The sequence below is a fragment of the Suncus etruscus genome, chromosome 9 (genome assembly GCF_024139225.1).
Source record: "Suncus etruscus isolate mSunEtr1 chromosome 9, mSunEtr1.pri.cur, whole genome shotgun sequence".
Lineage (NCBI taxonomy): Eukaryota > Metazoa > Chordata > Mammalia > Eulipotyphla > Soricidae > Suncus > Suncus etruscus.
In genome coordinates, this window is record NC_064856.1 from 99,351,038 (window position 1) to 99,423,126 (window position 72,089).

The 72,089-nt window shown below is 32.7% G+C and overlaps 4 protein-coding genes and 1 pseudogene across 4 annotated transcripts in view; all 5 read right to left on the reverse strand.

Moving 5' to 3' along the window:
* Positions 1-12,557: 12,557 nt before the first annotated feature.
* Positions 12,558-13,496, reverse strand: LOC126018658 (olfactory receptor 1019-like). The gene has a single exon (XM_049780758.1). It carries the CDS (start codon positions 13,494-13,496, stop codon positions 12,558-12,560), a length of 939 nt encoding a protein of 312 aa, XP_049636715.1.
* A 14,303-nt stretch (positions 13,497-27,799) lies between these two features.
* Positions 27,800-28,729, reverse strand: LOC126018660 (olfactory receptor 5W2-like). Its single transcript, XM_049780759.1, has one exon. The coding sequence runs from the start codon at positions 28,727-28,729 to the stop codon at positions 27,800-27,802; it is 930 nt and encodes a 309-aa protein (XP_049636716.1).
* Positions 28,730-37,982: 9,253 nt separating this feature from the next.
* On the reverse strand, positions 37,983-38,918 carry LOC126018661 (olfactory receptor 1019-like). The gene has a single exon (XM_049780760.1). The coding sequence runs from the start codon at positions 38,916-38,918 to the stop codon at positions 37,983-37,985; it is 936 nt and encodes a 311-aa protein (XP_049636717.1).
* Positions 38,919-52,347: 13,429 nt separating this feature from the next.
* LOC126018662 (olfactory receptor 5W2-like) lies at positions 52,348-53,325 on the reverse strand (annotated as a pseudogene).
* A 7,268-nt stretch (positions 53,326-60,593) lies between these two features.
* The window catches only part of LOC126018663 (olfactory receptor 5W2-like), a 19,345-nt gene continuing 7,849 nt past the window's right edge, over positions 60,594-72,089 (reverse strand). The window contains exon 2 of the mRNA XM_049780762.1: positions 60,594-60,840. Coding sequence (XP_049636719.1) covers positions 60,594-60,840 — 247 coding nt within the window. The remainder of the gene's footprint in view (positions 60,841-72,089) is intronic.

Consider the following 72,089-nt stretch of genomic DNA (forward strand, 5'->3'; position numbering starts at 1 on the left):
AGACTTGGAATCTACCTAGATGTCAAAAAAACAGAAGAATGGATCATGAAGATGTGTTTCATATATACAATGGAATACTACATAGTTATAAGGAATTATAAAATCATGCATTTTGCTATAACATGGATTAACTGGAACATATTATGCTAATGAAGTAAGTCAGAAGAAGAATACAAAATAACTGTTAAATATGATATTTAGAATAATTGCATGAAGAAATAAAATGTTCTTAATAGTAGTTATAATGAACACTATTGCCTCCAGAGTATAGCAACGAGGACAAAAACTGAATGAAGGATGAGAAACACAAATATGAATGGATGAGCCTAGGCACATAATAGACACTCTAATAAACTAACAATATAAAGTTTAAACTTTAAATGGACCTGTTATACTGAATGGCTAGGAGAGCACTGGTAGTTGTATGAGATAAATTCTGGGATTATTGGTGGAAAGAGGGAAAAACTGGTGGTAGAAGAGGCCAATTTCACTGTATGTCTGAAATTCAACTATGAAGAATTTTGTAAAACACAAATGTTTCAATAAAATAAAAGTAAACTAAAATAATAATTTTTATTTTTCTCTGAAACATATCTGTGTTTTTGCAAATATTTGTTAGAATTATTCTTGTATACTTTATAGTCTGTATAAACTTATTTATGATATAACTGTTATTTTTAATCATATGAAGCATACTAGTGTTTTATTCTATATTTTATAAATTTACTGATAAAGACTTTTGGTCAGAGCTCTAAAAATATGATTCAATTTTAATTTGTTGTTGCTTTTTGTTTGTTTGTTCCTTTGTTTTTGGAGTCAGACTCAGGAGATCACTCATAAGAACCTCAGTGGAACAAATGAAAAATATTTTAAGACTATTCATTGCTTTTACAATAGAATATGTATGTTTTTAATTTGGTACTGTAATAATTAGTGATGTTTAGTATGGCTGAAGTAGACAATTTTAGGCAATAAATAGAAAATCAGTTCTTGATTCTTTACCTTGTGACATCTGGAATTGAAGGAAAGCCTCTGACTTTACATTTATTGAAATTTGTCATATGTGTGAATCATGTAGTTCACTTACCAACTTAGTTTATCATCTTTTTATAGAGAATAATATTCTAAATCATATTTTGTTTTGTTTTATTTTGTTTCTGGACCGCACTCGGTGATGCTCACGGATTACTCCTGGCTATGAGCTCAGAAATTGCTCCTGACTTGGGGGATCATATGGGACGCCGGGGATTGAACCGAGGACCTTGGGACCATATGGGACACCAATGGATTGAACCATGGTCCGTTTTAGGTTAGCATGTGCAAGGAAAATTCCCTACATCTTGCCACCACTCCTGCCCCTCTAAAACATATTTATAATAACTTTGATAAATTTTATATATAGAGAGAGTACAATTATCTTCTGCATAACTAAACTATGCCTTATATAAACTCAATGAAAGTAATATGTTTTGGATTGAAACATCCAGCTGTGCTCTTGACTTTCTCTTACTCTTGACTTTCTACTTAGGAGTTACACCGGACAGGTTTTGGGGAAAAGATGAATCAATCAAAAATTGACTCATTGTCTAAAATGTGCTAGGCCTGTACCCTACTCACTGTACTTTTAGTCCTTATTTTTTTTATTTAAAAATATATTTTGAGTGAAACTTGTTCATTATTTTCATACTTTATCAGGATTTGGATAAGTAGCAGAGTATATCCTTTGCATGTGGTATCTTTCTAATTCCATAAGCCATAAGAAAACAAACAATGTAGTTTTTTTTTTATTTGATGAGCTGTTAGGCTTGTGCTAACTTTTGATGATGTAAAATGAAGTTAAATAAAGAAATAGCTAAGTTTTACTTAGTTTTACTAAGTAAAGCCACAAAAATTATATATTAGGAGGACCTATTTCACTATTTGGCTCTTATTAGAAAAGACATCATCTTCTACATCATCTTACACTAATTGCTTTATTTACTCATTTTCCTCTGTTGCTTCCTTATCTCCAGAGATGCCAAATTACATCAGCCATCACACTGTTTACCCAACTTTGAGTTTATAATTATGATTTTTCCCTCCAGAATATATATTCTTAACTTCCACTTACTGTGAAATTTGGAGCGTCGTTGCAAATGCTATTGAATATTGAGTATTCTAAATTAATTCCCAATGGATTGTATATGCTCTTAAAAATATAGATCTTTCATGATGGAGTGACCTTTAATGATGTATTAAAGAAATCTGAAAGAATGAAAATGAGAAAAAACCTAATCTGCATGATTCTTGTTAGAAGTGATATGTCATAACATTAAAAGCATATTGTTTATAAGATTTTATACCTGTATTTTCTTATTGCAGAAATCAGTTTCTGCTTCTATTATGAAAATCATTTTCAAGTAAGTTTTGTTCATGATGATGAAATTGATAAAAGCCAAACTGAATGTTTTTTGTTTGTTTGTTTGTTTGCTTGGGTTTTGGGTCACAGCCGGTAGCTCCTGGCAGGCTCCGGACCATATGGGATGCCGGAATTCGAACCACCAACCTTCTTCATTCAAGGCATGCTATCTCTCTGGCCTCTAAAGGTTTTATTTTTTAAGTAAAAATAATTTGTTTTTGTTTTGTTTTTAGACCACACGCTATGAAGCTCAAGGATTACTCCTGGAGCTGTGCTCCGAAATTGCTCCAAGTTTGGGATGCAGGGGATGAACCAAAGTTCTTCCTGGATCAGCCCTGTGCAAGGCAAACACCCTACCAGCTATCACTCAGATCCCAGTGAAAAGAATTTTTGCTAGCTTAACTTCTTTAATGAAAGCAGTGTATTTCCATCAATACAAGAAGCTTTTGAATAAAATATCTCACCAAATTACGATAAAGGGGCCAGAGTGATAGCACCACTGTAAGGCTTTTGTCTTGCAAGCTCCCAATACAGGACAGACCCCAGTTTGAATCCCACCATCTCTTATGGTCCCCTGAAACTGCCAGGAGTGACTTCTGAGCACAGAGCCAGGAGTAAACCGTGAGCATCACTGGCTGTAACAACAACTAAAAGACAATATTCTAAGATCTTGAAATTATTTGATTAACTGTAAATAGTTAAAAAATTAATAGTAAAATCTATAGTTGATTACTTTGAAAGTATATATATATATCTTTTATTGAAAAAGATTGATCATATGTTTTTTTACCATGAAGAGGTAAATTTTTATCATTGACTTAGATTCTTTTCTTAATGAGTTAATGCTTTGGAGAAAGGTTACAAGTAGCAGTTTCACTGTGTGTTATATAGAAATGTAGACATTTTAAAATTAATTTAAAATTAATCCCTTGATAAGTCTACATAATGTCTTTTGCAGAGAATTTAACCATATTATATTCCAACAGGATTAGTGAACATTTCTTTATTGAACTTCTACACAAAGTGGTTGTTTCTATGTTTTATTACAATAGACTACTCACTATTATGAGTGATTATATCATTGCTGGTTTTTATTTATATTTCTTTGACAATATGTTATTATATATGCTTTTTTGCAGTCTACTGACTACATGAAAAATATCCCAATATATAAGTAAAAATAAGTGGATATGCCATCTGTGGTATGAACATGTAAATGAAGTACTATTCAACAACAACAAAAATCTTTTTGTTTTGGGGTCCCAATGAAATTTGACAATCTAAATGATCATAGTTTAGAATGATTATTTAGAGTTAGAGAAAATGAAAATATTTCAATTTATACACACTTCAATGAAGTGTTACCCCTAAGCCATCTGTATATGTTGGTCTTATTGCCTTTTGTTCTGGAGTCTAGCAATGAATAAATTTACTACAGTACATATTGCCCTATTCTCATATAATATGTGGACATATTCTGACAAGATTTATTATTGTATCAATTAAATTATTTAAACAGATATAATTTAAAACATTATGATTAAAATATTTTTAAAAAATCAAGAGCATGCCTGCATATCTCTCAATGCACTTTCATTTATGATTATAATTTTATCCATATAATATGTCACTTTTGGCTGGAGAAATAACACAGAAGGTAAGGCATTTGCTTTAAATGCAGCAGACCCAGGTTAGATCCCAGGCAATCTCCATTATCCTCAGGGCACACCAAAATATCCCCTAAGTAAAGATTCAGGAGTACCTCCTGAGCATGTCTATGGTTGGCTTACAAACAATAACCAAATAAAACACCACCAAAATCAATCTTTTTCTATTTTTCACATTCTTGTGCCATTGACTATAAAGCAGAGGGTTTATCATAGAGTAACAAAGGGTTAGGAGAGTCTTTTCCAAAGTTAGTAACTGTCCACAACCATGCCTAAATGTTGCAGTAGTAACTCAGGTACAACTGGGGATTATAATTTTCTATTTTTTCCCTATAGAGAGTTTTAGGGGTTGACTGAGCAACTTTTTTGGAAGAAGAGGCAGACAGAACATACATGTTTGTGACCCCTGGGTACAATAACAAGAGAATACATGATTAATGAGAGAGATAAATTTAGTTTTAAATACAGAATGCATAGGTTTTTGAAAGATTTCCAGGTGATTATTATTATCCATTTTTATTTTGAGTCACATCTAGTGGTGTCTATGTCTAACTCCGGGATAAACTCTGTGAGGTATATGTCATATGAAGGATAACCTGGGTAGGCCACATGCAGTGAGAGAGTTCTATGAGCTATAAAATTACTCCAGCCCATATCTTTGCACTTCTGTACCACAAAGCAAGTAAAGATAAAATTTGTGAGTTCAGAGAATGCCATAAAGTTATAAACTTAGAAAAGTTATGAAGTATTTTATTTTTTCTATAAAGTATTTTCTTTCATATTAATTCTGGTACCTATTTTGAGACAGTATTCTAATTAAGTTAAACAAATTTATTTATGCTTGAGTTACAGACATGCAATGTTTCAGCTGCAATCTCACCATCAGTGACAACTTCCTCCACCAGTTTTCCCAGAGTCCATCCCATGCCCCAGTCCCCCACTACAACCTCCCATCGTAACTGGTAAGTTATTATGTTTGATTGGGTATCATGATTTCATTGTTCTTTGCTTTATAAATTAAATATTTAGTTGTGTCCTTCCCTCAAAACCACCTTGGCTTTTTCCTCCATTATTTTACATGTCTAATTTTTTAAATTATTCTTAAATAACTAGTATGAATTCTTACTTTAAAAACCTTTAAAATAGAGTACTCATCATTTGAGAAAATTATTTGTCAAACGAATCAATCAGTGCCTTTTCAAGTTTAATTTGTGTGTGTCTAGTATCAGTACCTTTTCCAATTTAATTTGTGTGTCTAATTATTCAGTAAAATACTTTACTACAATTGAAGCTATTGATTAAAGCTAGACCAAACTGAGTATTTCTAAAAAAAATTGTGATCATCATACTGAAAAGAGGGATACATTTGTTTTACCCTACAATATGACTAGCATCATTTCTTTAGATCATATTTGTATGAATGTGACTTAAATTTCATCATGGTTCAGTTTCTTCTGAAAATATTTTCATCCAATACTTTATTTTTAATCATGGGTTAGATCTCTTTCTAGTAGATGAACAATCTGTACTCCAAGTCATTCACATGACTGTCCTGAAGTCATTGAATATAAGTATTCTTCTCCTTTCCACAAAAACATATTCCCAAGTGAAGACTTTATTGCTAACATAGAAAAATTGGCCTTTTAATATATATAATAAAATATGCTTTACTCTTTTATTAGTAAACCTTTATTTAGATGTATGTAAAGGGAGTCATAGAGAGAGAAAAAGAACAAATTGTATTGTGGTCTGAGCAGCAGAAAATATGCTTAAAATATGCTTTTTCTTAAATTATATAATGCAAGATATTATATAAGTATTACACTTTGAAAGTGAATTAATATTATTTTTTAAAAGTCTAAAAATACTTTCCATCATGCAACCATGATACTATATGTGAAATCAAGTGGTTAGTCATAAATTCTGATCAATAAATCACTATAGTCTGAGAGAAAGTAGTCTGTCTCACAGGGCTTGTAGTTTCTGGAAACAATGGTTATAAATTAACTTTAAACAAGAAGGACGTGATTATTTAACGGTCAGCAAAATTTAATAACAGTAGCATAATTTTTGCTGAAATATAATCCAAATTTTTATAGGAGAGGCTGCATAGTAGGTAAGATCTTTGCTTTTCAAACACTTTTCAAACAAATATCTGTATATCTCCCAGAGCACTAGCAGGTGTAATCTTGACTTCAAAGTTAAGAGTTGAACACTTGGCTCCACCATGGGTCCAAAACAAAATCATTCGAAATTGCATCATTTTATATTTTAAAAACTTGAGTTTACATTTTAAAACTCAAATAGTAAGGTGTAGTATGAATGTAGCCCAACTGATATCCTGTATATGACAGAATATAGGGGCACATTGATAAAAAAAATAGAGAATCCAAAATATTAAATATTAAACTGATGTTTTGCTGACAGTCAATCTATATAAGCAAAATCATGAAACCCAGATAGGTTTTATGAAACAGGAGCATAAAAACACTAATTAATATTTGTACATTTATTTAAGATCTTGGGAAGACTTGCAAGGATATTCATATGCACTTTACATAAAAGTTAAAGCACTATATATCTAATTCAGTGAACAAGAGGAAGAAAGGACATGCATTTAGGGAATTTAAAAATCTATAGAATATTAGAGTAAGAGCTTCTAATATACTCTTATATGAATTAATAAGTATATCTTACTTTAGGCTGATAGAGATTCCTGTAAAAGGTAATTTTACAAACAGACGTAGTTTAAATGAATTCATTCTGATTAGACAAGCTAAGTAGCGCTTCTTAGGTTTTGCAATCCAATTAGAATTTTTTTATTTTAATTCAAATTAATTCCCATCGTATACATTGATATAAAATTGAGATAGTTATATTGTGATTCATTGTGGAATATACTGATAAAAAGAGAAGAAAACAAGGTGAACATCAGATAAATTAGAAAATCAAAAATGTTTATTACTTTTGGTGATGAGATGAACAAGTAAAATTGCACTTAAAATTGAGGTATTAAACAGTTCACTGAAACTCAGTGATAAGGGCCAGTTATAGGGGCTGCTGACCGAGGAAGGACCTGGGTTCAATCACCCATATCTCATATGGTACCCTGAGCCTGCCAGGAGTGGTTCCTGAGCACAGAGTGAGGAGTAACAACTGAGTGCTGCTGGGTGTGGTCCCCCAATCTCCCCCCTAAAAGAAAGCTCAATGACAATCATAAACTGTCCCCATGAAACAGAAGTGTTTGTTCCAAATCCTAAAGAATTTTTTAATGTATTTTTTTTTTTTTTTTGGTTTTTGGGCCACACCCGTTTGACACTCAGGGGTTATTCCTGGCTATGTGCTCAGAAATCGCCCCTGGCTTGGGGGACCATTTGGGACACCAGGGGATGGAACCACGGTCGGTCTGTCATACACTAGTGCTTGCAAGGCAGACACCTTACCTCTAGTGCCACCATCCCGGCCCCTTAATGTTTCTTTTTCTTTTTTTTTTTTTAATGTTTCTTTTAAGGTTTAAATCGGTTTAGCTTCCAGGTTTAAGAGTTTAACTACAATTGTTTTACTTTATTTTTTTTTTATAAATCACATCTTAGCTGATATTATTCAGCTCCAATTTACCTATAGGTTAAAAAATATTACATAATGATGAAACCACTCAATGTTTTCTTTTTTTCTTAATGATACTAGATTTCAATATGATATATTAGTATTTCAATGATTGACATATCAATGATTAATGAGATAATTAAATCTGACACAATATAAGAAAAAGCGACATTTCCTCAGTGATGAAAAATAATTTCTGTTTAATGACATAACACGGAACTAGATATAGCATGAGACCTAATTCGAGTTTTAGTCATATCTAATTGTCCAATATTTCTAAATAGGATTTCAAACTGGACTAAGGTTTCTAAAAGACACACCTATAAAGATAATGGGTCTCATTCTACTTTGATTTGATAAATTTTGCTAACCACCTGTTTAGTATTTTTGAGAGCCTTGTTTATACAATTTCTAGTATTTTAATTTTATCACTGAAAATGTGTATCTTAAGGAATAATAATATCTGCTATGGAGTAAGAGGTAAGTTTCTTTGTCTTGAACCTTTAGTAAGGCAGTCTGAACATTATGAAATAGAAGAGTAATATTTGAGATAAGAATAAGTAGGAAAAGGAGGAAAACTTAGAAAACTTTCATTGAAAATTATGCTTGGAAACCAAGACCACAGTTATAGTCACTGTACTTAAAATTATATTTAAATTAAGTGTTTGTTCAAAAGATCAATGGTTCTGCAGAGCTCTGGCCAAATTTGGTTTTGAAGAAAAGAAAAACTTGAAGTATGAAAGCTATGATGTCCTTTAGCTTTCTCCTAATAATGAACATGGAGTGATAAATTGCATAGATCCAATGTCAATTTCTTAACCATTAATGACCCATTTTTTGACAGACCAATGGATAGAGTCACAATGCATCATCCAAAGATTACTCATGAATTAGTGATATTAACAAATTCTTTACAAAACAGAGTCTAATTCTTAGATATTAGTATAGTTCCAGTCATCTAACTTGAACATTAATTATTTCTAGTAGTTAGTATGACTTACTTCGCCCTATACCATAAAGCTAGTAAGGTCAGGAAAAACAAGGGTTGGATTTTTTTGAGTTCTGTTTGAGCCTTTGGTTGTTGTTGTTTTCTGGGTGTCCTCATGGCACTGTAGTGAGATTCAATCACTCTTGGTGGCATTTGGGAATAATAAAAGAATACTGAGGATAGAACCCTGGTTGGCCAAGCAAGGACAGTGCCCTACTCACTGTCCTGTACTCCAACCCAATGAGAAAGAAATTATAGGTTAACAGGATTATAATGGCTACACTCATGACTCAATGTTTCATGGTACAACTTCTTTCTGATAGCTAGGTAAAAAGTCTTGAAGATAAAAATGACAATTCCCAGTGACCTCACATTCTGAATTTGATGTCAAGATCCCATTAAAAGTTTCTCTACAGCTTCAAAAATTGAATCCATCATGAGCAGAAGACAAAAATTAAAATCTCATGAGATAAAAAAATTCTTAGATCATGGACTGAAGAAAAAATACTGTAGATAGGGTGTTTGCCCTGAATATGATCAATCTGGGTTTTCCCTAACTTTCCACATAATTCCCGATAGTGCAGAGTCAGAAGTTGTGTGATCTCGGGACAAAGACAATTATTACATAGCCTTCTAAAAAGAAAATGATAGTATAAACGATTAAACTCATCTATGTTTTAGTTTTAAATTTCTGTTCATATCCTGGACTGTGTGTTTCCATATTCATTATTTCTTAAAAATAAAAATAAAGACAAACAAATTTTAAAAATCCAAGATTTCTAATTTTGCAGTGAATGCATAAAGTTACTGTCTTTTACCACTGCTGTTTATATAGATTGAATTTAGATAGGAGAAAAAAGACAGATGATATATATGAATTATGAAATACAGAGACAGAAAATAAGGTATTAGACATATTTTTTCATATTATATCTAAAAAAGAAAATCAGGAAATTTTATTTGAAATGAATAAAACACATATTTTTAATAACATTGTGATACTGAAAGCTCTTTTCCACTGCCAGTGTAGGTGCAATCCAACTACAGGTAAAAATAAAAAACTGGAAGAACAATAAAATTTAATTACACACAGATACAGTGATGGCTTGAGAAATAGCTTTATTAGCCACCAGTTGGCAGGTTGGAAGATGGATGTCTCAAGTCTTTAACATAACTATATATTTTTGGATGCCAATGAGGATGAGTACCAAAATGAACAACTTAGTTTGATAAAATTATCACAGGTAATTGCAAGCTGAAAAAAATGAATGTAAGGGTTAGGATTTCAAAGAAAGATTTAATGAACCCTTGAGTAAGAGATAAGCAAGAAAATTGATTCTCTTATAAATGTGCATGCTACTCCTAATTTCTTTGAGTAGGCACACTGAAATTAGAATATATTGTACAATTACTGAGAGATATAAATAATACAAAAAATTCTTCAAAATATTTTTAATTTATATTATTTATAGGGTATTGGAACAATTCTCAGGGTTTATTTCTTGTTCTCTGCTTAGGGTTCATTCCTGGCTAGATTCACTATATAAAGTGCCTGGGATCAAACTTGTGTTGAAACACATGGAAACAAGGGAATCTTAATATATTTCATTTGTTTTAAAACTGTACAAACACAAAACCAAGGCAAATAATATCCTGAAAGAGTATTCTGCATTGCACAAATTAATTCTTAAATTTTTGAATTTTAAATATTTTAAATTTAAAATATTGACAGTAGATTTCATCAATAAAGCTTAAATTCGTCGCATGTAATGGAAGGTGAGTGCTTTTTATATCATTCTGTTCTAAAGAAAGTGAGTTCCAATAAATATCATGAGAGTTTCTGAAATATAGAAAGAATCATACTGTCTCATGCACTAGGACACCTTTGGAGAGGGTGTTTGGGCACACTTCACTATTTTGAGGAATCACTCCTGGCAGGTTCAATGAATCGTGTGGAGTACTGGGAATGCCTGAATGCATACCTGCTGCCTTCAAGGAAGCATCTATATACAGTAAAATCTCTAGGCACCATAGCTAGATGGAGTGATTTAAAAAGCTGGTCATTTTTCACTTTTTTGTTTTCTTTCTCTTTATATTTGTAGCCTAAAATTCAAATTTACAAGATCACATTTGTCACTTATCAATAAAGAATAAGCATTAGCATTGGGAACTACTATCCTAGAAGGCCCAAACTGTTCATCTCCCTTCTTTTTTCTTTCCTTCATCTCTGCCTCTCAGTATTCTTCTAAAACTCTATGTCTACATCATTGTGTGTGTATAAATATATATATATATATACATATATATACATATATATATATGACTGTCTCTCTCTGCCTCTTATTTTCTCTCTATCTCTTTCTCCCTCTTTCTGTTTCTCTAAGCCCCATTCTTCTGTTTAAAAGAGTGATCTGAGTGAACTCTGGCCCATTTCAACTATTGAAGAAGTAAAATTTCCAAATAAAATGAATTTATGCTTTAAACCATAAATTGTACAACTACTTAAATGGGATATATAATTAATTTCTGTGAATAAAAGATACATGTTGTTACCTTATTTAGCTAAGAACACATTTTTAAAAACTTATAACCAACTATTTAATGTTATTATAGACTATTACATTTTTTTCCAACACAGACAAAAATAAACTGTTTTAAATGGAACATTAATGCAAAATTATTTTCTCTTTTTCCCTATAGTACGTACTATATATATCACTCAGATATATATTACTCAGATATATATCACTCAGATATATCATTTATAACTCAGACTTTTATTCATACAATGAATTGGCAATCAGTCATTTTCTATGGAAATTCACATAAGAATGTGAACACTCTAATAGAACTGGAGCCCTGATTTTCAGTAAAAGGTCCAAGTTTCCAGTATTAAATCATTTTTATTGCTTTTAATATACAAATATCTAAAACTATAGCAATTTTATTGATTTTATTAATTTATTAATTAGTATTAATTATTATTAATTTATTGATTATTTTTATTAATTTTACTGTACAGATATCTACACACTATTGCAACAATTTTCAGCAAATCCACTAAATGATGAAAAGAAGCCATAAAACTATTATTTAATTGCAGGAATGCTGAGTTGCAGATGCCCCAGGATATAACTGATATATGAGAGGGAAAGGATCTGAGAAAATCTGAGCAGTAACAATCCCTGTCATTGATACATATTGATCTGAAGAAGAAAGACCATAAGCCCAGCTTTGTTTATATTAATAAAGGCTAATAGAAATGATTAAAATAAAAGAAGTTATGTGTTTTTAGGGTAGAAGTAAATTGATATAAAGCTTCTTATAGATCAGTCTTGCATGAATTGCAAACACAAATTCAACAACTGTTAAGAATAGCATTCAAAGTTATAGAACAATTAGCAAAATGGATCTGCTAGTGAACATGATAAATATAGTTTCTCAATTAAAAACTTGAGTCAGAATAATTGATTTTAATACATTGCTATATATTTACTATCATATTTCAGAAAGCTAAGAAGGAACATCTAAAAAATTCTGCTATTAAATAAATAGGTATCATATAATGCAATTTGATCATATGTAAATAATTGTTTTACATTTTATAAGGTCTAATAAAACATTATTAAAAGAATATATAATATAATGGACTTTAAATGAATTCAAATAAGGCTTAAATTATTCTACTGAAAATACAATAAAGAATAGTACAAAGAGTGTCTCCATAAAAATAACAAACTATTTCATCTTTTTTGGACTGAAGAAGAAAGGTTTAATATTAAACAACAGTGTTTTTTGCATCGGTATGGGTAGACATCAACGACGGAAACTATCAAAGATTTACTAATGAGTGAATACAGGACTTGGTCAAATATCTTTTGTTTAACCTTTAGAGTCATTATTTAAGGAAGTATAGTTTTGTGCTGAAAACTTTTTTCAAAGCACCTTTTACATCTTTATTTCTTAAACTATAGATCAATGGATTTAACATAGGAATAACAACTAGGTAGAAAACAGAGGCCATTTTGTCATTGTCTGTGGAGAAACTGGAGCTCGGTCTGAAATACATGTATAGAAGTGTGCCATGGAAGAGAGCCACGGTGCTTAAGTGGGAACCACAGGTAGAAAAGGCTTTGTATCTCCCTTCAGTTGACTTCATTCTAATGATTGTAACTATAATGTAGCAGTAGGAGAGAAGGACAGTAAAGATGCTGCATCCCAGAATCATAGTATAAAGTATGACCATCGTTATTTCATTAATGGATGTATCTGAGGTGGCAAGAGCAATCAACGGAGGAATGTCACATGCAAAGTGATTGATAATATTCGATTTGCAGAATGACAAATGGTATGTTAAGTAAGTTTGAACTGTAGAATTCACTAAACCCATGATGTAGGTGAGGAAAATCAGCAGGGTACAGAGTTTCTTGGACATGGCAATTGTATACAGAAGTGGATTGCAAATGGCTACATAACGGTCATAAGCCATGACAGCCAACATCAGACATTCCACATCACCAAAGACTTCTCCAAAATACAGCTGAATCCAACAAAACTTAAATGCGATGACCTTTTCCTCAGATAAGAAATCAGCCAGTATCTTGGGAGAGACAGTAGAGGAATAACAGACATCACAGAAAGACAGATTGCTCAGGAAATAGTACATGGGAGTGTGGAGTCTGGAGTCCATCTTGATCAGCAAGATCATCCATATATTGGCGACCACAGTTATGGCATAAACAAAGAGAAAGAACACAAATAGCACACGTTGTACATCCTGATTTCTAGAAAGTCCTAAGAGTACAAATTCAGTAAACACAGTGCAGTTCACTGCCATAACACAGATTTGGAATCCTTGATAGTGACAATGAATTTTTTGATGAGCTATTTAAGAAATATGACAGAATAATTGAAATCAATGAATATTTGTATTCATATAGTATTTTATAGTATGTTACAATTATCTTATATGCCACCTCTAAATTATTTGTGTAATTCCGTTTTATATTATAATATTTAATATAACTTTAGCTGTTCATATTTTATAGACAAAGAATTCCTGACATTAGAAAATAGTTCTGAAAATAATGTGACTCAAATAGTCAATGACTTTTAACACAATCTCTTTTTTGTTTTAATTTTCAAAAGAAAATTCTTATAATAGAGAATACAATCTAATTGACATTTGCCTGTAATCATTATACACATGTTCATTTGCTGACATCCCCAAATATGGATTATCCAATAATAAATAATTGTATTCGCTGGATATATTAACTTTCCTTTTCTCTTTTCTCTGTTATAATACAACCTCAATAGACAGGATACAGAGTATTTGATGACTATTCATAGCATATAGTGACTTTACTATGTAAGATAATTTAGAGTGGACAGAGAGAATATAGTGGGACTCACATAAAAAGAGTTACAGTGACTGAATGTGGGTGAGCAATTTCAATGCAATTACCTTACCTGCTTACAATTTATCCACACCCTCACTTTTATATTTAAAAAAATTAGGTATTTTATATATACATGCATATATTTATTCAGAAATAATTGATAACATAAAATGTTGATAAACAAAGGATATAATGTCTTACCTGTCTAATGACCAACTCACAACACTCAGAATCCATTAGGTAGACTGGTTTAAAAATGTCCCTTATGGACAGATCTTTTAAAATTTTATGCTCTTAGAGAAGATATTAAAAATAAAGTACCACTAAGAGATCAAAAGTAAAATAAAGTACCTAGTCACTCACAGGCTATAGTTTTTTTTTTTACTTAGGTATCTAGATATTAAAATCGTTATAAAAGGGCAATTAACATAAAATTATATGATATAATGTATCTGTTAAAAATTTATAGTAACATAAAACAATGAGAACTTTAGAAATATAAAACACAAACTAGAAAGACAAGAAAAAGTAACAGTACTGACCTAGAAACTACTGATTTTGTTCATGCAATTTCTTCAGTAAATTGGTTCAGATTTGCTTCTTCAGAGATGTGCATAATATAATCACCATAGGTATGGTCCCAGGATATTCAGCTTTATTCTCTCAGGATTCAGAGACAGATCTATTAATTTTGTTTATCAACTGAGGTTTTATAAAACTAATAATATTACTGAGAAAAGAGAGCAATTTAGAAAATGTCTATTCCCAGTATACTTTATTGCTCAATGTAAAGTTTACTTAGCTATTATAATATATTTAGTTAACTAGAACTCTTCATTTAAATCACTATACAAATATTTATTACTTCTATAATTTAAAGCAAATACATACCTTCTCATGCTCACATAATAAAGACATACATATGCCAATATTTTGTGATATTTCTATTCAAATAATATGTAGAATGTCCTAGGTTTGATCCCTAGATTTCCATAATTCTATCAATCTTTTTTAATTTTTCCATATAAAGTTTCATTTTATAATATGTAACATTTTAAGTGCATCAATACGCTGACCATATCATCGTACTTAAGAACAGCTAAATGTTGTCATTTTTATTACTTAAATTTATTTATGTATATATGTATTTATTTATTTTTGGTTTGGGGGCCACACCCAGTGATGCTCAGGGGTTACTCCTGGTTATGCACTCAGAAATCACTCCTGGCTTGTGGGACCATATGGGACGCCAGGGAATTGAACTGCAGTCGGTCTTAGGTCAGCTGCGTGCAATGCAAACACCCAACCACTGCCCCACTGCTCCAGCCCTACTGAACTTTATTTTATAATAATTTCTAAATTAATAGTCACATATATTACATATGTATAATTGATTCCATTATCACACATGCTCTGTATTAATTCTTTGCAACAACTACATTAACTTAAGAGATACAAGAGTTTAAACAATTATTTCATGATATACGTAGAAATTAATCACAGTAGACTTGTGGATGTGAAATATTGTCTAACTAGTAAAAGTTCTCCAAACTCTTGATTCATATTGTAATATTTATGCCTATTTTATAGTGACATGTATAAAATCACCAAATTAACTATCCAGGAAGTCTATATTTCTTAAGTAACATAATGATATTTCAAATGACATTTAAGTAAACTCCTGACAAAAAGTTGTTGCTTCATTTAAATCTGTATGATTGTTATTGTTACAATTGAGTTTTTGGTTTATATAAATTTTCTTTGAGTAGCTCATTTAGGGTTGGTTGGGTTAGCACAAATGTTACAAATTATTCTTTATCGAAGGATGTTTTTTATCCCTAAGTCCCATTTAAATAAGAGGTTTGTTAGAAATTTTAGATTGGAATTATCTTTCATTCAGTAATATAGATATGTCACTCTACTCTTTTCTTGCCTAGATTGTTTCAATTGGGAGATCTGGTTTGATTCTTATGTTCTTTCCTTCATATCTGAGAATTTTCTTCTCCCTTCCTGCTTCAAATAGTCCATATCTCACTTAGTGTTTTGTTTAATTGCATTTGGATTATATCTTGGAGTTGTTCTTTGGAGTCTATTTTGCTTGAGGTTGCATATATTCTAAGATAAGAAGTGCTGGAGCCAATTGCCTGAAATGAGATAGTAGACAGGCAGGAGTCAGGACTGGTGAGGTAGGAGAAGAAAGTGCTTAGAGAAAGAGATTGGTGTTAACACTAGTCGCCAGGGTGGGTGGGATGGGATCCTGGTTGGTATCAGGGACCAAAAAGTTTCAGTTTGAAAGATACAACTGATATGGACAGCAAAGGAAGAATTAATCTTTGACAAAAAAAAACAAACAAAAAACAAGAATTTGACATGAAATAAAGGTAGATTCTTCAACAAATTCTGTTGGAACAGATGGAGATCCACTTGTAAAAAGTTAAAGATCAATCCATATCTCACACCTTACAGGAAAGCTAATTCAAAGTGGATTAAAGACCTTGAAATTAGACACAAATCCACAAAGTTCAATGAGAAAAACTTATGCAGACACTTCAAGATGCAGACTTCATAGATGTCTTCAATGATAGAATGCAATGGAAAGGGCTATTGCATCTAATATGAGTGAATGGACTACATAAAAAATTAATGTATGGTAAAAGAAGCATGGGCTAAAATTATAAGACAGCTAAATGAATAAGTGTGACACCTGAGTGTCACTGGTTGTGACCCAAAAACCAAATTCTAAATCATATTTATAATAACTTTGGGTACATTATATATATATATATGGTTTACAATTATTTTATGCAAAACTAGAAAATGCTTCATTGAAAGTAATGCTATTTTGGATAGAAACCCAGCGGTGCTCAGGGCTTACTCTTGACTTTCTACTTAGGAGTTACACGAGACAGGCTTTGGGGAAAAGATGAATCAATCAAAAATGGACTCATTGTCTAAAATGTGCAAGGCTTGAACCTACTCACTTAACTATCGTTTTTAGCCCTTATTTTTTATTTAAAAACTGATTTTGAGTGACATTTGTTCATTATTTCAATACTTTATCAGGATGTAGCTAGGTGGCAGAGTATATCATTTGCATGAGGAATCATTGTAATTTCAAACATCATAAAAAAGAAAGCAATGTAGATTTCTTTTATTTGATGAGCTGTTACTTTATACCAAGGTTGCTAAGGTAAGATGAAGTTAATTCAAATGTCATAAAAACCAAGAAGTAGCTAACCTGCTTTTACTAAGTAAATCCATAATAATTATATAGTAGGACCTATTTCACTATTTGGTTCATACCAGAAAAGACAACAATTCTACATTTTCTTCCACTAATTGCTTATTTTCTCATTTTTCCTCTGTTGCTTCCTTATCTCCAGAGATGCCAAATTACATCAGCCACCACACTGTTTCCCAACTTTTAAGTTTATAATCATGGATTTTCCTTCCAGATTATATAGTCTTAACTCTCACTCTCTGTGAAATTTGGAGTGTGGTTGCAAATACTATTGAATATTCTAAATTAATTCCCAAAGAATCGTATATGCTCACAAAACTTTATTTTTTATGATGGAAAGTGTAACCTTTATGGTATACTAAAGACATTTGAAAGAATGAAAATGATAAAAAAGAAACCCTAAGCTGCATTATTCTTGTTATCACTGATATGCCATAACATTAAAAGCATACTGGGTACAACATTTTATATCTATATTCTCTTATTGCAGAAATCATTTTCTGCTTCTGTTTGGAAAATCACTTTCAAGTAAGTTATGTTCTTGATAATGGAATTAATAAAAGCCAAATTGAATATGGTTTTTTTTGAAAATACAAAGTATTTGTGCTAAAATAACATTTTTAATAAAGGTGGTATATTTTAATAAAGGCAATATATATCTAATTGGTTGAAAAAGATTAATTATATGTTTTATTTACCATGATAAGGTAAATTTTTATTTTGGATCTAGATTCTTAATGAGTTACTGTTTTGGAGAAAGGTTCCAAGTAGCAGTTTCACTGTATTAAATGTAAACTTAAAAATTTTACAATTAATCCCTTGATAAGTCTACACAATGTCTTTAGCAGAGAATTTAGCCATAATATATTCCAACCAAAAGTGTGTAAGTGAACATTTCTTCATTTCTCTCCTACACTAATATTGTTTCTATTTTTTTATTCCAATAGGCCACTCTATTATGAGATGATTATATCATTGCTGGTTTTTATTTATATTACTCTGACAATGTGTAAGGATAAATGCTTTCTAGCACTCTACTGACTACATAAAAATTCCCAATATACAGTAAAAATTACTGGAAAGCCGTCTTTGGTATGAACATGTAAATGAAGCACTGTTCAGCAAAAATATGTTTTATTTTGAGGCCAGAGTGATAGCATGAAGGTAAGGTGTTTGCCGTGCATGCAGAAGAAAGATGGTTTGAATCCCTGCAACCCATATGGTTCCCTGAGCCTTCCAGGAGCAATTTCTGAACGTAGAGCCAGGAGTAACCCCTGAGTGTGGCTGGGTGTGATCCAAAAACAAACAACAACAACAACAACAACAAAAAAGTTTTATTTTGGGTTTTGGGCCCAAGATAATCTGACAATCAAAAATGATCATATTTTGGGGCTGGCGAGGTGGCGCTAGAGGTAAGGTGCCTGTCTTGCGAGCGCTAGCCAAGGAAGGACCACAGTTCGATCCCCTGGAGTCCCATATGGTCCCCCCAAGCCAGGGGCAATTTCTGAGCGTTTAGCCAGGAGTAACCTCTGAGCATCAAACGGGTGTGGCCCGAAAAAAAAACATTATCATATTTTGAATGATGTTTTGAGAGCTACAGAAAAGTGAAATATTCCAATTTATACACGTTATAATGAAGTTTTCCCCCTCAGTCATCCATATATGATGGTCTTTTTGCCTTTTTCTCTGGAGTGTAGCATTGAATACATTTTACCACAGTGTATATTGACCTATTCCATATAACATGTAGATATTTCTACAAGATTTATTAATGTATCAATTAAAATATTAAAACAGACATTTTAAAAACATTTATGATAAAATATTTAGAAAATAAAGAGCCTGCCTGATTATAATGTCTCTCGATGGTCATTCATTTATGGTTATAATTCATCCTTTTAAAACTTTATGATGGTGGTGGGAATATTGCAATGGTGAACCAAGATATCCCTTTTTATAACTAAAGTCCAATTACAAACATGTTTGTAGTCATGGTGCTTAAGTAAAGATATTAACAAAAACAATTAAAAAAACATGTGTGAACAATTTGACATTAAAAATCAAGTTAAAAAAACTTTACTTTTGGCTGGAGAAATAGCACAGAAGGTAAGTATTTGCTTTACATTCATCAGACCCAGGTTACATCCTAGGCAACCTCCATAATTCCCTGGGCATATCAGAAACATCCTTTAAGGGCAGATCCAGTAGTGCCTCCTGACCATGTCTATGACTGGCCCACAAACAAAAACAAAACAAAACACAACCAAAATAAATCTGCACTTTTTTCAGTTTTTTCTCAAATTTGTGCCATAGATTGTAAAGCAGAGAGTTTACCATGGGGTGACAAAGGTTTAGAGAGTTTTTAGAGAGTCAAAATGATGCAGTATTAAACTCAGGTGCAACTGTGAGGGGTGTCATTTTCTATATTTCCCCTTATGGAGTAGAAATTTTTTTTTTGGTTTTTGGGCCACACCCGGTATTGCTCAGGGGTTACTCCTGGCTGTCTGCTCAGAAATAGCTCCTGGCAGGCACGGGGGACCATATGGGACACCTGGATTCGAACCAACCACCTTTGGTCCTGGATCAGCTGCTAGCAAGGCAAACACCTCTGTGCTATCTCTCAGGGCCCGGAGTAGAGATTTGTAACAGTTAATTGAGCAAGGGATAGACTCAGCTTAAATCCAGAATGCATAGTTTTTTAAAGATTGCTAGCTGATTATTATTATTATTATTATTATTATTATTATTATTATTATTATTATTTATTTGGGTGACCTCCAGTGGTTTTTATGGCTAAATCCAGGTTTTGTTCACATGAATTACTGCTGGTAAACTCTCTGAGTATATGGCAGATGAAGGATCAAATATGTATCTGCCACGTGCAAGGTGAGTGTTCTACGAGCTGTACTATCATTCCAGCCCCTATCTTTGCATTTCTTTAACACAAAGCAAATAAACACAAAATATGTGAGTACAGAGAATAACATAAAGTTATAGACTTAAACCAGCATATAAAGTATTTTCTTTTTTTTTTTTATTTAAACACCTTGATTACATACATGATTGTGTTTGGGTTTCAGTCATAAAAGGAACACCACCCATCTCCAGTGCAACATTCCCATCACCCAAGTCCCAAATCTCCCTCCTCCCCACCGAACCCCCGCCTGTACCCTAAACAGGCTCTACATTTCCCTCATACATTCTCAATATTAGGACAGTTCAAAATGTAGTTATTTCTCTAACTAAACTCATCACTCTTTGTGGTGAGCTTCCTGAGGTGAGCTGGAACTTCCAGCTCTTTTCTCTTTTGTGTCTGAAATTTATTATTGCAAGAATGTCTTTCATTTTTCTTAAAACCCATAGATGAGTGAGACCATTCTGCGTTTTTCTCTCTCTCTCTGACTTATTTCACTCAGCATAATAGATTCTGTGTACATCCATGTATAGGAAAATTTCATGACTTCATCCCTCCTGACAGCTGCATAATATTCCATTGTGTATATGTACCACAGTTTCTTTAGCCATTCGTCTGTTGAAGGGCATCTTGGTTGTTTCCAGAGTCTTGCTATGGTAAATAGTGCTGCAATGAATATAGGTGTAAGGAAGGGATTTTTGTATTGTATTTTTGTGTTCTTAGGGTATATTCCTAGGAGTGGTATAGCTGGATCGTATGGGAGCTCGATTTCCAGTTTTTGGAGGAATCTCAATATTGCTTTCCATAAAGGTTGAACTAGACGGCATTCCCACCAGCAGTGGATAAGGGTTCCTTTCTCTCCACATCCCCACCAGCACTGTTTGTTCTCATTCTTTGTGATGTGTGCCATTCTCTGGGGTGTGAGGTGGTATCTCATTGTTGTTTTGATTTACATCTCTCTGATGATTAGTGATGTGGAGCATTTCTTCATGTGTCTTTTGGCCATTTGTATTTCTTTTTTGTCAAAGTGTCTGTTCATTTCTTCTCCCCATTTTTTGATGGGATTAGATGTTTTTTTCTTGTAAATTTCTGTCAGTGCCTTGTATATTTTGGAGATTAGACCTTTGTCTGATGGGTATTGGGTGAATAGATTCTCCCACTCAGTGGGTGGCTCTTGTATCCTGAGCACTATTTCCTTTGAGGTGCAGAAGCTTCTCAGCTTAATATATTCCCATCTGTTAATCTCTGCTTTCACTTGCTTGGAGAGTGCAGTTTCCTCCTTGAAGATGCCTGAAGTCTCAATGTCCTGGAGAGTTTTGCCTATGTGTTGTTCTATATATCTTATGGTTTGGGGTCGGATATCGAGGTCTTTAATCCATTTGGATTTTACCTTCGTACATGATGTTAGCTGGGGGTCTAAGTTCAATTTTTTGCAAGTGGCTAGCCAGTTGTGCCAACACCACTTGTTGAAGAGGCTTTCCTTGCTTCATTTAGGATTTCCTGCTCCTTTATCAAAAATTAGGTGATTGTATGTCTGGGGAACATTTTCTGAGTATTCAAGCCTATTCCACTAATCTGAGGGTCTGTCCTTATTCCAATACCATGCTGTTTTGATAACTATTGCTTTGTAGTAAAGTTTAAAGTTGGGGAAAGTAATTCCTCCCATATTCTTTTTCCCAATGATTGCTTTAGCTATTCTAGGGTGTTTATTGTTCCAAACAAATTTCAAAAGTGCCTGATCTACCTCTTTGAAGAATGTCATAGGTATCTTTAGAGGGATAGCGTTGAATCTGTATAACGCCTTGGGGAGTATTGCCATTTTGATGATGTTAATCCTGCCAATCCATGAGCAGGGTATGTGTTTCCATTTCCGCGTGTCCTCTCTTATTTCTTGGAGCAGAGTTTTATAGTTTTCTTTGTATAGGTCTTTCACATTTTTAGTCAAGTTGATTCCAAGATATTTGAGTTTGTGTGGCAGTATTGTGAATGGGGTTGTTTTCTTAATGTCCATTTCTTCCTTATTACTATTGGTGTATAGAAAGGCCATTGATTTTTGTGTGTTAATTTTGTAGCCTGCCACCTTGCTATATGAGTCTATTGTTTTTAGAAGCTTTTTGGTATAGTCTTTAGGGTTTTCTAAGTAGAGCATCATGTCATCTGCAAACAGTGAGAGCTTGACTTCTTCCTTTCCTATCTGGATTCCCTTGATATCTTTTTCTTGCCTAATCGCTATAGCAAGTACTTCCAGTGCTATGTTGAATAGGAGTGGTGAGAGAGGACAGCCTTGTCTTGTGCCAGAATTTAGAGGGAAGGCTTTTAGTTTTTCTCCATTGAGGATAATATTTGCCACTGGCTTGTGGTAGATGGCCTTAAGTATATTGGGAAAGGTTCCTTCCATTCCCATCTTGCTGAGAGTTTTGATCAAGAATGGGTGTTGGACCTTGTCAAATGCTTTCTCTGCATCTATTGATATAATCATGTGGTTTTTATTTTTCTTGTTGTTGATGTTGTGTATTATGTTGATAGACTTACGGATGTTAAACCATCCTTGCATTCCTGGGATGAAACCTACTTGATCGTAGTGGATGATCTTCTTAATGAGGTATTGAATCCTATTTGCCAGGATTTTGTTGAGGATCTTTGCATCTGCATTCATCAGCGATATTGGTCTGTAATTTTCTTTTTTCGTAGCATCTCTGTCTGGTTTAGGTATCAAGGTGATGTTGGCTTCATAAAAGCTATTTGGGAGTGTTTCCACTTGTTCAATTTCATGAAAGAGTCTTGCCAGGATTGGTAGTAGTTCCTCTTGGAAAGTTTGATAGAATTCATTAGTGAATCCATCTGGGCCTGGGCTTTTGTTTTTGGGCAGACTTTTGATTACCATTTTTATTTCATCAATGGTGATGGGGGTGTTTAGATATGCTACATCCTCTTCTTTCAACCGTGGAAGATTATAAGAGTCCAAGAATTTATCCATTTCTTCCAGGTTCTCACATCCTAGTCACAATGACAAATCCCACAGATAGAGACAGAATTCTGAAAACAGCAAGATCAAAAGGGGAAATTACATTCAAGCAAGCATCCTTGAGATTTAAGCAGACCTGTCACAAGAAACACTAAAAGCCAGAAAGCAGTGGTGGGATATTGTGACAAGACTGAATGAAATGAATGCTTCACCTAGAATACTGTACCCAGCAAAACTCACTTTCCGGTTTGATGGAAGAATACATGGTTTCACAGACAAAAAACAGCTCAGAAACTTTACAGACTCAAAACCAGTCTTAAGAGAAAAACTGAAAGACCTAATCTAAGACAAGACTGACCAAAAGACACACCAAATTTCGATATAAAGATGGCATTAAATCCCAGGACAATTCTTTCTCTCAACGTCAATGGACTAAATGCACCAGTTAAGAGACACAGAGTGGCTAAATGGATCAAAAAACTCAATCCAACCTTCTGCTGCCTACAAGAAACGCACCTGAATAGTCAGAACAAACATAGACTCAAAATAAAAGGCTGGAGAAAAGTTATCCAAGCAAACAACACCCATAAAAAAGCTGGAGTGGCCATACTAATATCAGATAATGCAAACTTTATACTCAGGAAGGTTGTAAGGGACAAAGATGGACATTTTATATTAATCAAGGGGTATGTAGAGCAGGAAGAAATAACTCTCCTAAACATATATGCACCAAATGAGGGGCCAGCAAAATATTTAAAACAACTGTTGACAAATCTGAAAAACAATATCAATAACAACACAATAATTGTGGGGGACCTCAACACTGCTTTGTCAACACTGGATAGGTCAACCAGACTGAAACCCAACAAGAATATACTAGACCTGAGGAGAGAAATGGAAGAAAGAGGCATAGTGGATATATATATAGGACTCTCCATCCCCAGAAACCTGGATACACATTCTTCTCCAATGTACATGGGACATTCTCCAGGATAGACTACATGCTGGCACATAAAACATACCTCCATAATATCAAGAGGATAGAAATTTTGCAGACTACCTTCGCTGACCACAAGGCTCTGAAATTATTTGTGAATTCCAAAGGGACTCAGAAGAAAAACTTTAACACCTGGAAGTTAAACAGCCTCATACTCAATAACCAGTGGGTCCGAGATGAAATCAAGAAGGAAATCAAAAGGTTCCTGGAAACAAATGACAATAAAGACACAAACTATCAGAACTTATGGGACACAGCAAAAGCAGTACTGAGAGGAAAATTTATAGCTTTACAAGCACACATCAGGAAGGAAGAAGGAGCTTACCTGAGTAGCTTAATGACACAGCTAATAGAACTAGAAAGTACTCAACAAAAGGACCCAAAAATAGGAAGACAGAAGGAAATAACAAAGCTGAGAGCAGAAATCAACGAAGTGGAAACCCAAAAAACAATCCGAAAGATCAACGAAAGCAGAAGTTGGTTCTTCGAAAAAATAAACAAGATTGATAGACCACTGGCAAACCTAACAAAGAAAGAGAGAGAGAGAAACTTGATAACTCGTATTAGGAATGAAAAAGGAGAGATCACTACTGATATGACAGAGATTCAAAGGGTAATAAATTATTTTCTATCAAATTAATCCTGGCACCTATTTTGAGACCAAGTATTTTATTTAATTTAAAAAATTTAATTTAATGAATTTTATTTAATATAAAGAATTATTTAATTTAAATTATTTAATTTAAAAATTAAAAAATAGAATTGTGATTTAAAAACTTATTTATACTTATTATAGACATAAAATGTTTCAGCACCAATACCATAACCAGTGTCACTTCCCTTCACCAATTTTCCCAGCATCTATCTCATACCACAGCCCTCATCCCAACCTGCCATGATGACAAGCTTGTTTTTAAGTTTGCTTGGATATCATGATTTCATTTTCTTTGTTTTATTGCTTGAATGTTTAGTTCTGACTTTTCCCAAAAACATCAGTGCAACTCAGTTACCTTTGATTCTTTACTACATTATTTTACATGTCTTTATTATTTTATTATTTTTAAAAGTATTAATTGCTATTTTAAAAATCTTTAAAATAAAGTACTCTTGATTTGAGAAAATTACATGCCAAAACATTAAATCAGTGCCTATTCAGATATGATTTGTGTGTGTGTGTCTAGTGCCATCAGTACAAATACACTAGCTTACTGCTGTTGAAGCTATTGATTAAAGCTAGACCAAACTGAGTATCTCTAAATAAATTGCGACCATCATACTGAAAAGAGAAATACATTTGTTTTACTCTAGAACCAGACTAAAATCATTCACTAGATCATATTTCATGGAATGTGACTTAAATTTGGTCATAGTTCTGATTCTTCTGATAAAGTTTTCACTCAATACTTTCTTTTTAATCATGGTTTAGATCTCTATTAGATGCAGGATATGCATTCAGCTCCAGATACATGACATTCCTGAGGGCATTGAATTTAAGATTTTTCTTTTCCACAAAAACCAAAGTCTATGTAAATTCTTTATTGCTAACAAAAATAATTGACCTTGAAATGCTTTTAAAATATATACTTTTCCGGGGCCGGGTGGTGGCGCTGGAGGTAAGGTGCCTGCCTTGCCTGCGCTAGCCTAGGATGGACCGCGGTTCGATCCCCCGGCATCCCATATGGTCCCCCAAGAAGCCAGGAGCAACTTCTGAGCGCATAGCCAGGAGTAACCCCTGAGCGTCACAGGGTGTGGCCCAAAAAACAAAACAAAAAAATATATATATATACTTTTCTCACATTAATAATACTTTATTTAGATGTATGTAAAGGTAGTCAAAGAGATAAAGAATGAAAAAAGAACACATTGTATTGTGGTCTGAGCAGAAGAAAATATGCCTAAAATATGCTTTCTCTTATATAATATACTGCAAAAACTTACTTAAATTGAACAATTTGAAAGTGAATGAATGCCATTTTTAAAGTATCAAAATAATTTGCATTATGCAATCATTATACAATATTTGTAATCAAGTGGTTATTCATAAATTCTGATCAATAAATCAATTGTATGAGAGAAAGCAGCCTGTCTCACTGGGCCTGTTGTTTCTGGAAAAATCATTATAAATTAACTTTAAACAAGGAGATTATAAATAAATAATTATAAGTTATTATTATACATTATATTATATTATTATACATATTATTATACATTATAAATAAATGATTATTTAATGGTCAGAAAAGTTTAATAACAAAACCAAATTTTTTCTGAAATATAGTCCCAATTTTCATTAAAGAGATTGCATAGCAGATAAGGTCTTTTTCTTTCAAACAGCCAACTCAAGTTCGATTCTGGACATGAATATGTACCCCAGAGCACTAGTAGATGTAATTCTTGACTTCAAAATTAAGAGCAAACAGTAAGAAACACCACCACTGACTTCAAAACAAAATTATTGGAGATCACATCATTTTATATTTTTAAAAACTTCAGTTTATATTTTAAAACTCAAATTGTAAAGTGTAGTGTGAATGCAGGCTAAGTGACAATGTATATGACAGGATTAGGAGCAAATTAACAAAAAATAGAAAATCCAAACTATCATAGATTAAATGATGTTTTATTATATGAGCAAAAATATAAAACCCAGATATATGTATATGTATATATGTAACAGGAGCATAAAAACACTAATAAATGAATAAAAGGATCTTGGAAAGATCTTGGGAAGATTTGCAAGAGATTCTTGTGCACTTAACATAAAAGTTAAAGCAATGCATACCTAATTCAGTGAACAAGAGGAAGACAGGTCATGCATTTAGGGAACTTAAAAATCTATAGAAATTTGAGAAGAGATATTACAACAGTAGGGCATTTGCCTTGCATGCTGATCCAGGAGAGACAGTGGTTTTAATCCCATATAGTCCCCAATGCCAGCCAGGAGCAAATTCTGAGCACAGAGCCAGGAGTAATTCCTGAGTGCCATCGGGTGTGACCCAAAAACAAAAAAAAAGTAAAGATCTATAAAAATTTAAAGTAAGAGCTTTACTCTTATAAGAATAAATAAGTATATCTTACTTTAGGCTGAAATAGAGTCTCATGAAAAAGATAATATTAAAAACAGACATAGTTTAAATGAATACATTCTGATTAGGCAAGCTAAATAGAACTTAAGTTTTGAGATCCAATTAGAATTTTATATTAAATTATAATAAAACTTAATTTTCTTCATAAATTTATATAATATATAATATAATAATATATAATAATATATTATATATAATATATAGAGTTATATGATGAATTGTGGAATATACCACATTGTGGAATATACCACTAAACAGGGAAGAAAATAGGGTGAACATCAGATAAAATGAAAAGGTAATCATTTTTATTATTATTGGTTATAAGGGATGAACAAATGAGATTGCACTGAAAATTCAGGTATTAAAATTATTTATTATAGTGGTCACATAGACTAAATAGGCACATAAAGGCATTAATAAATAGTATTTGCAAAGTATATTGGTAATATACACAATTCAACCAAAAAACTTGTTATCTAGATTTCAATAGCTATAGATACATAACGTATTTCAAGATACATTGCTTTTGCATTAATTATAATTTTGCACTGATTGCTTTTATGAAGGCACCTTTTACATCCTTACTCCTTAAACTATAGATTAATGGGTTTAACATAGGGATGATAACTGTGTAGAAAACAGAAGTAATTTTATCATTGTCCATGGAGTAACTGGAACTGGGTCTCATATACATATAAAGAAGTGTGCCATGGAAGAGAGCCACTGTGCATAAGTGAGAGGCACAGGTAGAAAAGGCTTTGTGTCTCCCTTCAGCTGATTTCATTCTAAGAATGGTAGCTATGATGTAAATGTAAGAGAGGAAGACAGTGAATATGCTGCAGGACATAATAAAAGTACCAAGAATAAATAGCACAATCTCATTGAGGGATGTATCTGAGGTAGAGAGGGCGAGTAACGGAGGAATTTCACAGAAAAAGTGGTTGATGATATTGGAATTGCAGAAGGACAACCGAAAGGCTAAGCATGTGTGGACTGCAGAATCTAGAAAGCCCATAAAATAGGTGAGCAAAACTAGCAGGGTGCAGAATCTTGTGGACATGGCAACTGTATAAAGAAGTGGATTGCAAATAGCTACATAACGATCATATGCCATGACAGCCAACAAAAGACATTCCGTATCACCAAAGGCACTCGAAACGTACATTTGAATGGGACATACAGTATATGGGATCCTCTTTTTTTCTGATAAGAAATCAGCCAGCATCTTGGGAGAGATAGAGGAGGAGTAACAGAAATCACAGAAGGACAGGTTGCTCAGGAAATAGTACCTGGGAGTGTGAAGTCTGGAGTCCATCTTGATCAGCAGGATCATCCCAACATTGGCAACCACAGTTGTGCCATAAACAAAAAGAAAAAATACAAAAAGCCCAAGTTGCAATTCCCGTCTACTAGGAAGTCCTAAGAATATGAACTCAGTAAACACAGTGCAGTTCTCCACCGCCATGGCCAAGAAATGAGGATCCTTGTTTGTGACAGAGAAATGGAAGTTCAAAGTTAGACTCACATTAGCATTTTAAGATACTACTGAAGCTACTTTTTAGCTAGGCTAAAAAAATACTAAATAATGATCTAGTTATGATAACATGATGTTCAGTGCAATACATCCAACTTCATATAAATTGATTAAGCTCTGATAATATTAAATCTTGCATTTCTGATTATAAGCTATTGATGTACATATATAAATTGAATGAATAAAGAAATTAAAATAACATTTTTCTTCTGATTTTATAAAGAGAATCAAAAAAGTTAAAATGCAAGGTATTTTAAAATAAAATGTAAAATACAAAGTAGTGACACAAATATAAGTATATATACTAACCCAGATCTATTGGCTTTTTTCATACAGTTTTTTTCTGGAGGCTGGTTTAGCTCTGCCTTCTCACTGTCCTTGGTTATAAGCATACAGCGTATGCTCCCTGAGCATAATCCTCTCAGGATTAAGTAATAGATTAAGTAATGTTGTTTAGCAGATGATGTTTTTCACTCATAGCTATAGTGATTATTTTAGGTAGCACATTTTGAAATATATGTTCTCTTCCCAGGTTACCTACTGCACTTTTTATATATAGTTTTCAGATGCCATATTTCCAGTAAAAATTAATAATCATGCCCATCATTTACTCAGGTTCTCTGTTCACAAACACAGAGACATCCACCAAGTATTCATAATCATAATCATATCATATAAAAATAAGCCATTCTATAGTTATACCACCCCATATTTTTAAATACAAACCAATAATTTCATAGGGTTTATATTATCTAAAACCCAAAAAAGAATTTCAGAATAACACTGCCTAGTGATAACTGAATTTTATCATCTACATTACTGAAATGTTACTGATGCCAATAAATGTAATACGAGTATATGTATATATTCATGTTCTCTCTTCTGGATGCATACTAATTGCTGACTTATGCAGTTTCATCTCTGCTATTATACACTATTATATAAAAACTTCATATTAGGAAATGCATAACTCAAATTGCATATAAACAACTTATCACGACAAACATTTTGGCATGAATATATTGAATGAGCATTCAGAAAGAGGAGAGTTGACTATAAATAATAAAATGTTTAAGCATTTTAGGAGTCGCAGCTATAGCGCAGCAGTAGCGGTTTTGCCTTATACTAGGCTGAACCCAGGACAGACCTCTGTTCAATCCCTAGAGTCCCATTGGTTTCTCCAAGCCAGAAGCGATTTCTGAGCGCATAGCCAGGAGTAAGCCCTGAGCATCACCAAGTGTGGCCCCAAAACAAACAAGCAAATAAAAATTTATCATTTTACTAAAAATTAATGTTCAATAGTAATTACTTATCAGCCCTATTGCCATACTCTATTTACTTTTCTCTTTTTTTTTTTTTTTTTTTTTTTTTGGTTTTTGGGCCACACCCGTTTGACGCTCAGGGGTTACTCCTGGCTACGCGCTCAGAAATTGCCCCTGGCTTGGGGGGACCATATGGGATGCCAGGGGATCGAACCGCGGTCCGTTCCTTGGCTAGCGCTTGTAAGGCAGACACCTTACCTCTAGCGCCACCTTCCTGGCCCCCCCTCTATTTACTTTTCATGAGTTGTTTTCAGAAACTCGATTGATACAACATAAGCTAGAGACAAATAAGATAATAATTACAATTTCATCATACTATCATCATAGTATCATCATAGTATCAATAACTAGATTGATCATAATAGAATCTTGTAAATCAGAAACTTTGCCTAAGCAGGAAAATTTCTCAAGTCTGCTGATACATCTTTCAGTTTGCTTATTTTAGATAGACATTTGAAAATTCTCAGAATTATTCACCTATGGGGCTGGAGCAACAGCACAGCAGTAGGGCATTTGCCTTGCAAGAGGCTGACCCAGGACAGACCTGAGTTCAATCCCAGGCATCCCATATGATTCCCCCAAGCCAGGAGCAATTTCTGAGAGCATGACTAGGAGTAACCCCTGAGCATCAATGGGTGTGGCCCCAATCCCTCAATTATTCATCTATGATTTCAAAATTATTGAGGGTAAAATAAAAGGTTTGTCTCATTTGTAGTTGTTTTCATTTGTCGTTTGCTTGCTACTATGGCCCACACCAAGCAGTATGCAGTTTTGAAAGATCAATACTAGAAAGTTTAGGAGATTCTGAAGGCACACTGGGATGAAATCCAAGTGAGCTGTGTACAGTGTAATAGTCAACATATAAGATGTTGATAAAAACTTGAAGGGAACCTATTTAATTTACAATAGATGTATTATTATTGAGCATCTTTATGATAATAGTGAAGTGGATTGTGACTAAAAGAGGCAATTTCAGGAAATTAAGAGAAAATTAAGAACTCCAAACTCCTTGACCTTATCTTGTGTATATGCTAGTATTGAAGGATAGTCTTTGCTTTAACACATTAATTGAATGACATTTTAAGATGGTGTGAATTGTGAAGTACATTTTAGCATAGATACTATATTTCTTTAAATGTATATGGAATATATTCTGGCAACATTAGTGGAGAGAAGGAGAAATTGGTGGTAGGGTTGGTCCTGATTCATTGTATGTATGAAGCCCAACTAGGAAGGACTTTGTAATTCACAATGGGTTCAATAAAATAAAAGTAAGTCATAACAAAAAATATTTTCCAGTTTTCTCTTAAATATATTCTGTGTTGTTTCAAATTTTTTTTTCAGAACTTCTCTTGTATAGTTTGTGTAACTTTATGTTTGATCTAACTATTATTTCCTACGTGCAAGAATCATACTGGTATTTTATTTTATATTTTATAAATTTACTGATAGTGACTTTTGGTTGGGTCACTAAAAATGATGATTCAAATTTCATTTGTTGCTGGATTTTAGCTTATACATTATTTGGGTGGTCACACCCAGAAGATCACTCATAGAATAGCTCAGCAGACCATATGAGACAAATTTTAAGACAGTGTATTGCTTTTACAATAGAATTAATATGATTAAACATTGTTATTGTGGTAATCAATGATATAAAGTGTGACTGATGTTCTTCATTTAACTTGTGACATTTGGAAAGTGAAGAAAAATCTCTGGCTTTGCACTTAACATTTGGTCATATGTGTGAATCATGAAGTTAGCTTAGTTTATTGAGCAATATTTACATGGAATAATAATAGCCTCTAGAAGGACTCCTCCCATTTTTGCTTGTTTGTTTATTGCCCCCATTTTATTATATTTTTCTTTCCTTCAAACAGAATTACATTATTTGAACCATCTTGTTCCACCTTACAAATTGAGGGGGAAATAATGGAGGGTACCAAGACCAGACAGCTGTATGAACATTAAGTAGAAATTAAAAAAAATGATCAGACTTAAACAACAAATCCAAAGCCAACGACAACAGAATTGACACCCAATCTACAACACACAATCTACAACATGCTAGACACAGAGGGGATCACTTATACTAGCAACCTGGGGAGTAAAGGAGGGGGTTATGGGATGCAAGCTGGGAACAGGGATAGAAGGAGGATAACCTTCCTCCTAGTTGTAGGAATGCCCCTGATTCAACGTCACTATGTACCTAAAAAATTACTGTGAAATATTTGTAATTCACTTTGATCAAAATAAAAATTAAAAAGAAAAAAATCTTAGAATAAACCAATAAATTGAAAAAAATCACATATTTATAATAACTTTGGATACAAGTTGTAAATATGCTTTACAATTATTTTTATGTAAAACTATACTTTGCTTCACTAAACTCAAATAAAGTAATTTCTTTTTGATGGGAATACCCAACTGTGTTCAGAGCTTAGTTCTGGCTTTGTACTCAGGAGTTATGTCAGACAGCCTTCAGAGAACAGATGACTGATTCAAAACGAGTCATTGTCTAAAATGTGTAAAGCTAGTACCCTACCCACTGCACTATCATTTTAGCCTTTATTGTTCTTTTAAAAAATTGATTTTGCATGTAGAATCATTAAATTCCACATACATAAAAAGAACATTTTTTATTTATCAAAAAAAAAGTCTTGTACTAATTTTTGACAATGCAAGATTAAGTTAACTTAAATGTAACAAAACCCAAGAAATAGCTAAATAGTTTTACTAAGTAAACCCACAAAATGAAATATTAGGAGGATCTATTCTCACTCTTTAGTTCATATTGGAAAAGACAAGATTTTACATCATCTTTTACTAATTGTTTATTTTCTCATTTTTCCTCTGTTGCTATTTTATCTCCAGGGATGCCAAATTGCATCAGACACCAATCTGCTTACTCAATTTTTACTTAATAAACAGAACTCTCCCTCTAGACTATATAGCCTTAACTCCTATTCCCCATAAAATTTGGAACATGGTTGCAATTAATATAGAAAAATGAATATTCTAAATTAATCCTCAAATGAATGTATATGCTCATAAGAATTGGATTTATTTCATCATAGAGAGTGTGACTTTATGGAGTACTAAGGACATTTGTAAGAAAAAATATGAGAAAAAAACTCATCTGCATGATTCTTGTTTTCACTGATGTGCTATACCATTAAAAGTATATTAGGTACAAAATGTTATACCTGTATTCTCTTATTACAGAAAACGGTTCCTGCTTCTATTTGAATAATCACTTTCAAATAAGTTCTGTTCATGATAATGGAATTAGTAAAAGCCAAATTGAATATGTTTTTTTGTTTTGAAAGTAAAAAGACTTTGTGTGAGTATAACTTCTTTAATGAAGAAATAATTTTATCAATAATACAAAGAAGATTTTAAATAAAATATCTTGAAAGGCAATGTTATAAGATCTTGAAATTATTTGATTAACTGGAAAACATTAAAAAATAATAGTAAAATCTGTAGGTAACTACTCTGACTTTATATATCCCATTTATTGAAAATGATCAATGTTATATGTTTTCTTTACCAAATGTAAATTTATATTGTGGACCAGATTCTTTTCTTAATGAGTTACTGATTGGAGAAAGGTTTCAAGGAGCAGAATCTCTGTGTTATAGAGAAATGTAGAAATTTCAAAATTAATCTATTGATAAACCTAAACACTGTATTTTACAGATTTAACTATATTACATTCCAAAAATAAAGAAATAAATATTTTTCACTGCACTCCAACACAAACTTTATATTTTTCCCAATAGGCTACTTTCACTTCTAAAAGGAGTTTATATTATTACTGTTTTTTATTTAAATTTCTCTGAGAGTATGTAGTGATATATTTTTTAAGCAGCCTATTGACTTCATGAAAAATATTCCAATGTACAGTTAAAAAGTAATGGATAAATTAAAAAAATAATTAATGGAAGACAATCTTTGGTATGCACGTATATATAAAGTATTATTCAGCTATAAGAAAATAATTTTATTTTGTTTATTGGAATTAATAAAATCTTACCATAAATATGATCATAGTTTTGTATAATATTGTATAGTTACATATAAGTAAAATATTTTAATTTCTACACATTTAAATGAAGTATTTTTCCTCAGTAATCCGTTTATGACAGTTTTTATGCCATAATGGGTGCTACTAGATAATCCATTCCTTTTTTGTCTTTATTCCAGCATTGATTACATTTATCACAGCATATAATAACCTATTATCATATAATGTGTTTATTTTCTACAAGTTTTATCATTGCATCAATTAACTTATTTAAACGAACATTTATGAAGCATTCATGATAAAATTCATTTAAAAATGTCAAGAGCATGTTGAATATAATGTCTCTCAGTGCACATTCATTTATGGTTATTATTTCACCCATTTGATCTTTACTTTTGGCTGCAGAAATAGCATAGAGGATAGGACAATTTTTTTGCATGAAATCAACCCAGGCAACCTTCAACATCTTCCAGGCAGTGTCAGGAATATCCCCTGAGTTCAAATCCAGAACTACCACTGAGCACCTCTATATATAAAACACAAACAAAAACAAATCAAAATAGACCAAAAAAATCCTGTACATATGTTTTAAATATGCTGTATTATTCTGCCATGAAATATAAAACAGAGAGTTTACTATGGAGTGACAGAGATTTAGGAAAGTCTTTTCCAAAGTTAGTAATTCTAACCCTAACATGCCACAATGATGCAGTAGTAACCTCAGGTGAAACTGCAGAAGGATTTTTCTATTTTTCCACTTATGGAATAAAGAGTTGTATGGGTTAACAGAGCAACTTTTTTGAAGAAGAAACAGAACATTTATGTTTGTGACCTCTTAGTACCATATAAATAGAATATTTGATTAATAGAAGGAATGAACATAGTCTTAAGTACAATAATGCATATTTTTAATATTGCCAGCTGTTTATTATTATTATTATTATTATTATTATTATTGATTTTTATGTTGGTTCACAGCAGTGGTGTCTATGTCTTACTCCTAGCTCTGTTCTCATGCATCACTGCTAGTGAACACTATGAGGTCTATATCCTATGAGGGATCAAACCTGGGTCTGCAGAATGCACAGAAAGTGTTTGATAAGCTGTGCTATGACTCTAGCCCATGTCTCTGCACTTACTGATCACAAAGCAAGTAAATACAAAATGTGTGATTACAGAGAATAACATAAACTTATAGACTTAAACCAGTATATAAAAATATTTTCTTTCAAATTATACCTGGCAGCTATTTTGATATATATTATTTTAATTAATTTAAAGAATTTTGATTTACAAATGTATTCATAGTTGAGTTTTAGACATACAATGTGTCAGCACCAATCCCATCACCAGTGGCAACCTTCCTCCACCAGTCTTCCCAGAGTCCATCCCAGGACACAGCTCCTCATCCCAGCCTGCCATCATAACAGGCCTGTTTTCAGTTACTTTTTGTTTATTTTATTTTTTTTTATTTTATGAAGACAAAGATGCAAAAAAAGAGGACAAGGTGAAGTTACAGCAGGAAGACAAACACCTATAAACAGAATTCTCAGAAGAAATCCCCTTGCTGAGACCTTAATTTTGAACTTTCAGCCAATACATGTTTAATAAAACAAAACACATGCACAATTACTTTGTCCCTCACATCCCCAGATTGTAGTACATTATAACATTTCTTAGCAGTACACAAAGCAATCTAAAATAACAGGCCTGTTTTTAAGTTTGCTTAGGTATAATTTCATTTTCTTTATTTGGTGGTTTGGATATTTAGTTCTGTCCTTTCCCAACATCACCAATGCAATGCAGTTACCTTTAATTATTTCCTCCATTATTTTAACATGTCTTTATATTTTCATTATGTTTTTTTATAAAAACTAGTATTTTAAAACCTATAAAAATAAAGTACACTTGATTTGAAAAAATTATCTGCCAAACTTAAATTGGTGCCTTTTCAGGTTTTATTTTTTTGTGTGTATAATGACATCAGTACAAATACACTAATTGTACTGCTATTGAAGTTTTGATTAAAGCTAGATCAAACTGAGTTACTCTAAAAACAATGTGACCTTCAAAGTGCAAACAGCTATAATTATTTTGCCCTAGAACCTGATTAGCATCATTACTCTAGAAAGATCATACTTGATGGAATGTGATTTGAATTTGCTCATGATTCTAATTGTTCTGAAAAATTTTTTCACCCAATGCTTTTTTTGTGACTCTGGGTTAGATCTCTCTCTAATAGATGCAGGATCTGCATTCAACTCCATACACATGACTTTACTGAGGTCATTGAATATATGCCTCTTCTCCTTTCCACAAAAGCCTAAGCCTAAGGGAAGATTTTATTGCTAACATGAAACAATTGACTTTGAAAATACATTTAATAACATATGCTTAACTCTTTTATTGGTAACACTTTATTTAACATATGTAAAGGGAGTCAAAGATTAAAAAGAGAACACATTGTCTTGTGTTTTGAGCAACAGTAGTATGCCTAAAAATGCTATTTTATTAAATAACATAATGGAAAATATTCCTTACATTTAAGGAGTTAAAAGTGAATAAAGGTTATTTTTAAAAATTCTCCTAATGACTTTCCATTAAGCAATCAAGATACAACTTATATAATCAATTGGTTATTCATAATTTCTGAATATTATGTGACTAACATATGAAAGAAATCATTTATACATGGATACAATCAAAAGAACATTAACTGAGGAGGCAATGAACAGCAAAATTTAATAACAAAGCATACTTTTTTTTTGCTGAAATGTAGTCCAAAAATTTTTTTTGGATGCTCAGGGGTTACTCCTGGCTAAGCTCTCAGAAATTGCCCCTGGCTTGGGGGGACCATATGGGACACCGGGGGATCAAGCCACGGTCCTTCCTTGGCTAGCACTTACAAGGCAGACACCTTACCTCTAGTGCTACCTCTCCGGTCCCATAGTCCAAATTTTTATTGGAGATATTGCATATAAGGTAAGGCTTGTAAACAGCCAACTCAAGTTTGATTCCTGACATCCCATATAATCAATACAGCATTAACAGGAGTAATTCTTGACTTCAGAGCTAAGAGCAAACAATAAGAATCACCAGGTATGGTTTTGAAACAAAATTAATGCAGCTTGCATCATTTTATAATAAAAATGAATTTACCTTTTGAAACTAAAATCGTATACTGTAGTATGAATGCAGGCCAACTGATGATGTCTGTGACCTATTAGAATTCGGGCACTTTAGCAAGAATTACAAGATCCCAAATTATTAAACATTAAATATTATGTTTTGCTGACAGCTAATCTATTTAATCAAAAAGATCAAGCCCACATAGGTTTTATTTAACAGGAGCACACAAGAGTAATTAATATAAAGGCATTTATGTAAGAGCTGAGAAGATTTGAAGGGGACTTTTATGCACTTTACATCAAAGTTAAAGTTAATTTAGTGAACAAGATGAGGCAAAGGTCATTATTTGAAGGACATTTGAAGATCTATAAAAAGTTAAAGTAATACTTTTGTGCATATTACTATTTGAATAACTAAGTATATTCTACATTAGATCAAACGGAGATTCCTCTAAAAGATAATGTTTCAAACAGACATAGTTCAAAGAAATACATTCTGATTAGGAAAGCCAAATAGCACATAAAAATGCACTTAAATTCACACATTAAAATTATTATTTTACTAGATCAAATAAGTATATAACACATATAAGCAGTAATTAATAGTATTTGCAAGTGGGTAGTTGCTATACAAACGATTCTACCAAAAATTGTTATCCAGACTTCATTAGCTATAAATATATTTAATTCAAGATACATTGTTCTTATAGAAGACACAATTTAGTACTAATTACTTTTTTCAGGGCGCTTTTTACGTCCTTATTTCTTAAGCTATAGATTAATGGGTTTAGCATAGGGATGATAACTGTGTAGAAAACAGAAGTAATTTTATCACTGTCTATGGATTCATTGGAGCTGGGTTTGAGATACATATAGAGTAGAGTGCCAAGAAAGATAGACACTGTGCATAAGTGGGAGGCACAGGTAGAAAAGGCTTTGTGTCTCCCCTCAGCTGATTTCATTCTAAGAATGGTAACTATGATGTAAGTGTAAGAGAGGAAGACAGTGTATATGCTGCAAGACAGAATAAAGGTACCAAGTATGAATAGCACAATCTCATTGAGGGATGTATCTGAGGTAGAGAGTGCAAGTAACATAGGAAGTTCACAGAAGAAGTGATTGATGATATTGGAATTGCAGAAGGACAACTGAAAAGCTAAGCATGTATGGACTGCAGCATCTATAAAGCCCATGAAATAGGTGAGCAAAACCAGCAGGGTACAGAGTCGTGTGGACATGACAATTGTATAAAGAAGTGGATTGCAAATAGCTACATAACGATCATATGCCATGACAGCCAACAAAAGACATTCTACATCACCCAAGACACCTGAAAAATACATTTGTATAGGACAAAAATTATATGGGATCCTCTTTTTCTCAGTTAAGAAATCAGCCAGCATCTTGGGAGAGATAGAGGAGTAACAGACATCACAGAAAGACAGGTTGCTCAGGAAATAATACATGGGAGTGTGGAGTCTGGAGTCCATCTTGATCAGCAGGATCATTCCTACGTTGGCAACCATAGTTGTGCCATAAACTAAGAGAAATAATACAAAAAGCCCAAGTTGCGTATCCTGTCTACTAGAAAGTCCTAAGAAGATGAACTCAGTAAACACAGTGCAGTTCTCCACCGCCATGGCTGACATCTGGAGATCCTTGTTTGTAATAGAGAAATGGAAGTTTAAGGTTAAACTCATAGTACCGTATTAGGAAAACACTGTACCTATTTTTTAGCAAGGCTCAAAAATGGATGAATCATGAGCCAGTTATGATAACCTAATGTTCAGTGCAATACATACAACTTCATATAAACTAAATAAATTCATATCTCTTGCATTTCTTATTACAAACGATTGGTGTTCATTTACATAGATTGCATGAATAAAATAAATTAAAATTAACATTTATTAATCTCATAATTTTATAAAAATATTTTAGTGAAAAAGATGAGGAGCATAAAGCATCAAGTTTGATACATATATATGCATATATATATACTAACCCAGATCTATTGTATGTTTTATGCAGTATTTTCTGTAGGCTTATTGAGTACTGCCTCCTCAGTGTTTTTCATTATAAATACACAATATATGGTCCCTGAATGTCAGCATGTATCCTCTCAGGAATAAGTGATAGATTAAGTAATGTTGTTTATCAGTTGATGTTTTCCACTCATTGGACTCATGATTCTAATAAGTAGAACATTTTCAAAAATATTTACTATGTTCCATGTTACCTTACTGCAAATTTTATGCACAATTTAAATTTGTCTTGTCTCCAGTGATGATTAATACTTTATTTTCAGCCCCCTCGTAGTACACATTTATTTATGTGTTCATTTATTTTTTCCTAGCATATACTCTGGCTCACATGCTCACAAATGCAGGCACATTGACCATTACTTAAATGACTCACATTCACAGTATCATGTAAGAAATAATTTTTTGATTGTTATACTGTCCCAAATTTTTAAACATTAATTGCCAAAAATATTGAACCCCCCCAAATACGGCTAGACTCACACTCTTTATAATAAATAAATTTATCATCTGCATTACTTAATTTTGTTATGTTATGTAAATATGTAAATATATGTGCTATGATCTATTCATATATTCTAATTTATTCAATTTAATATCTGCTCTTAAGCAATATCAAATAGAACTCATCATATCAGAAACATCTATAAGTCAAAGTGCTCATATATAATTTGTCACATACAAATATTTGGCATGAAATAAATTAAATGAGCATACACAACAAGGAGAATGAACTATCAAGACAGACAATTTTTATCTCTTTACTAAATTTGAATGTTTTATACTATGTACTTATAAGCCCTTATTGCCATACATTTTCTCTATTAACTCTTTGTGAATTATTTCCAGAAACTTTATTTATACAATATAAACTAGAGATAAGATATTGACTACAACTTCATCAATAATATCATGATACACTAAAATTAATATTAGTGAAATCTTGTATATTAAAACCTTTGCCTAAATGTAAATATTTTCATGGCTGCTGATACATCTTGCAGTAGGCTTATTTTAGATAGACATTTGAAATACTCATGATTTCCAATTTACTGAAGGAGAAAAAGTTCTTCTCTCAATTGTAGTTGTTTATGTTTTTTGTTTGTTACTATGGCCACACCGGCCAGTATTCAGCATTCAAGATCAACCTATGGAGTTCTGCAGACCATGAGGCACACTGGGAAAAATCAAAGTGAGCTGTGGACAATATAAGAGCCTTACCCTCTACACTAATTTTCATTCTGATATAACTACAGAATCCTTCATGATCAAGAACAGAAGCCAACAAATAAAATGTTAAGATAATTTTAAAAGCAATCTATTAAATTTACAATAGACTGATTATTAGTAGTAGTATTGTAATAATCAGTGTAGTGGAATGTGGTTGGGAGAGAAAATTTCAGAAAATAAAGAGAAAATTAAGAACTTGAACTTTATCATGTGTATATGCAAGTTTTGATGGATAGTGCTTTAATATATTTATTGTGTGACATTTTAACATGGCGTGAATCTTGAAGCACACTTTTTTTTTGGGGGGTCACACCCGGCAGCGCTCAGAAGTTATTCCTGGCTCTATGCTCAGAAATCGCTCCTGGCAGAATCAGGGGACCATATGGGATGCCAGGATTCGAACCACCATCCTTCTGCACTCAAGGCAAACTCATTACCTCCAGGCTATCTCTCAGGCCCTCTTGAAGTAGATTTTACCGTTGGATACTATATTTCCTTAAACTGTCTCCTATGGAATAAATATGCTAAAAGGCATAGATTCAGAATAATTTTGGTTACATTATAATTGCTTTTCACAAGCTACACAATGCCTCACATAAACTCAATTAAAGAGATATTTTGGATCATGAGCAGATCCAATAGTACTCAGTGCATGAACTTGGCTTGGCATTCAGAGGAAATTATTAGCAGTCTCTGAGGCCTATTTAGGGTGCTAGAGATCTATTTATTACCAGTGAGCAAGGCAGTTTTCCTAGGCAAGGCAATGAATGGCTCTACCCACAATAAACCTTACTTTATTATTTTAAACTGACTTTGAGTATTAAATTTTCATTTCTTTTTGTAAAATGATTTTTATTGAGATCAATGTGAATTGCAAGCCTTTCACAGTTGTATTTTAATAACATAGTGACAGTGAATTAGGACTATCCCAACTGGCGGTGTTGTTCTCCCTCTGCCATAGTTCCCAAGGTAGGACTGTGGCTGGGTGAAAATTCATGTTCTTTGCATGTACTTTACATTTGGTTTGATTCATGACACCAAAAAAAAAGCAAACACAATGTACCAATTTTTTATAATACCTTCTTCTAATGAAATATGGGGTTGAGTCAAATCAAACAAAAATAAGTAAGTCATTTTTTTTACCAAGCAAATCCCCAAAATATTTTTATGTGAAACTTCCTACTATTCTGCCTTGATGACTCATATTTAAAAATAAAGTGAACATTGGTCATATTCCACTAACTCCTTTTTTTCTCTGTTACTTTCTTATATCCAGGGATGTTAAATTGCATCAGTCATCATTCTGCTTATCTGGCATTGACTTTATAAACAATATTGTCCCTCCAGACTAACTTTTTTTTAACTCCCAGTTAAAATTAAAGCATGGTTGCCAATACTCCTGACACTTGAGTTTTATAACTCAATCCCCAAAGGAATGTGTAATTTGATGAAGAGTAATTTTTGAGTCATTGAGATAATTAACATAATAGTGTATTAGAGACAATTGAAAGAGAAAATTAGGAAAAATCATCTTCATATTTTTTGTTATCATACATTTGGCATAGCTCTATAAGCATACAGAGTATGCAACTTTCTACCTGCATCATCTATGCTCAGAAATCAATTACTTCTACTGTTTTTAAAGTAAATTTTAAACAAGTTTAGTTAATGATAATAGATTCAATAAAACACAAATTGATGATATTTTTCTTTTACTAAGAGAAAAAAAATTTCTGACCACTTGTCAATATATCTCTTTAAAAAAGACATCCATTTTCAATAATGAAAGGATAATTATTTAAAAAGCTTTTTTTTTTTTACAAAAGCTGTATGTTTATCAAGGTAATAAGATATTAAAGTAGTTGATAACTTGGGAAATATTTAAAATTAATAATAAAATGTATCTTTAAATAGTCATTGAAAATTAAATTTGCTAGAAAATAACATTAAAATAAGTTATTTTTTAAACTTTATTTATTGATTGATTGATTGGCTGTTGGGCCACACCCAATGGTGCTCAGGGATTACTCCTAGTTCTGCATCAGAAATCACCCCTAGCAGGCTGGGGGACAGACAATATGTGTGCTAGGAATCTAACCAAGTCTATTCTGAGTTTGCCACAGGCAAGGCAAATGCCCTACTGCTGTGCTATCTCTCCGGCCCTAAAATAAGTTTTTAATTAAAAAAATAAATTTTTATTGAAGGCAAGATTTTATTTCTCATGAACAAATGATTCAGTATTTTTGGGAATCTTGACAAGGAATCAAATTGTTATTTTAGAAAGAAATAATAAATTAAAATTTTAATTTCTTTAGAAGTCTTAATGCTGTCTGCCTTATGCAAAGAGAAACAATAATAATTAGCTGCCAGCAACTAATGAGGACATATTTTTTAAACTGCATCATTGCCCACATTTTTGGTTTCTTTTCTTTCTTTCTTTTTTTTTTTTTTGATATAGGTCATTTTCACTGCTATGAGGTGATTTTCTCATGTTTTTGTTGTTGTTATTGTTTTTTTTCATTTCCTTGACAATAAGTAATACAAAATGAATTATTTGACTTATATGGTGCATACAAAAGAACAACAAAGGACACCAATATTTAATGATAACCAAACTTTCGATATTTATTATAAAACTTTTACCAAGGTGTGGTAGCAGAAAGGTAGCATGAGGAAGGTCAAAGTTGAAGAGAAGTTAAATACATAGAATTGGAGAGGGTGTGACACTGTTCTGTGATTTAGTTACAATAATTGTGTATACAGCAAGCATTAATTAAACTAATTATATTAGTTCACAAACAAAATTATTAAAGTATTTACTTGTTTGAAACCAAGATATTCGAAATTAAAACCCATTCTCAGAGCCCTAACCAAAAAAACAAAGGAAAGTTAAGACTACGTTATCGAAGACTCTAACAAAACCTAATGTTCATATGATCAATAGCTTTATTTTTCTTAACTAACACAATGAAGCATTTTAACATATATGTTTTTATTAATTATTCATATAAATCTTCCTTAAATGGGGTTCCTCTATTTATGATATCATAATGTGACAATGCATCCATTCTTTATGTTGTGTAGTCCAAGAGTGAATACATTTACTATTGTTTACATCTATTGTTTTATATATTATCTCTGATGGTTTCTGCAAGATGTAATATTATGCCAATTGAATTATTTATAATAGGCATTAATAAAGTGTTAATGATAAAATAAATATTTTAAAATATCAGTTATATCTGGACACTTTGTCCATAAGTACATATAAATTTATGGTTGCCATCTTTATCTATTTAAATCTATACTTTTGTCTTACAATTTTTCCATCCCTATTCTCTGTATTACAAATCAGAGGGTTGAATATGGAGTCACAATGGTGAAGATGAATCTTTCCAAAGATAGCAATATTGCTTCAGTTCATCTCACAATGATCTATTGGGGCAGTATTATATCCCAATGCAGTCAAGGAGCACTTTTTGTTTTGTCCACGTAAGCTATATAGATTTTAAGGAATTCATTGAGTAACTTAATTTTTTAAAAGGAGACATATATATATATGTGTGTGTATATATATATATATATATATATATATATATAGAATAGACACATTTTTAAACTTTTATCATTATTATTGTAAACATTCATTAGAATCCTAAAGAATTAGTTGGTAAGGGGTAGGACAAATTTGTTTTGACATCCATGAAAGAATGTGGATCCTTCTAATATCACTATAGCAGTATATATATATATATATATATATATAGAATAGACACATTTTTAAACTTTTATCATTATTATTGTAAACATTCATTAGAATCCTAAAGAATTAGTTGGTAAGGGGTAGGACAAATTTGTTTTGACATCCATGAAAGAATGTGGATCCTTCTAATATCACTATAGCAGTTAAGTGGGAGGAGCATTAGAGAACATTGTGAAACTATTCTGAAACAGAGTAAATCTTAAAGACTAAAGGATAACATAACAATAGGAGACAAGAAATCCCAAGTGGTATTTTTTATTATTATTATATTTTTATTATTATTATTTTTATAATTTACAGGTTTTTAAAAAAATCTTATTGCAACCAAAAGTGAATAATAAATCTTTCACAGTAATATTTAAGGTACATAGTGACAATGAATTAGGGCCATTCCCACCACCATGTTTGTCCTCCTTCCACCCTTTTTCCCAGCATGTGTCCCATATCTCCCTCCTTGCCCCCTGCACTGCTAGTCTAACTGTTCCCCTCTGTGTATAGCTTGTTCTAGATACAGTATCCTGTATCGATTCTGTTGTTATTGACTTTGGGTTTGGTGTCAACCAAATCCAAGTGGTATTTATAACTGACCCATTTGGGTATCTAAGAAAAAAAGCATCAGATAGGAGGTACATCATATAAGTCACTGATCTTGTTTAATCTACAGAACATAAATTGAATCTTATGTGGATCAAGTCACCAAACACTCATATTGCCTAAACTATTTCAGGTAAAATTAGAATATTATTGTCTGCACCAAAAATAGGGTTGCTAATATCCTTAATAATCCCAAATTCATCACAAATTCTGTGGAATAGCTGAAAGCTATTTTTATTTAGATTGTTTAGTGAGGAAAGAATATACTTCTATTTGCATTTGAGAATCCATGCTAATTAGAATTAGAAGTACATAATTTACTAGGGGATTAATGAGATAAACTACTAGAAACAGAGTAAGCCTAGCCACTTATTTTAGAATTATAGGTAATGTATGAGAAATCAAACTTTCTGAGGAGCAATTTTGTTTCTTTTCTATATTATTAGATTCAATATGTTACCAATATGAACAACAAGATAACAATTCAGGATAGTATTCTTCTATATGCCCATTATCTGCAAAAAATATTTGATTGGTTTTATAAATGACCATAGGAAAACAGACCTGTGAATATATATTTAAAAAATTGAGACCAAAGAGATAGTACAGCTGATATGGTGTTTGTCTTGCATGTAACCAATCCAGATTGTATCTGTAGTACTTCATATTGAACCCTGAGTCTACCTGGTATGCAAACACGACTCAAATATTTTAAACAAATAAAATAAATTAGAAAGGCATTGCTGTCCTGAGAAAAGTGGAAATGGTAGAAAAACAATTAATTTGAGGCACCAAGTGTAATTATACTGTGGATATGACCCATTCTTTGCACATGGGAACCCATCAGTGAATATTTACATTTCATATGGTCCCACATTTTATCAGGATTAATACCAGAGTAAGCTCAGACCATGACTGGGTGCAGCACATATTTTTAAAATAATTTTTATTGTGACCAATGTGAATTACAAATCTTTCATAGTTATATTTAAGGTACATAGTGAAAGTGAATTAGGGCCATTCCCACCACCACTGTTGTCTTCCTTCGACCCATGCCCCTAGAAAGCAACTCATTCCTACCCCTTTTCCCCCAGGATTGCTCATATAACAGGTCCCCTTTTGTACAAATCTTGTTGTAGATTAGGTATTGATTCTGTTGTCATTGACTATGGGTTTGGTGTTTAGGTATGATTTTTTTTTTACAGTCAATGTTTATGAGACTGCTTGCCCCTGGTACCATCCACTTTTTTTTCCTTCAATTTGTGAAGCAGAACAAGATGATTCAAGCTCTGTGATTTTGTTGGAAATAAAAAAGAAAGATATAAAGAAATCTGGGAGGAGTCTGTCTAGAAGCTATAATATCATTTAATTAAGAGAAGAATGGGGAAGAAAAGACAAAACCAAAACAAGCAATGACAAAAGAACTCAACAGAAACATAAAACAACAGCAAAACAAGAAATAAAAAGAAAATAAAAGGAAAGGAAAAGCTGATGTGATAAGGGTTGGTGGTTCTTTTTTTTTTTTTTTCTTCCTTGCATAGAGACAGTAAGTTTTGGGGGAAATTGGAAAGGGAATCCCTTTGCCTAAGAGATGCAGGATTTCTTCACCCTTCATTTATACTTTCATGTGAACAAATACAGGCTCCAGACACGCTCATTATCAAATTCCAAGGTCTTTAATGGTGCCAGGAAACATTCTACTCCGTTGTGGATGACAAAATCATTCTTCTGATTAGAGATCATGGTATTTTCACAGGTCATAGGAAGAAATCTAGGATATACTCTTTCTTTATGGTTCTAGAAGTTCTGCTCCATCATGGCTCTTATAATCAGTCTATTGTGATTAATGATCTTGGTTTTTACACGTATCCTAGGACAATGTCCATCTTTTTTAAGTTAATAGTTTTTAAATAATAATTTTTATTTTGACCAAAGTGGATTACATATCTTTCACAGTAATATTTTAGGTACATATTAACATTGAATCAGGGGAATTCCCATCACCAAAGTTGTCACCCCTTCACCCCTGTTCCCAGCTTGCATCCCATATTCCCCACCCTTACCCCCTGGGCTGCTAGTATAAGTGGTTCCCTGTGTCTGTCTTACTACTTAGTGATCATACAACTGTTTGCTCTTGGTACCCTCCATTATTTCCCCCTCAATTTGAGAGGCAAAACTAGATGGTTCAAGTTATGTGGTTCTGTTTGAAGAAGAGAAAAGCAATAAAATGGGGTAAAAATCAAATAAGCCAAAAATGAGGGGAATCCTTCTAGAGGCTCTCAACCTCAGTTCGGGAGAAGAAAAGGGAAAAAGGAAGCAAAAATGTGACAACCATGACTGGGTAGAACGTATCCTGGGACCAATAAAAAAGCCCTAGTCTAGGTTTTGGCCTACGATTTGTACAACAACCAAGATCTCTAATTCCAGAGGTCTGACTGAGACAATTGCAAGTGAACAGGTCTTCTGGAAACATAAGAAAGCTCTAGACTCCATCCTAGGATCAGTGCAATGACCAAGAACACCAACGACAGAAGGATTAAAACGACAGTGAAGGAACAGAATTTCTAGAACAGCAAAGAAAAACTTCATTATAAGCTCCATTTCTTGACCTGTGCATATACCAAGATCTCTAGATACAGTGGTCTGATTGTATCACCCATCATGGAGCAGAAGCCTTCCATACACCACAAAAGTACTTAGGGGAGAGTAAATGAACATGCAAGGAGTCTGTAGTTATTTCTTTGACAGTATATTTCAAGGGTAGAGAAATCCTGTATCTCTTAGGCCAAGGGAATTCCCTTTCTAATGTCCCCAATAATTTACTGTGCCTATGCAGGGGGGAAAAAAAAAGCACAAAATAATCTTTTTTTACTTATTTATCTTTATTTTATTTTTGTGTTCTGTTATGTTTTTATTTCAAGCTAATGCTTTTTAATTCTAATGCATACATCCTAACACTCATAAATGACCTGATTTGAACTCTACTATCCTATGTTGAGAAGTAAATTTGGAGCCTTGAATGATAGAATATTGGTAAGGTGTTTGCCTTTCACTTTGGAGACCCAGGACAGACCTGGATTGGATCTCTAGCATTCCATATGGTCCTCTAAGCCTGCCATGAATGATTTCTAAGTGCAGAGCCAGAAGTAACTCCTGAACGCCCATGTTGTGCTCCCTCAAAAACAAACAAACAAACAAACAATAAAAACAGTAAATTGGATAAAAGAAAAAGTCATTCATGAATCTAAAAATATTGAGATGATAAATTTAAAAATCCTAGACAGACAGTAAACTAAAATGCTTTTGACCTATAGTCTTACATTCATTTCAGCACTATAGAAATATAATTTTATTATTAGATATTTTTATATACCATTAAGTAAAACTGTTATGGTATAAAGTCTTACAGTTAATGAAACAAAACATGTATTGAATAATTCTATCACTTTTCCTCATTGTTTCTGGACAGTATTATCCTTCACTTTTTTAAATGACAATTGTCAAAGCAAAGATTACCAAAAACCAAAGACAAAAATGTAGAAGGATACATAAATGTTTCTTAAATATATGTAATTTGGATTACTGTATTTGAGGATATCTTTTGTTTGCATGCATGTTCCCTGCTTTATGAAAAATGTATATTAGCAATAGTCCAATTCTTATCTTCCTAATTTTAATATGTAAGCTATTTTGTCCATATTAATTTACATATATATTATTACAATGTGTCTAGTCAGTTGCACAAATAATAATAGGCAAAGTTACCAAGTACCATGATTTTATTAATTTTGTTAAAATATGTATAAGTAATATATATAATCTATCCTAAAGCAAGAGTTTCACATTCTAAAGGTCAAATAAAGACATGATGATGTCTATTTATTTAATTAATTATGCTACAGGTTTAAATTATTTATTTCAAATTCTCCAATACTTAAATCCTTATTTAACTTTTTCTGAGGTTCTAAATGGCCTAGGGCAGACTTTGAGTGCCTGAAATCTCTGACATTGCATAGTTCCCCAAACACAGCAAGAAGCAACTATATCACAGAGCTAAAAATGTCTGTGAGGAACACTGGTATGATTCTAAAGCAAAAAACACCAAAAGCTTTTTCCTATATTTTGAAAAGTAAGTCAATTAGAATCTCTAAAAACTTATCACGCAGACATAAATTTTATTTCTTTATATCTGGCACAGGAATGAGAAGCAGATTCGTACATTACTTCTTCATCAGTTTGAGGACATTATCAATTTACACTGTCTCTGCTACATGAGTAGGCTTGCAATTCTGTTTCAACATTTCATATCATGACTACTACAAACGCATTAGCAAAGGGTAAACTTTTTAGTCAAGATGAATAGATTGACCAAAGACCAACAATGATCATCATTTTAGAACTAGTTTTAAGACTTGCAAGAATCTAAAACTTTCTCTAATGAAAACACACATGCTGTATACATTTTTGTTTATTTGGGACATATCTGTCCATAGGGCATATTCCTGGTTCTGTGCTCAGGGATTTTTCTGGTACTTGGTATATTACATGCAGTGCCAGAAATTGAACAAGAGTACACTGGTCATTCGCAAAGAAAGAGCTTTACACCCTGTACTCCCTTTGGAACATACACCTCTGCAAATGTTTATCCTATTTTGATTTCAGTATCTGTTCTATTCATGTTCACAGTGACATTTTGTATTTTGGGATTTATTATGGGTAGCTTAAAATGCTAGAACTCATTTATCCCTGGCTTTTATTTGAACAAATGTATGCAGTACTGTTGCATATTCTGCCTTATTGCTGTCTATGTACTTCTAGAGTGCCTGATGTTATGCCTTTTAGCTATTTTCATTAAGTATGTAGCATAATAATCATATAAATTGCTACTACTACTATTACTACTACAGTTACTACTACTGCTGCTCCTGCTGCTACTATTATTACTACTACTGTTACTACTGCTGCTGCTACTATTATGACTACTACTACTACTACTACTACTACTACTACTACTACTACTACTACTACTACTACTACTACTTTCCTTTGGATCACATCTAATTCCTTTTATGTCTTACTCCTTTTTCTGTTCAAGAGATCACATATGGCCAGCTCTGGGAAAGATATATTTTGTGACGAATTCAAACCTGTTTCTCCCGTGTGTAAGGCAAGTGCCCAAGCAGCTGTAATATCTCGCTAGCACAATATGTTTAATTCTTTACCAAAAACAAGCACACGATTTTTGACTACAGAGAATAATTTATGAAGTGATAGACTTAAACCATATAAGGAAGCATTCTCTTTTAACATATTGCAGACACCTACTTAGACACAATAATTTGTTCTGTTTTGTTTTGTTTTGTTTTGTTTTGTTGGAACACACCTGGCTGCGCTCAGGGATTCCTCCTGGATCTGCGCTCAGAAATCTCTCCTGGCTGGCTTAGTGGATTATATGGGATGCCGGGATTTGAACCACACTCGTTTTGGGTGGGCTTTGTGCAAGGCAAATGCCCTACAGCTGTGCTATCTCTCTGGCCCCCATATTCTTAAATTATTTTTAAAAATCTACAATCATCTGGGGCCAGATTGATAGCACAGTGGTAGGGCATTAGCCTTGCATGCGGCTGACCTAGTACAGACCTCAATTCGATCCCTCAGTATCCCATATGGTCCCCCAAATCCAGAGGCGATTTCTGAGCATATAGCCAGGAGTAACCCTTGAGCGTCACCAAGTGTGGCCTAAAACAACAACAACAAAAACAACAAAATTATTTTTAAAAGATCTACAATCCTCTGTGGCTAATAATTTTAACATAACATGCTTGTGTTTTGAAAATATTATTTGCTTCATATATTCAAATCAATTATTTTTAATTATCTATCTTGGGTGATGACAGTGTATATAATATAATGTTATGATTATATTAAGAGTAACTCGAACTGACTGTAGAAATGTGATCTATTACACTTAAGACATTATAAATTTGTGTTACCAAGAGTCTTACTATCATTTCTCCACCTTATATTTGAAGAAATGTGGTTCACACTTGAATGCTGTAATCTAATTCTTACTTACACTTGAATTGTGTTCCTTATGAATATATTGAATAGAATCTTTTCCTATCATTTCCATGAAAAGCAAGCCTTGATAAAGTTTTATTGCTAACAAAAAATTGATCTTTAAAACTTATTTAATAAATTAAGTTTTACTTTGTTTAAAATAAAGTTTTATTTAGAAATATATATGGAAAATAAAAACAAAATATTTATATGGAGATAGAAAGATAGTGTACCCTGCAGTTGTATATTGTGGGGTTTGCAAACAGAGAATATGTCTAACATTTGCTCTTCTTAAATAATGGAACTAAAAATATTAGCTAAATGTACAGGTTTTGAGAAAAAAAAATGAGAAAAAGTTTGGTCTAAATGGCTTCCTTCCTTATAGACATTAGATACAATTTATGTAATTAGTTGTCAATTCATATATTCTGAGCAATGGGCACTTATTTATTCATTCAGTAGCATGAAATAATGTTAAGTAGTTTGTCATTCAAAGGCTTATTTTTCTTAAACATCACCGGGTGTGGCCCCCCAAAATATATAAAGTTTAGTACCACACCAAATTAAGACATGCAGATAACTAATAAAAATTATTCACAAAGCTCTTAGCTAACATTCAAAATTATTTAAAATAACAAATACCTAGATTTATGAGACTTTGAATAAATTCTTCGGTGTATGATATATTGATAAAATGAGGCAGAGGGAGAGGATTAGTTATAGAATGGTGGCACACATTAGTGGAATATGAAAAAAGTGGCAGTATGGATATAATACTCAAAGATAATAGAGATGAAGACCAGTCAATGGAAACTTGCTAAAAATATGTATGCATGTATATATGTGTGTTTGTATGTATGTGTGAGTGGTGGAAGAAAGGATTTACAGTTAGTGCAAGAATAGAACCACTATTAAATGATAGAAATTATCACAATTAGAACTGGGTGCATAAACTAGTTAAAGTGATATAAATTATACACCTTCAGTAGCGATATTTATAATCACAGTGCTTAAAATAAGAAAAGAAATAAAATTGAATAAAGAGAGAAAAGAAAAATGTCTTCTTTAGAGCCAGATATGTGGAGGAGGGAAGGAGAAAAACAGTATACTAGAAAATAAAATGGATATCATTCATAAAAATACCACCCCCCTTTATAAGTGCAACATTCCCACAACCAATGCCCCAGTCTCTCTCCTCCCCAACCTCAACTACAAATATGTTTGTAATCATGGTGCTTAAATAACAATATTATTTTTAAAAAAGTAAAGGAAATGGACACTGGTTAAGTAAATAAATAAAGGAATATTTTATGACTGACATACATTCATGAATTACTGTGTAACTGTGTATCTCATGGGAATTCCATTAAAATGCATCAATTAAAAATGAAAAAAGTTATAGCAAAAACATACACTGATTTTACTAAAGACAATTTTAGTACTGATTGCTTTTTTAAGGGCTCCTTTTACATCCTTATTCCTTAAGCTATAGATCAATGGGTTTAACATAGGAATGATAACTGTGTAGAAAACAGAAGCAATTTTGTCAGTGTCCATGGAGTAACTGGAGCTGGGTCTGAAATACATATAGAGAAGTGTACCATGGAAGAGAGCCACTGTGCTTAAATGGGAGGCACAGGTAGAGAAGGCTTTGCGTCTTCCCTCAGCTGATTTCATTCTGAGAATGGTAGCTATGATGTAGCTCTAAGAGAGGAGGACAGTGAAAATGCTGCACCCCAGAATAATGGTACCAAATATTAATAACATTATCACATTAAGGAATGTATCTGAAGTGGAAATTTCTAACAAGGGAGGAAAGTCACAGAAGAAGTGATTGATGACATTGGAATTGCAGAAGGACAACCGGAAAGTTAAGCAAGTGTGAATTGCAGAATCTAGCAGTCCCATAAAGTAGATGAGAAAAACCAACAGGGTACAGAGTCTCCTGGACATGGCAACTGTATAAAGAAGTGGATTGCAAATAGCTACGTAACGGTCATATGCCATAACAGCCAACAAGAGCATTTCCACATCACCAAATATACAAAAAGCAAACATTTGTATTGGACAGACATTATATGAAATCCCCTTTTTCTCACATAAGAAATCAGCTAGCATCTTGGGAGAGACAGAAGAGGAATAACAGACATCACAGAAAGACAAGTTGCTCAGGAAATAGTACATGGGAGTATGGAGTCTGGAATCCGTCTTGATCAGCAGGATCATTCCTAAATTGGCAACCACAGTTGTGCCATAAACAAAGAGAAAAAATATAAAGAGTCCAAGTTGCATATCTCGATTGCTTGAAAGTCCTAAGAATATGAACTCAGTAAATATAGTGCAGTTCTCCTCGGTCATCGCCAGATCTGGAGACAAAGAAATGTGAATATCAATTAGTTTCATGATATAATCTTGACAGTACTTTCTGGGACTATTTATTTTTATTAAAAGGTAAAACGTAGGGGACGGAAGGAACAATGGCTCAAGTGGTAGGGCGTTTGCCTTGCATGCTCTAACCTAGGACTAACCGCGGTTCTATCCCCAGGCGTCCTATATGTTCCCCAAGCCAGGAAAGAATTTGTAGCATATAGCCAGGAGTAACCCCTGAGTGTAACCCGGTGTGCCCCCTCCAAATAGTATAAGGTAATGCAGGCAATTTTTTGTAATTTTTAATAAAATGAAAGCCAACCATGAATAAGAATAAAAATAATATTGACATGTTCTTATTATAAAATATTGTATCTGAATCATCAGTATTATTCCATTCTACTACACAATAGTGTTTGATATTTTCTTTTAAACTAATAAATTTTTATTATTCATGCTTATAAGATATAATTTTGAAAATAAATTGGCTCATATAACTAATAACTCTTAAATATGCCATGATGCATCTAAATTTTGTAGAACTTAATTTATTTACTAAAGAAGAAAAATAATAATGACTAAAATATAATCATAATGAATATTTTGCATTTTATTCATTGAATTCCAAAATATAGATCAAGTAGAATGATAGAACTTTGTAGAATATAATAGTCAGCTACTTTGCCATGACTATTTCCCTTTCTATGAAGTTTCAATAGTTACAATGTTCAGAAGTCAAGACCTGTAGCACCAATGAAGTTTGATTTTGCTTGATAATAGAATGAATATGGCTTCAAGTATTATAAACTAGAGTAGATCAAGGAATGAACAAAACTGACCAGTTTGCTTTCTAAAAGCTTGTGCTGCTCAGAGGATTTTTGTAATGAAAATTGAAACCTGATCTAGGGATGCTGGTTGCACAAGTGACAAAATGATGGGCAGAAATATTGTAATCATATATTTTATATCACATTTATGGGAGAGAAGTTACCTGATGTATTCCTCAACAGATTAGACATAACAAATGCCTGAGAGATATTTATGTTTGAGCCTGGACCTCTACTTCCATTCTCTGGAAAATTTCTCTTAGATAATGGTTAACAATTATTTTTCTTTTTGTTGTTTTTTTTTTAGATCCTAATTACCTGCAATAGGTCTCTGGAATCTGGTGTCCCTTTGGACACTTTTAATAGAGCAGTTGAGCATGATACCAATTTTTTGTTTTACCCAACCAATGATGTTGTCCATAGTGACAAACAAACCATTTCATGTCTAAAGTAAAGAAAAAATGATAATAAAATAAGATTAGTAAAATAAACCAAAACTACGAATTATTATCTAGTGATCATCATTCTGATCTCCAAATCTTCCCGTAAACTTATCTACAATTTGCCTGGTAAGGCTTAACTAGCAAAATCCCATCCTAAGAAAAGTAAAGTACTTAAAATAAAATTCCATTATACATAGAAAGCAATAAAAATTGCCTACACACCTCCACCTATTACTCTTTCTTATTTGTTATTAGTTTTTAATGTATATACACATTTTACTTTTACTAACTTAGGATAATTAAATACAAATATTATACTTAATATACTCTTGATTTTAAAAATAACTTCATAATAAAGTTATAAAATGCAGGCTACCATAAAAAATCTAAACCACAGTAAGAAAGAAAAGATAAACTATCTACCTGGCCCAGAGCTACTGTGGTTCATGCAGTTCTTTTTGCAGACTGGTTCAGCATACCTTCATCAGTGACCTGGTTTTATATAGTCACCCTGCATGTAGTCCCTAAGTACTCAGCACTTACTCTCTCAGGATTAAGTAGTAACATATCTATTAATATGATTTTATTATCTGATATTTTGTATGGTAAAAATATGATTGAGACAAATACATAGAACATTTTAGAAAATATTAATTTTATCGCATGATACCTTATCCAATGTAAAGTATATTTAACAACTGCAATGTCTCCAGTCAGCAAGTTATTTTATTCAGATTATCCAAAACATAATTTCATTTTACCTAATATAGTTGTCTTACTCTATAATTTTTGAAAGACAAGATTTATAATTGATCACAATACACAAGTAAAATTATGCTTTGTTGTTTATATGGTTATATTTTAAATTCAATTATAATGTTGAATTTAGCAATATTGAGATTGTGTCATTTCATCCATTTCAAATGATTTACTATGATTTATACTATTTAACCTCTAATGAGGAACACATGATTTTATGAACTCTTATTTAAAGTTATCAGTATATTATACATGTATAACATATGAGAGTTTGTTAACATATAGTGTATTGGACTATTTTTAAGATTTAAGATTTATTTTTAAATTTAATTGAATTTAATTAATCATATTTTAATTACTTTAACTTTTAAATTTAAATTTTAAATTTAATTAATAGTGCATTAGACTATTTTTAAAGTTTAAGATTTATTTAAGATTTTAATAAAAATATGACTTTTTACTATAATCATGTTTATAGTGCCGAATTAAAACATATTATGCCATTTGCCATTTATGTCATGTACTAAACGCCAGGAATTTTTCAACACTATAAATAAAAGGTAAACCAATAAAATCCAAAGGTGATTATGTCTATGATTCAGTAGATTTTTATCATAAATCAATGGAAATTAATAACAGTATAAAAGTACTATTATATTTAATGATTGCCTTTAATGCAATTTGCTTCAACATGGATGGAACTGGAAGATATTATGTTAAATAAATCATAAGAAGTAAACCAGAAGAAGTAGGATAATATGATAAGATGATATTACTTATGTGTGGTATTTAGAATAACTGCATGAAGAAATAAAATGGTTTAGAAGGGATTTTTAAGAACACTGCCAGCACAGAGTATAGTGAGGAGAAGGGAAAAAAAAATTAGAATAGAAGGTGAAAGACAACTATGAAAGGACAATAGACAGGGACCAAGGACCAAGGGTCTTGGCCATAACCAAGAACCCCAGGGGTATTGATGGTGTTAAAAATGACAGAGTCAACAATAATTAAATTATGAGACCCAAACTTCAACAATTAAACTTAAAAGTGGGACTGTTATGCTGGAAGGCTAGAGTGGAGTTGGTGACATGGAATGGACTTTTGAAACAGGAAGGGAGACATTGGTGGTGGGATTGGTCCTGAAACATTGTATGTCTAAAACTCAACAATGAATAACTTTGTAAATCACAATGTTTTAAATTTAAAAAAATGAAAAATGCATCACATACTCAGATACAGTACTATCGTGTATGGTTTGACATTTGAAAATAATCACAAAATAAATAATTAATAGAATCCAAGAGATACATGACAATCAATTGATCAGAATCGTCCAAATTTTATTGATAAATTAAAGTACAATTCAAATGGTCAAGTACAAAAGGAAAGAAATAGGTTATAAAGCTTGAAATGCAATTTTTGTTGCATTTACATCAATGTACCAATTGAATAATATCATAAGTATTGTGAAATAATGAAAGATGAGTGTAGTGGTTTTTCCACCATACAAAAATAGAAATTTAAGATGTTATTGTGCATTGACCTGTTATATCAATAATTTTGAGTGATTTTCTCTTTCAGTACATTTATTGAGTACATTTTCTTCTCTTGTTCAGATTTGGGGTAACATTTTTACTTACTTCACATATTTTTATTACTTCTTTTTGGGGGTACACCCAGTGAGTGATTCTCAGGTGTTACTCATGGCTATGGATTCAGAAATTGGCCCTAGCTTTGGGGGACCATATGGAATGCCGAGGGATCGAATCGAAGTCTGTCCTAGGTCAGCTGCATGTAAGGCAAACAAACACCCTACTGCTGTACTATTACTACGACCACAACTTTTTATTATTTCTACTCATTTTTTTCTATATTCATTTGTTCTTAATGTCTTTAGATTTCTAGGTAACATGAATTATCATAGATTTTATAGAGGATCCAGATTGAATTTATCAATATAGTTGTCTCTCTATATAAAGCAGACCAAATTTCTATTCCTACTGCAATATTTACCATGGTTGTCCAATATTTCTGAAAATGTGATATGAGTAAATTCCTAAACAAAATTTTTGACTTTTCAAATAAAGGCTTTCTTTAATGATAGAGGTAGTGGGATGAGGTTGGATTTAAGACTTTAGAGACAAAAAAGTGGAAGGAAAACTATTGAGCTCATATTGGACATAACATTGTAAATAATGCCATTTTGTACACTATCCACCTATAATCCATTCTTGCTTAAATGGTAGAATATTTTTCAATATTTAGTTCATGAATATCAGATTAGAAAAAAATTACCATGTCTCTGAGTTCCTGGTGATGAGCACCAGAACCATAAATCTCTGTTCTTTAAAAAGGCAACATATTTTTATTTTATTATTATTGTTGCTTTTGGGTCACACCCAATAGAACTCTGGATTACTCTTGGTTCTGACTAAGAAATTAATCCTGGCAGGATGGAGGATCACATTGGGTGCCATGGATCGAACCCAAATCAATCATGTGTAAGGTAAATGTTCTATGGCTTGCTATGACTCAACCCTGGCAATTAGTTTTATATAAAGATAGTTTTTAAATAAGTAGTCCACAAAAGTTTTATATATATATATATATGTATATATATATTTAATATTACAAAACTTAAACATGTAGGTTAATCTACTGTTGAATCCAAAATTAATAATAAAACTTAAAGTTGTCTCAAATGTTTATATATAATATTTATCAAAATATATACATTGAAACATAGTCTGTTATTAAAATGCTTTTAAAATTATATCTGTTTTTAAATCACACATTCAAGTTTAAAAAAAACTCTGTGAACCCTGAATTCAAAACAAAATATAAAACTTTAGGAATGATTTGGTGATTTCATATAGGCACTAACATAAATTTATGTTGGTATAACTGTTTTATATATTTCTTCAAAACTTATAGAAATTAAATATTTCATTTATATGTTTTCATGAAGTTATTTCTGATATACTAATATTAAGATATTCTTTATTCCAAGGCAAGTAATTTTAGTGTTATTCTATAAAAAAGTAGCATATTAAATTGTCAAATTGAAAATTCTGCTACTATAATCATATTTCTGTAAGGTTTCAATAATATGTATATAGTAGTTTTGAAATGATATAATTTTCATTGAGCAGAACTTATAGTTGTGGTATATAAAAAGAGAAAATCTATGTTCTCTTTTAAATATGGATCCTCAGCTTGAAAAAAAATTAGTAATGAGGCATAAAAATAAGAAATCAAGAATCATATTTACAGAAGAACACAGGCTTTAAAAGCAAGTCTGATGTACTTATTTTATGTGATATAATGCTATAAATGAAGATTAATGTAAGTGATCAGTCCATAGATAACCTTTTGTGATATATTTTGAAAGAAATAAATGGGAAACAACTAGTAAAAATAATTTACCTACAACATCTTTAAATATTTTATTTTAAAAAATATTTTAAATATTTATATATATTTATATATTAAATATATTAATATTAAAATATTTAAAAATATTTTTTTAAAAAGTGCCTTGCCCACTCTACCCTATGACAGACAGTGGTTTGATCCCCTGGCATTTCATATGGTTTTCCAAGCCAGGAGCGATTTCTGAGCGTATAGCCAGGATTAACCCCTGAGCGTCACCGGGTGTGGCCCAAAAACCAAAATAGAAAAAGAAAAAAAAAAGAAAATGTATATGTAATTATGGGCCATATGAAGCAGTGGTCAGGACTTGCTCTATGATGTACAGTCAGAGATCACTCCTGGAGAGCACACTAGAAAATAAAGATACTGGAATATAATATAGGTCAGTTGTTTACAAATAGAACATTACACTCATATATGCCTGCTCTCTTATTTTTTAATATTATTTAATGAATTTAATTGACAAGTGTTGATTTTTTTCATAACTTGTTAAATTTGGATGTGACTAAGTGGCACAACACATGCTTTACATGTAAGAGTCACTAGCACCATTTATTTTCAATAATCAAAAGAAAGTAAATTTACAAAATAATTTTTATTTTATTATCTCTTTAATAATATAGCAATTTCTGCTAATGGAAGATAGAAGTAAGTCAAATATCATACAACTCAAGCTATTGTCAGTAATATTTTATCAGAGGCCTGAGTGTTAGCACAGATAGGGCATTTGCCTTGCATGTGGCTGACCCAGGACTGACCTGGGATTGATCTTCAGCATTCCATATGGTCCCCCAAGCAAGGAGCTATTTCTGAGCGAATAACCAGGAAGTACCCCCTGAGCATAACTGGGTGTGCCACAAAAACCGAAATAAATAAATAAATAAATATTGTTTTATATAGACACTAAAATATTATATATTAGGAGGTCATCTTAATGTTTTTGTTAGCTCAGTCTATTGTTCATATGTACATTGATATTTAGAAATCTTTCCCTCATTTGTTCATATTTTTTCTTTTCCCTTGGTTTCGTCCTTAACTCCAGGAGTACCTAATTACATTAGTCTCCTCTCTGCTTATCCCACTTTGATTTTATAATCATGACTATTCCTACAGACTGTGTATTCTAATCTCCCACTCCCTGTGAAATTTGAATCATAGGCAAAACCTTTTGAAAACTGTACAACCTAAACTAATCCTCAAAGGTGTGACCACCCAAACCTGCCCGCAGGGACGAGGGTCACCAGTTATTCGTGGGTCACGAAGAGGACTTAACATGTAAAACAATTGGGGAGAGGGACAGACAGGACTCAAGTCAAGAATCTGATCAAGAGTTGTTTATTGCAAAGTTCACAGAGCTTATATACCAAGCCACAAAGAGGCAGTGGGGTAGGCCTGTGGAAAGAAATATGTAACATGAAGGCATTTACCATTAAAACATTTACAATTACCCGATGTTTTTACTAAACATAAAGTTAAATCTAGCTCTTAACTCATGCTTGAAAGGTCAGCAGGAACAAGGCTGGCAACATAGTTTAGCAAACCTCCTCAGGCATCCTGTTAGGTAGCACAATTTGTGCTAACTTTTTCTTGATTTTTTACTCATTTCCTAAGCCCCCGGGGTGGGGGGCCTCCAGGATAGCTATACCAGGAACTTCTGCAAAGCAGCAGCAGAAGCAGACCAAGGGTGTAGCGCTGTGAGGTCCCTGACAGTTCTCCCTCTACTGTAGACTGCAAAAGAAAAAAAGGGTGACAAAGTCTGTCTTAGGTTGTTGCTGCAGACAGACAGTAAACTTACCCGTCATTGGCAGAACCACAGCCTGGGTCTTTCCGAGAGGCCCTTGCGGGCACGTCTCTGGAAACCTTCTATTTGCAGCTCAGCTTCATCAGTTTGGTCCTGCTCTGAAGCATTCAGCTTAGAGTAGTGCACAGCCACTTGCTTGGCACCGATAGAATCAACCTGCTGCTTAATAAAGTCGGTCAGCTTACGAAACGCCCATGGGCCAAAGGAAATGAGCAAAAGAAGGCCAATTACGGGTCCCAAAATACTGGGCAACAAGGTGGAGAGCCATGGGAGGTTGCAAACCAGTTTTTGTGCCAGGCTTCCTCTTTGCCTAAACCTCTTTTTGTCTCTTCCAAGCTCTTTTCTACTATGTATATGCTGTCTTTTACCAGACTCAGTTTATCTTTAAAAATACAACATTGCTCATGGAGGGCAGCACACACAAAGGAATGTACATGTTCATAAAGAATGGTTTCTTTAGTCATGTAGAGATAGGCTGTGTTGTATTGAAGACATTAAAAACATTTAACTCAAGGAAAAACTCATTGAGATGATATGATTATTATTCATTTGCCCCAACATTCCTTAGGTCAAGTAACAACTGCCATAATCCCAAATTCTTTTTAATAACAAAAACAGGCAGTGTCCATTTTGAAAATGAGGTTTCACTGTGTCCCAGCTTAAGTTGCTCCTCTACCAGACCTATTGGTGCCTTAAATTTTTTATTGCATAGGGTCACTTCAGACTCTACACAGGATTGTGAGAATTCCACTGAATGCAGAGGGGTAGCATGCTCTGAACTGTAGTGGCCCCAATTAAAGGACATGGCCTCTGTTTTATGAACCAGAGAGATCTATAGAGAAATATTGTACTGAGAGTATCAATGTTCAAGGAGATATACATTCCATATACTCGGGGTTAGGTGAGTTACATATGGTTGGAAGGTGGTCACCAATCCTGAACCAATGCTTTTCAGGCATCTAGCACTTTGCTGGACAAATAACGAGGGGAATGAACCCCTTCTTTGTAGGCTATAAGGTATCTCTTGCATGGCCCAATTATGGGGCCAGTAAGTATTGCAAAGAGACGATGAAAACATCAGCACCTGTGCTGAACATACGTTTAAACTTCTTCCCATGAATCTCAAGGGTTATAATTGGGTTCTTTATCTTTTTAATATTAGAGGTAAAAAAAAAAAACTACCAGAGGACCAGTAGAGACTGTTAAGGGTTGGTATTACCAAATCCTCCAATTCTCAGGTGATGAGTGTTCCCAGCCATTACAAAGGATGATAACAGAAACTGGAAAATGCAATTTCCCTTCTCAAAAGTCCAAACAGTTGGCGCTAAAATGACAACTATTTTTTCTCCAAAATAATAAGAATCTATTACCCCTACTTGAATTGTGATTCCCTTAAGAGTCAGACTGCTTCTTCCCAGGAGCAGGACTACAGTGTATAGTGAGATATACTGCTGTATGCCAGATTTTATTTTATATGGGCATTGGGCTATAATATGGTTGCAGCCTCAGGGTAGAGGATAGTCAAGGCACTACTTCCTGAAGAAGATTGCTGGGAATATCATTGGTTTTGTGTTAACAATATATACAATACAAAGCTGGCAGACTGATCAGTGTAATAGCTAACAGATTATCACAAGTCAACATCACACATCAACCACAGTGTGTTTTTGAAGCACATATCAAATAATGTTTTCACTCTTGATTGTGTTTCCTTATTCTAGGGCAGTAGAAAAAAAATGAGTCAAGTGTCCCAGCTTACGTTGTTTTGGGAATTGGTAGCAACAGAACAAGCAGTGACTATAGGAAGGGCTGGAGCAGTAAATACTGAGCACCATTCATGCAACAGGATTATGTTTTATATTCTTTTTTAAAAATGTCTTTATCTAAGCACCATGATTACAAACATGTTTGTAGTTGGGTTTTAATTATAAAAAAGAACACCACCCTCCGACAGTGCAATTTCACAACCACCATCCCTCCACTTTTCATGTCAGAGTTAACAAAATAAACGTAATTCATCTGAGGGCCAGGGGCAGTTAAAGTTACTGATGGGTCTCTCATCAGTCCTGGGTGGGTTTTATAAATTAATATGTGTGTATTGATAAAGGAAAAGCAAGGAGTGAGCTAAGTCAGAGGCAGATAGCTTTAGGGCAGCAGGGGACCATGACTAGATTGTAGTATTTATCCTTCTGAATACCATTCTCAAGTATTCCTTATACATAGGTATAATACGTTGTCTCCAAGATGTACACTTTGAGATATACATATATCCCCCTAGTCTCTTGTGATCAAGTCCAATGTAGGTTGATTCTGAAGGATTACTTCAACTAATGAGATGATTTGTCAGTAGAGGACGGTCTGAGTGGCAATGGAAGATCAATGATTTTCTGTAGCTACCAGTCAGAGTCACCAGCCAAGATCAGTCCCTGAGCAAGGCTCACTTAAAAAGGTAATCAATGTTCCACATGTTAGGGCTCAATCACTGTACCCCAATCCTTAGAGATTAGGTCAGAAACAGAGTCACCACATGAATTAATAAACCAAGACACTCATATTGTAGAAAAATATAGAGAAGGATGGGGGACAGCTTCAAGCCTCATTGTGCAGAGTCCATCAAACTGACCTCTCCTCTTTGACCAGCTCCATATGCAACCAGGTGGGGAGGATCAAGTGACAGATAAAAATATCTATGTTGAGATAATTCAATCTTTGTGGATTTTTACATGTAAAACAGGGTGAGTGACATGTAAGAAGGAAGCTGGTCAAAGACTTTTCATACATTTAAAACTTCACTATTGCTGGGGGAGGGGGCAGAGTAGTAGCACAGTTATAGGGCATTTGCCATGCATGCTGCTGATCCAGTACAGATGTTGGTTTGATTCCCGGCATCCCATATTGTCTTCCATAACCAGGAGCAATTTCTGATCACAGTGTCAGGAGTAACCCCTGACTGTTGCTGGGTATGGCCAAACCCTGCCATCTCCCCCGCACCCCCAAAAAAATTTTTTATGGGGCCTGAGATATAGCACACTAGTAGGGTGTTTGCCTTGCATGTGGCTCACTCAGGACAGACCTCAGTTCGATCCCGGGCATCCTGTGTGGTCCTCCAAGCCAGGAGTGATTTCTTAGAACATAGCTAGGAGAAACCTCTGAACATGACTGGGTGTGCCTGAAAAAACGAAAAAAAAAAAAACACCCCCCAAAAAAAAACAAATTCCCTTTGGCTGAAAAATAGGACAGACTGTGGGGCATTTGCTTTCCAAGCAGCTCAGACAGATTAGTCCAGTCAATCCACATGGTCCCCCAGGCACCATTAGTATTATTCCGATTGAAGATTCTAAAGTACCCCTTGAGAATTTCTATTTTTGATCCACAAACGAAAGCAAAGCAAATCAAAACCAAAACAATAACTGCATATTTCTCTTCAAATTTTCCAATCCTTGTGCCATAGACTGTAAATCAGAGGGTTAACCCTGGGGTGACAACAGTTTATGAAAGTCTTTCTAAAGATAGTAATACTGTCCCCAGTCATGTTAAAATGATGCAATAGTAACTTCATGTGATATGGTGGAATATTTTGTCTATTTTCCCCATATGGATTATAGATTTGTAGGGGTTAATTGAGCAATATTTTTGAAGAAGAGACAGAACATACATGTTTGTGACAACCCTAGTACTACAATAATAGAACCATTGATTACTGGGAAGGATAAACTTAGTTTTAAATTAAAAAATAAAATTTTTGTAATGTTTTCAGCTGATTATTATTATTATTATTTATTTTGGGTCAAATCTAGTGGTGTTTATGGCTTGCACCAAGTTTTTATTCTCATCTATCACTGCTGGTGAAATCTATGAGGTATATGTCATTAAGATACAAACTTGGGTCAGCGACCTACAAGGAGAATATTCTATGAAGCTTACTATTGATTCAGCCCAATTTTTGCACACTTTTTTTTACCAAAAAACTAGTAAACACAATATTTGTGACTACAGATAATACCATAAAGTTATATACTTAAAGCAGTATATAAAACATTTTAAGTTATTCCTGACATCTACATAAATTACAAGTATTTTATTTAATTTAAATAATTTTTTGGGGGGCCACACCCTGTGACGCTCAGGGGTTACTCCTGGCTATGCGCTCAGAAGTTGCTCCTGGCTTCTTGGGGGACCATATGGGACGCCGGGGGATCGAACCGCGGTCCGTCCTAGGCTAGCGCAGGCAAGGCAGGCACCTTACCTTCAGCGCCACCGCCCGGCCCCTAATTTAAATAATTTTAATTAAAAATTATTCTTAATTGGGGCAGTGGCGCAAGTGATAAGGTGCCTACTTTGCCTGTACTAGCCTAAACAGACCGTGGTTTGACACCCCAGCATCCCATATAGACCCCCAAGCCAGGAGTGAATAGCCAGGAGTATCCTCTGAACATCATCAAGTGTGGCCCCAAAACAAAAAAAAAATATTCAAAACTGAGTTTTATACATAAAATATTTCAGCTTCTATTCCACCAGAGTAACAACTCCCAGAGTTTTCCCAGAGTCCAGCCATATCCATCCATGTCACCACACAGACTGTCATTATAACTGGCCTGATTTTAAATTTGCTTGTTAAAGTTTGGGATTCAGGATTGCATTGTTCTTTATTCTAAGGTTTGGATATATATTTCTGTCATTTCCCAATATCACCAATGCAACAAAGTTGCCTCGACTTCTTTCTTCCATTATTTTGCATGTATTTATTTTTGCATTATTGTTAAAACTTTAGTATTAAATGTTATTTTAAACACCTTTAAAATAAAGTACTCTTGGGGTCAAAGGGATAGTGCAGTGGTAGGTTGTTGGCTTTGCGTCAGCTGACCCAGGATGGACCTGGATTTGATCCCTGGTGTCCCATATGGTCCCCTAAGCCAGAAATGATTTCTGAGCACATAACCAGGAATAACCCCTGAGCATCACCAGTTGTACCCCACCCCCCCAAAAAAAACAAACAAAAGGCAAAAAATATAATAAAACAAAAATAAAATAAAATAAAGTACTTCTGATTTGAGAAAATTATTTGTCAAGCTATTAAACTAGTGATTTTTCAGGTAATTCTAAAATTGTTTTTTGTTTTTAAGTTGTTTGTTATTGTTTTCTTTTTTCCCGTTCTTTTAAATGGATATTTATAACACCTAGATGGACTCCTCCTAGTTTTTCTCTTTTTATGTTTGCCTTCCCATCCCTCCCATGGTACCAAGACCAGACAGTCATATGTTCAATAGGTGGAAATATAAAATGATCAGACTTGAATACCAAATCCAAAGTCAACGACAACAGAATTGATACTCAATCTACAACAAACTGTACAAGTGGGAAACAGTTCCTCTAGCATTTGGGGGGTAAAGGAGGGAGATGTGGGATGCATGCTCGGAACAGGTATGTTCATTGCAATACATCCAACTTTATATAAACTGATTAAACTCTGATAATATTAACTCTTGTCTTTTTGTCTTTGTATTACAAGTTATTTATGTGCATATACATTTTATTAATAAAATCGATTACAATAATTGTAAATTAATCTCCTAATTTTATAAAATATTTTGTCAAAAATCTGAGAAATTTAAAACACAAAGTATTGAAACAAAAATAAATTTATATGTACTAACCCAGAACTATTTACTGTTTCATGCAGCTTTTCCTGTGCTGATTTAGCACTGCCTCCTCATTGTCCTTCTTTATAAATTCACAATTTATGGTCCCTGAGTGTCAGTATGTATTCTCTCAGGACTATAGTAGACCTAGACTAATAGAGCTAGTAATGTAGTTTAGTAGCTTATGTTATCCAGTCATTGGTATCATGATCCTGATAAGTAGAACATTTTGAAAAATATTTGCTATGTTCCAGGTTACCTTATTACAAATTTTATGTATAATTTAAAGTTGTCATGTCTCCAGTGATGATGAATTACTTATTTTCAGAGCCCTCTTCCTATACACTTATTTATGTGTTCATTTAATTTTGTCCTAGCATCCACTTAGGCTCTCATGCTCACAAATGCAGACATATCCATCGTTACTCAGATGACTCATATTCACAGTATAATCTAATAAATTATTTTTAATTGCTACACTACTCCCAATTTTTATAGAGCAACAGGTAATTGCAAAAAAAAGATGTTATCTAAAACCCTCAATAATAAGGCCAAAATAACACTGCCTAGTGATAACTAAATTTTTCATCTGTATTATTAAATTATTAATAATGTCAATAAATGTAATACACTATATATATTTAATTATGTGCTCTGTTCCTTTCATATGTACTAATTTATTCAATTTCATCTATGTTAGTAATCATTATCATATAAAATTTTTCATGTCAGAAATTTATTTTGTAACTCAAAGTTCTCATAAATAATTTATCACATACAGATATTTTAGCATGAAATATATTGAATGAGTATTCAGAACAAGAGGAATAGACTATCAATAAAGACAATTTTTATCTCTACTAAATTTGAATGTTTTATACTATTTACTTATTAGTCCTTATTGCCATGCATTTCCTCTATTCTTTATTGGTTTCAGAAACTTCATTGATACAATATCAACTATATATAATAAGATATTGACTACAAATTAATCAATAATATGTTACACTAGAAATTGGTCATAGTAAAATCTTGTAGATCAGAAACTTTGCTTTCATAGTAAAAATTCTCATCTGATGATATAGCTTTCAGTATGCTTATTTTAGATATTTGAAAATTCTCAAAATTATTCACCCATTATTTCTAAATTACTGAGAGGAATAAAAGTTTCATTTGTAGTTGTTTATATTTGTTGTTTCTTTTTACTGTCACCACACCTTGTCAAGGCCATCTGGATCAGGATACTTTAGGGAATTCTTGGGGTTCCTTAGGAAAGTGGATGCAGAGTCCTCAGAGGATGAATGACAATAGCCACAGACAGTTGTGGGGGAGAACAAGTGTTCTGACTTTAATCAACATACATGGAGTATATATGCAGTATTTTTTCCAGTCACATTTTTGTGGTATATAAAAAAAGAACTTATTTTTGTTTCTTTACAAAGTAAAACACACCTATCCTGTAAACAGAAGCTTTATCAGTAAATACTGTTCTTCAAAACAATGAACCTTATGCATAGATACAGTTGAATTAAGAGCCTAAAGGCTTCCCTGGGTTTAAAAGAAGGTAAATTTTATCATCTCAAAGTTTTTTTTCTCTGTCCAAGTCTAGGTGTCAATTCTGATGTAGATTAGAGGATTACCAAGAAGACAGATTTTCCTATCAAGATTACTTTCTACATGAGGGAAAAGGTTTTTGCTATTAGGGCTTTCTCAGATAAGTAACTTCCTAAGTCTAACTAAAAATGGTTTTTATTAGAAGAGACAATAAAAAAGACAAACTATTTGAAAGAGATGTAAATCTTTACCTGATTAAAGCTTTCTTAGCAACCAATTGTGACTTCTACAGAAGCTAACAAATAAGACATAGTGACAAATTTGAAAGCAATCTGTTTAATTTACAATAGACTGATTATTATTGAGTATTATTATAATAATTGGTAAAGTGGAGTTTAGCTGAGATGTACAATTTCAGGAAATAAAGAGAACATGGTAAAAACTCCTTTAACTTTACCTTGTGTATATGTAAGTTTTGATAAAAATCTTTGCTTTAACACATTTATCTAGTGACATTTAAACGTGGAGTGAGTCATGAAGTGCACTTTAGCATAGGATATCATATTTCCTTAAAATACCTACTATGGAATAAATATGTTAAAAGACATAGATTCAGAATAATTTTCATTACATTATCATTGCTTTTCACAAAACTAGAAAATGCCCCACATAAACTCAATTAAATATTTGGGGTCATGGACACACCCAACAGTATTCAGTACTTGAACTTGGCTTGGCACTCTGAGGTCAATATTGGCAGTCTCTGAGGGCTACATAGAGTGCCAGAGATCTATTCATTTTTAGCAGTGTGCAAGGCAAGAATCTTAGGCAAGGCAAGGGCTTTACCCACTATACTGTCTAGACCTAATTTCATTTTAAACTGATTTTGATTCCTAACTGTTCATTTCTTAAAAACCTACTGAGTTTAGAATGTGTGTGAGTGGTAGAGTGGTATGGACTTTGTGCATATTCTACATTAGGTTTGAATCATGTCACCAAAGAAAGAAAACATAATACACCATTTTTTTATAATACCTTCTGCTAATGGAATATGGAATTGAGTTAAATCAAACAAAACCAAATAGGTAAGTCATAATTTTTTTACCAAATAAACCTCCAATATATTATTTTAGGAAGCAACTTTCTACTATTCTGCCTCTTTGACACACACTTGAATATAAAATAAATTTTGGTCATATTATACTAATTCCTTCTTTACTCCTTTTTCCTCTGTTACTTTCTTATCTCCAGAGATGTTAAATTGCATCAGTCACCATTCTGCATATCGAGCATTGACTTTATAAACATGATTATCTCTTCAGATTAACTTTTCTTAATTCCCAGTTAAACATAGAGCATGGTTGTCAATACTCTTGATACTTGAGTTATATAAATTAATCCCCAAAGAAATATATATGTTCATAAAAATGACTTTCTTGAGTCATGCAGATAATTAACATAATAATGTATTACAACATTTGAAAGACAATGAGGAAAATAGTCATCTTGATTTTTTGTTATTATTCATTTGCCTTAGCATTATAAGCATGCACAGTATACAACTTTCTACCTGCAACTACTATGCCCAGAAGTCAATTACTGTTACTGTTTATAATGTCACTTTCAAACAAGTTGAGTTCATGATAATAGATTCAATAAAAGACAAATTGAAAGTTTTTGTTTTGCTAAGAGCAAAAGGAATCTGACCTTCCTTTTGTCAATATATCTTCTTTAAAAAGGCAGTCCTTTTTAATAATGAAAGTATAATTTTTTAAAAAACTATTCTATAAAGGCTGTATGCTTAGCCAAAATGATAAGATATTGAAATATTTGATAACTTGGAAAATATTTAAAAATTATTAATAACATTTATTTAAAAAAAACATTCATCAAAATGAATTTTGTTGGTGAGTGATATTAATGTAAATTTTTAATTTAAAAAGTAATTTTTTATAAAAGGTCCTGATTTTTCACTCATGAATAATTGATTTAGTAGTTTTGGAAAAGATGCCAAGTAATGAAATTATCATTTTAGATAGAAATATAGAAATTAAACTTATAATAATAAAATAAGAATAGTAGTCTTAATACTATATATCTTATGTACAGAGAAACAATAATATTATATTCCTACCATAAATTAATGAGGACACAATTCTTAACTGCATCCTTGTCCAAATTGATTTTCTATTCTTTTTGACATATGTCGCTTTCACTATTACGAGGTGATATTCTCATTGTTTTTGTTATTGTTGTTTTATTCATTCCCTTGACTAAATACAATGATAAATTTTTTAACAGTGGGCATAAAAGCATCCTGATCCCCAATAAAGGAGGAGTAAATAAACATACTTTGTTATATACATATACGTGGATCACCATGCAGCTATAATGGAAGCAAGCCTTTTCTTATTGCTACAAATAAGGCAAAATATGGAGGAAGTTATATTGAATAAAATAAATTGAAGGAATAGTACAAAATGGATTAGTTGAATCATGTGGTAGATAAAGAAGACAAAGGAACATCAATATACAATGATAACCAACACTCCCAACATTGATTATAAAACTGTTTACCAAGCTGTGGTGGTTTGAAGATATCCTGCAGGAGGTCAAAATTTAAGAGGAGTGAAAGACATATAGTGGTCGAGGGTGTGACACTGTTGTGTGGTTTAGGTACAATGATTTTGTACACTACAAGCATTAATTAAACTATTTTATTATATTATATTAATTCACAAACAATTAAATTAATAAAAATATTTACTTATGTAAAACAAAAACACTGTCTCAGAGCCCTAATACAAAACCAAAGGAAAGTTAAGACTTTTTTATGTAAGTCTCTAACAAAACCTGGCATTCAATATGGTCAAGAGTTTTTTTTTCCTTAACTAGCACAATGAAACATTTTAATATAAATGATTGTTATTATTCATTCCCATCAGTCTTCCTTAAATGAGGTCTTTTTAGTCACGGAGTGATGATAGCTTATCCATTCTTTATGTTTTACAGTTCAGGAGTGAATACATTTACCTTTGTTTAAATCCAGCTATTTTTATATTATTTCTGGTGGTTTCTGCAAGATATATTAGTATGTCAATTGCATTTTTACAATAGACATTGATAAAGTGTTAATGATAAAATAAATATTTTAAAATATCAATTATATCTGGATACTATGTTCATACATACATGTTAATTTGTGGTTGTTAATTTAATCTATTTAAATCTAGACTTTGTCTTAAATTTTTCCCATCCTTATTCTCTGTACTACAAATCAGAGGATTGAATATGGAATCATAGTGGTGTAGATGAATATCCAAAGATACCATCCCATAATGATCCAGTGGAGCAGTATTAAACTTCAATGCAATCAAGGGGCACTTTCTGTTTTGTCCACCAAAGTGATACAGATTTTTAAGGATTCATTGAGTAACTTAATTTTTTGAAGAAGAATCATACAGAATAGACACACTTGTAAACCTTTATTATATTTATTATTATTATTGTTGTTGCTGTTGTTGTTGTTGTTAACCTTTATTATAACCCTACAGGGATTAGTTGATAAGGGGAAGGTCAAACTTCATTTGAAATCCATGAAATAATGTGGGTCTTTGGAATATGACTATAGTATGTAAGAGGAAGGAGCAGTAGAAAAGGTTTTAAAATTATTCTGAGACAGAGTAAATCTTAAAGACTAAAAGATGTTGTAACAATAGGAGAAAAGAATTCCCAAGTGGTATTTCTAACTAACCTATTTTTGTACCTAAGAAAAAATGTTCAGAGATGTGGTATATCATTGAAGTCATTGATCTTATTTAATCTACAGAACAAACTAGTCATATGTGGATCATATTGCATAACCTATTCCAGATTAAATAAGGACATTGTTGAAGAGAGAAAATACATTGCTAATAGCCTTAATAATCCCAAATTCATAACTGACAAGTTAAAGTAAATGGATTCGACAAAGATACTCAAAATCAAAATAGTAGAGCCTAGACCAAAAGGTATTGGTGTATTTTCAGTAAAGATGGGTGCATATTTTCATTCAAAACCTGTGGGATAGCAAAGATCAAAGGAAGATTGTTTATTGAGGAAAAAGTTTATTACAGTTTGTAGATGAGAATCTATCCAGGGTCGGATTGGTGGTGCTAGAGGTAAGTTGTCTGCCTTGCATCTTCAAGGAGGAAACTGCACTCTCCAAACAAGTGGAAGCAGAGATAAACAAATGGGAATATATTCAGCTGAGAAGCTTTTGCACCTCAAAGGAAACAGTGCCCAGGATACAAGAGCCACC

What these genes read in the sequence shown, in the direction of transcription:
- LOC126018658 (XM_049780758.1), bottom strand. Translation starts at nt 13,496, where the DNA reads ATGGCAGTGAACTGCACTGTGTTTACTGAATTTGTACTCTTAGGACTT.
- LOC126018660 (XM_049780759.1), bottom strand. Translation starts at nt 28,729, where the DNA reads ATGGCGGTGGAGAACTGCACTGTGTTTACTGAGTTCATATTCTTAGGA.
- LOC126018661 (XM_049780760.1), bottom strand. Translation starts at nt 38,918, where the DNA reads ATGGCGGTGGAGAACTGCACTGTGTTTACTGAGTTCATCTTCTTAGGA.